The sequence below is a fragment of the Epinephelus moara genome, chromosome 19 (genome assembly GCF_006386435.1).
Source record: "Epinephelus moara isolate mb chromosome 19, YSFRI_EMoa_1.0, whole genome shotgun sequence".
NCBI classification, from domain to species: domain Eukaryota; kingdom Metazoa; phylum Chordata; class Actinopteri; order Perciformes; family Serranidae; genus Epinephelus; species Epinephelus moara.
Genome location: NC_065524.1, coordinates 34,128,485 through 34,200,573, shown reverse-complemented (window position 1 = coordinate 34,200,573; position 72,089 = coordinate 34,128,485). Strand labels below are relative to the sequence as shown.

Below are 72,089 nucleotides of genomic sequence, written 5' to 3'. Positions count from 1 at the left end.
AAATGTTCTTCTATTAAATTGCAATTTGGAGGTCACACAAGGCAGGAGGCGATGATACAGGATCAGCGCTGTATCAGCTTTCATTATATGTGGGCTACCGTATATAGATCATACTCTGTCTCTCTTACATAGTCAGGTGGGGAGGTGTGTGTGTGTGTGTGTGTGTGTGTGTGTGGTGGGGGGTGTCAAGAAATACTTCAGTCTAATGCTTATTAGTGTGGACTGCCATTGCACAAGCCTCATCTTTTTAAAACAAGCATAACATGAAAGCAACCCAACTCTGGCTTACTCAAGCGAACACGACCACCCCCCCAACCCCCTCTCTCGCGCGCACACGTGCACGCGTATAGCCTTACACGGACAGCACATATGGAGGTTGTGTGTGTGTGTGTGTGTGTGTGTGTGTGTGTGTGTGTGTGTGTGTGTGTGTGTGTGTGTTGGGGTGGGGGCGCTTGGTGCAGGCTGTGATCTCTCGCCTTGTGCACACCGAGTGGACAGAGGGCTGAGCAGCTTAAATAGAGCCCCAGCACCTGTGTTTTCTACCGCCGTTCTCAGGCCTTCTTAGCATGGCACGGCACCGCACAGCACTGATACATGTATGTATGCACTGAGAACCGCGCCGGGAACACGCAGACGTCACACACACACACCATGTGCCAGAAATAAAAGGGAAGGATGTGGGAGTTTATCTTCAGAGTTAAGCCACAGTGAATAATTAAACTGAAATCCTCCATATTATGGATTTACATGCTGCACCCCCTTTTTTCCAACTCATGTTTTGATTAAAGATTATTATTAACCAATTGTGCCTAATCAAAGTCAACTTGACCATATTTTACACACACAAGTATAAAGTATCTCTGCTGCAATGGTCCATATTTTTAAGAATTAAAAAAACATAAATAGCCTTAATATAAGCAACCATCGCCTTTTCTCCATTTACACTCAGCAATATTCGCTCTCCCTCATTTTATAAATAATCTCAAACGTCGCCACAAACACGTGACGTCACTGAATATTTGTTTATGAGCGAGAAACCCATAAAACAGGCTCCATCCCATTCTCGGACATGGTGCGTTTTGGTGACACGTCCCCCCCAGTACTCCCCCTTGCCCTTCCATGAATTGGTGATTGTTCCCGGCTCTGGTGCTGAAGGCTATTGTCTGTCAGCTGGAGCTCCTGCCGGCTCTGGTACTGAAAGCACCGGATGAACCTGGATACGGACACCCGGTCCCGCTGCGCCCACACACCTCATACACCTCATATCATCTGTGGCCATTAAGATTTGGGAGGACAGGGCATGAATCTGGCCGGAAATGTGGTTCCAGGTCAACAACGTTCAACGGCATAATGACACCCAGGGCCTTCAGTATTTAAGACTGTGCATCTTCATGATTAGAGGGACTGTGCATCTCTTAAAAGAAAGTTAAAACGAATCTTTTATTGTTTTACGCCCAAACCAAGACTTAAGAAATGCGTATTTAAAAGTAAAACAAAAAATGGAAATTTTGGATAATGGCTAAAGGGTTTGTATCTTAAATAATCCACCTCACACTGGTGCGTTATTGATGTGTTCTTGGTATTTCTGATGGACAAATCATCACATGTTCATGGTATCATAGTCAGACCAAAGCAGGTTATTTGTTATATATGTGTAGAAAAAATCAGCCAATTAGATATTTTGCAGGACAGATCATGTCCTTTAAATGTTTGTTATTGTAACACAGAAAAAAAAGCTCTCAAAGGATCATATGCACTGGAGAGGTAATTCTAAAATATGCATTGCACCATATGGGTTTAGCATATATCACAGTGATTGGCCTAATATGTGAAACAGCATAAAAAGCCTCGGCTTTAGTAAAGCCTGCCCGGTGACACGCCTCCTTTTTGTGCCCATGCACTTAACAAAAGGTCGGGGATTGACTGGGGCCCGGGTGTCCTTATCAATTTAACCCCCATTTACAAAGATATAGGATGGATTACCCGGGATGCCCAGCTCACCAACAGCCCCGACCAGAGGAAAGACCACACTGTGAGAGGACAGCGGCGGGCCAGGCAGGTGCAAAGCCGGCCAGAGTGAAAGCTGAGCGGAGCAGAGAGCCAAACGTGTTCCTCGACTGCCATCTAGAGGAAGACTGTGGTAAGAACATGACCCCAAAGCGTGTCTTTCCAAACTGCTCTTTCATGTCAAGGGCTTGAAATGAAAGAGGACCAATTTACACTTGCACTAAACCTGTTCAAACATTAAAATGTTATTTTCTAAAGCTGGAAACATTCTAGATGTCTTATACATTACTTTAAACACACTCTCCCCAGTGTTAGCCAGACATGTTTGGGGTCTTTAGAGATGTCTGTGTTCGACTAATGTCTGCTCAACATGAGTTTGTGCTAATGGAGCTACCAGTGTTTCCAGTAGAGCCTATAGTAAGTGGTTTTATTCCACTTGTGACAGCGCTGTTTGGCTATACATCTGTTAAATCCTCCTTGTGCTCTAGATAATGTCAATGCAAGCACGAATGTACATCTACAGGGACAACTGCAGGGCCAGTGAAGTCATATGGCCCACGCACATACACATACTGTACACACACTGTACAGGGCCTGCTCATTAAAATTTCATTGCATGAAAGTCAAATGATGTTGGAACACTGAACCAGCCTCTCCATTTAGTGCTAGATCAAAGATTCAGACGCCAGAGAGTGTAACGGAGCCCCTGATCCCTGGTTAATTTTTCAAAACTGATACCCAGAGTTTTACTGAGGCCGCCAAGGAGCCAAGTGACTGACTGGTGTGTGTGTGAGAGATGGTAGGGCTGCTGGTGGTGGTGGTGGTGGTGAGGCATAATGGTGTCCGCTGGAGCGCGGCCTTTTAGAGTTTAACTCCCCTATTATGGAGAGCCGGGGCAAGGGGAGGAAGAGGACAGGGAGCAGGCAACAGAGAAGGTTTCACTGTAAATGGACAGTAAAATGCTTGCGGCAAACTAGACTAGAATCCACCATTAAATCATTGTGGGACGAGAAGGGTATGCAGGCATGTTACACGCCATGAGCAATATCTTTTTCATGTCTCCACTTTCGGACCCACTCATATGTCCTAAAACGGTTTCAGCCCATTTCAGGTTCACAGGAGTGTATAAGCAAGCTTTATCCGGGGTCACTGGAGTCGTTTTACAGTTCCAGCAGCTTGGTGGTTAGATGGAGAACATCCAACGTTCACAGACTTATTAGCTAATAGAGCCTGGAGGTAAAAAATGCACTTTGGCAGGAAATCATTGGATCAGTGGATTCCTCTGAAAAGCCTGTACATTACATACATCAAAGCGCCCACATGATGTGAACTGTAAGATGTATAAAGGAATGGATTATATACAAACACAGGCAAACAGGCATACTGTGCTCTGTGGTAACATTTATAGAACATACCTGAATGCTGCTTGAGAAGCCATATTATATTCTCCTCATTCTGAATTTTCCACTGTCCACATCCCTCCTCATTTATTCAGCCCCCTTCATCCAGCTGAAAGGTTTTGCTTGTCATAGCTGCTCTTGGATGGAGATTAACCATCTGGAAAAAAGGGGAGAAAGTTTAATGACATTCCTGTTTCAAATTCACCCTTCGCAATTCATTCTCTATGAGAGCATCTCCTTAAGAGGTGCATATAAGATGTACCTTGCTAGTTAATAACCAGCTCAGGGCTCTGGAGGCCCCTCAGCTGAAGCATGCTGTTTTGTCCGACCACTTTTTCTATTTTTAATAGGTTCCTGTACATGAGTCGGTCGTGGAGTATCTTTAAAGCGCCTCTTTAAAAACGGCCTCTGTCCCGAGGTGGCCTCCAAAACACATGCATTATTGAAGCATGCACTGGCCCTGTCCTCCGCACTCCCTTCACTCAGTCCAGTTCAGCAAGCAGCAGCAGCTGCACAGCTCCCATAAGAGCCGGGCGAGGAGGAAGACAACACGGCCCGGGCTGTTCAGAGCTCAGAGACCTGATGTAGGACTGTGGAGGTGGATGAAAGAGGAGAGGTTACAGGTCAAATATCCTTCACAAGTTCACATTGTTACAAAAGTTCAGATGTTTGTGTTCAGCTCAAGAACACTGGGAAGCTCATCAGTCAGGTTATTCATTCTGGGAAGCTAAATATGATGACACAGACACATCTAAGGACTTATTACATTGCTTATAAGGAGTTTACACATCTTTAAGTGTTTGAACAAGAACAGAAAAACTTAAAAAATATTTATAAATCAATCATTTTTATCCATGTTTTTGAACATCATACATACAATGCTTAATATTAACTGATCTGGTTTAAAACATATATTTTTAGGGACACATTGTATCATTGTATCATTGCAACAATATGTTAGTTTCAACAATATGCTGCTGTTTTAATCCAACATCAAATCTTTGGCTTTTTGTCAGTATCTTCCTCTCTCTGCTTCACACACACACACACGCGCGCGCGCGCGCGCACACACACACACACACGCACGCACACACACACACACACACTATCAAATCCAAATGTGAGCGCTTGGAGAGAATTGAGAGAGGGCAAAGGGAGAGGTTGAGAGCTGTGTAAATGGTCAATTGGCTTAACTCAGTGGTGTCTGTTCTTGGTGTGACCATGTCAGTGGGCAATGTGCAAATGTGCACTCTTTTGATTTCCCTGATGTAATCCTCTCCAGCATACTGGTAGCCCATAAAGCCCCGGGGAGGAGAGATGAGTGAGACGCTGGATAGTGTTTGTTCTGGGATTAAGATATCACTTCCTCGCGTCTATTCATTCAAATGTCACACGCACGCATGCAGAGTGCAAACACTGTATGCACTTGCCTGTGTGTGAGGATATGTGCCACAGTGTGTGTATGATTGCACAAACACACTGGGACATACTCGCGCACACACACAAACACCATCTTCTGTCCCTGTGTTCACTCTTTCTCTCTGAGTCTGTGCATACAGAGTGTGCAGCTGTCTCATTATGTTACACTGCCATCTAGTGATCTGTAATAACTCACATTCACCTGAATACATGTTTTTAACCAGACTGCAAAACTAGAACTAGGATGGTTTGACTGAGGATAGCTTTTACTCTTATGCATAATTTTTCCTTTTCAGCATGTGCACATCAGCACAAGTCCTGCAGCACTCAGCATCTAATCACTCAGCTATCAGCCTGCTGTTGTGCTACTGAGAAGAAGTAGGAACACATTGCTTTCAATGTTTGAAGCAGTGGTGTAAGGTAGTTACAATGGGCCCCAGTGCATTATGACGGGCCCTAAGGCATGCTAGTTACTTGTCATGCACCTAAGCTAGGGACCATATAATCTTATCATCACATGATCAACTAGAGACTTGACACTAGATGACACCAACATACATATCACCCAAAAATCATCATTGCATATATGTATATGGCAAACATGCCAAAGAGAATAATGGCTTATTTGTTTAGCTGAATAATTTTTATGCAGAGTAGGCATTTATTTCATAACATAATTTGTTATAGATTGCTACTGGCTGTTTTACAAATGGGTTTGCCTTTTCAAAGGGATTTAAAGTACACAGCATTTTTAATCAAATGTGAGTTTTTCTTTGAACACAGGCGTATTTCTAAGGTTACAATCTAAATTACTCACAACAACCTGTTTTCTGCCTACATATAGATGGAGGGCCCACTCTCTATGGGCCCCCTCACCCCATGGGCCCCAGTGCACCTGCCCTGCCTGCACTGTCTAGATTTACACCCCTGGTTTGAAGTATTATAATGTCAAATAAATCTGAAGCAGGATCAAAATTTACAATCACTTATTGTAATAAATGTTTTTGGTGGGTTTTCATGTAACAGTCACATCATTTTCCATCATAGCGTGATTGCTATTGGCAACATTAGATCAGCCTGTAACATCACAACTTAAACACAAAGGCCACCAAGTGTTGGCGTTGTAAGCCAAAACATGATCTTCTCGTAACCATAACTAAGTGGTTTTTGTGCCTAAATCTAACCACACCTTCACCACAGCATTGTTGAGGAACTTTAGATATCACCTGCTACAAATTATTGTACAAATGCAAAGTATCCATGGTTCGCAGAAACACACAATGCCAACACTTTTTCTAGCAATGTCTTTGACAGTGTTAGTATTGTGCTGCCATACAGTAATATGATCTCATATGACCACACCTGTTCTCATTCCTGACTTTAAATTCACCTGTGAGCTCAACTGCAGCGTGACAGAGTTCATTTAACACCATGACAATCTTAGCCAGCTGCTCTGTGAGTATAATCATCATCATAAGGTAGCACCACTGTGCCTATGAACAAGGCACCTTCATCTCACATCCTCAAGATTAGCGTCAAAGTGGCCAGACACCAAACACAGGGTGTATATATTAAAGGATTAGTAGAACTAAAGGGGAAAATTGGCAATCAACTCTTAACAGATAGGCCAAGATAAATCAATAGCATAACTTTGTCATCTAATTATGATGGAATAAATCCTACACTATATATTTGTGTAATTTCAAATATAATAAAATACACAATAATTAATTACAGCTCTATTTTTTGACATTTACAGAAGCCTGGAATAACTTTAGTAATGCATTGATATGCAAACCTGAATCATGCAATACTCAAAAGAAGTGTTTTACTTTAACCACAAGGGGTCATCATGAGCTCAAGGTTGAACATCTGACTTAATTCATGAGATGATAAGATGGACGTGAAACAAAACTGAAGGCCAAACACAAGAAAAGAGTGACAGCATCTGGCACGCTCTCGCTCTGAATACATTACATGGAGAACTATTCACTCCACTCCAAAGAGCACACAGCCTTTGCTGTTGTCTTCACAAGCTGCTAATGGCATTCATGGCTTCCAGATCCATTCCAGTAGTTACATGTGTGTGTGTCAAGTCAAGTGTACAACAAATTACAAATGGTGTATACAGAAGCTTTAAGGTCACTGACACATATCCCCCCCTTCTATGCCTACCTCTCATTGTGTGGTGAAATTATACCCGTGGCATGTTTTCTGCATTTCTCACTACAAAATTGCTTTGGCTGAAACCCAGGAGCGTTTGAAGTGCAGTGGAGAAGCTAATCAAGCAGCAAGTGAACGGCAACAAAGCAAAAGAGACTTCAAGCAGCTGCCCTGCTGTGGGTGAGAAAAAAAATAACAACAAGAGGAGTCCGCAGCTCGGAAACCAGTCTAGTGTAAGTTATCATGAAGAAGAAGACGATGGGAGGGAGGAGGAGGATGGATGGGAAACAGAGGGAAGGACACAGAGAGCTATAGCTATTTTTTCTCATTTTTCATGCTGACTTAACTCGAGTATGAAAACACAAAACAAGAAAGTGGATTTGAAAGACATTTATGAGTATTGTGCTGACATTATATCCAGCAGTGACACTGTATCTGCTATCATGTGACGGCACCCCTCTCCATCACCTTGTCTTCTTTTTGTCACACAGCTTGTAAACTTTGAGTTACTACAACATGATCTGGCTGCTCTGGGAAGCAACAACATACCGTACGCATGGGATGAGTATTTGTGCATGTGAGCTGTTCTCTGCTGTCTTTAATACACAAGAGTTCAAGTAGATTAAAGAACTGAGCGCCAACATTGGATGAAACTAACCTAAAATACTGGAGACAATATTTACTTTTAAACTCAGACCAGGGCAGAATAAGCTCTTCCTTTGCAATGAAAACATAGCAACTCTATAATCTTGAGGCATGCAATAAGTATGTCGGCCTACAACATGCTCAAGGGCGTAGGTTTCATTCCAACATTGGAAAACGGGGATGTTTGGAGGTTCTCTGCCAGAAGATTTGGAGCATCAAACACTTCATTTCCTGCAGTCTGATGAATTTTTATTCACCAATTCATGCCTGTTCTGCATCAATTTATAGTATAATGTCTTTGATTTGTAAAATTAAAGTCCTTCATGTTTTTATTGAGGGGACAAATGCACATGTTCTAATACTGAGGGGGACATGTCTCCTGCGTCCCCTCTGAAATGTACACCTATGCTGATTAGCAACATAATGCAACAAATACTTGTTGGTGTCTACCACTGACTATACCAAGGGTGTAGATTTTGATTCAACACTAGGGGGCACACATATGAAATGAGGTTAAGGGGTCCTCTGGCAGAAATTTTGAACATCAAACACTTTATGAATCCATCTGAACCTTTTCTGCTTCAATTTAGGGTAAAAATGTTTTTATATGGGGGAATAAATGCACATGAATATTGTATATATCTAATATTTACACCTATGACTAAACACATAGGCTACCTGTAATAGTCTAGTTTGTGTAGATTTTTAAGGTTAAGCAGACTCACCCATCCTATTGAAATGTATGTATTTATTGATTTTGATTTTTTTTAAGTACCTTCAATTATTTAATGTCATTTATCCTCAGTACTGGGAAAGATACTTTTGAAATGTAATAGGTTACAGATCACTTGTTACCCTGTTGAAAATGTAACTAGTTGAATTTCATTACTAGTAAATTCAAAGTGGGCAGTAAGGCTATAAAAATGTACGGAAATAGGCTATGACAGAAGAAGGCATTCCTGCATGGTGACAAGATGCAAAGCAACAGAATGAATGTTTTATTCTACATGAAAGCTTTTAACTGAGAAGAATATATTTGGATGTAACCACTTCATAATCACCAACAAATTGATTAGTAACTGTAACTTAATTACATTTTTAATGACGTTTTATTATTGAAGGATAACTGCGATTTATACAGAATTACAGTTGAAACAATACTTTTCCTTCCATGTTTTCTTTTCATAATAACCATACCCTCCCACCCCTACCGTGAAAGTCTGTTAAGATACTGGTTGAACACACAGTGACATTGATCCCACGTAATAAAATAAAGTACGGTAGAAAAAAAGGGGGATGAGTAAATAAAAGAAAGGGAAGGAAAAAAGAGGAGAAGGTCTTTTGAATAACAGTGCATGAGAGTGAAGAGCAATAATGTACAATTACATAATATTTCTCTCCTGTTCAGGAGAGGCTATTGAAATAAACTATGAAGCACTGCCATTTCTTATAATTACAATTACAATTACATTTATTTTGTAATGTAATTACATGTAACAAGTTACTCCCCAACACAGATTATTCTTTCATTCCAGGTGAAGTTTTCTATTTCACTATTAGTTTTACTGTTGTTTTGTAACCTCTACTTGTATTGTGCATACATGATGTGCAAAAGAGAGTAAAAAGAAATCTCTTGTTGGACCATCCCCTATAATTTAAGGTTGGATGAATGCATAGGTGTGGATTTCAGGGGGGGATGCAGGGAACACGTCCCCCTCAATATTTACACGATGTATATTTGTCCTCCTCAATACAGACATGAAAGTAGCAGAGGACTTTTAATCTAAACATTTACCATATTACAAGAAATTAAGTGTTTGACACTCAAAACCTTGTGGCGGAGGACCATCAACCCCTCTTTCATATGTGTCCCCCCAAAAGTGAAACAAAACATACTTGTCTTAGATTCACTCGTCTATATAATTAGCCCCTTATCGCTGTATAAACCTGACCAAGGTGTGTCAATGCTTTTTTTTAAAAACCTATATAATCTTTTATAGTCTTATAGTCTAATATTCTTACTTGCCTTCTTCAGCACAGTGCACCTGCTGCAGAGCCAAGCTGTGCTACCTCCTGTGTGCTGTGCTCATCACTGTAACCAGTGTCTTGACACACACATGCAGTTACGCTCTCTGACCACTAGGCGGAAGCAGCGCTCAGCTCAAACAGGCTCCTCAGCACTTTTAGCCCTTCTCCTCAGAACTCAGCTGCTTTCCTCCTAAATTATGGAGAAAACCAAATGGTTACCTTTCATCACGTCGGTTCTGAGGTTTCATTACTCTTTAAACAAATGTACACAGAAGTAAGTGGAGTGAACACAGTGTGACAGTGTGTCCGTGCAGTATGTGAGCGAAGGGGGTGAGGTTTCAGGGGCAGCTATGTCTCAGGTCACTGTGTGTTTGTTGATGTCGTACTGAAGGATCATATGAAGCATTTGGTGTTTATCAAGCAGACGCCTTCATTTATACTCACCTCGTCTTCCTTTACTCCTTCACTTACTGAGTGGTTGCTCAGTGTGTATCTTCTGCTTTTATGCTGCTCCTTTCATTTTCTTTTTTTCTTCACAAAGCTGACTCTGAGAGATACACACAGGAAATTCCAGTATACCTGTACTGTCCTGTACCTGTGCAATAAATCAGTCTAATCTGATCTAATCTGAGGGCATGCAAAACAAATTATTGTTGATGCTATACAGTTTTCATCTGACTTGTTGCTCACCTAACTGTTGTAATCTACAAATGACATGCTGCGTCAGTTATTGTAGCCTCAGACATACTATACACGCAGTGTTTGTCTTCAGTAATTAAAAAAAAAAAGAAAGTCCTATCTTTTTCTGCACAGTGCCAACAGTAAAGCGTTCTCACACACACACACACACACACACACACACACACACACTTTCTGCTGAGTCAGCGGTCAGGCTGGTTGAACCCGTTAGTGTGTTTAGCTGGAAACAGATGAACCTGTACTGTACACACTCCAACAGACAGGCCCAGTGTGCACGATCAACAGTACTGATTGATCAAAATTAGAGGGAAATTCCCTTTCATCTGCTCCCGAGTTGGAACAGACAGCCCCAGAGCAGGATGTGAACGAGCTGCATAACCTTTAAGGCCTTAAAAAAACAAATAGGTGTGTAACGGTGTCTTGTTTTCTTTCTGTCATTATTACTTTAACACTGTTAGTGTCATCACCTTTTTCAGTGAAGTGCTTAGGAGAACATTTACAAGGCAACATTGTAAATTAGGAGATACAAACTGTAATAAAACAAAGTGGGGCAGGAAACATTGCCAAATTATGTTTTAATTAAAAAAGCCTACTTGCAAGCTGTTTTCATGTTAATAAAGTGCAAAGTTTGTCACATGCATATCGCTAGAATAAAATGATTTTATAAGATAAACAGAGTTTTTAGTCTGACACTATAGTTTCACAGTAGTGTCTTCCTGATTAACCTGAATTCACTGTAACAGAAAACAGAACCTGTCATTTAATGATGACTAAGCTTTTCTCAGGACATGAACCAGGAAGTAAACAAGACAAACATCAGCTAGTGATGACCAACAGAGGAATGTCCGGTCCAAAATTAGCTGCAGGCTTCACAGACAACCTGTGTGAACAGTTTTAGAAATGACAATGAGTGTATTAATAGTTCAGATGAAGCTCTGTTTGCTTGTATGACACATCATGAACTCTTAACCTCCAGTCATCTTTTACTGTAGACTAAAGCCAAACATACAAATCATATAAATTACAAGATCTTGCTTTGTGATACGTGACCCTGTAGAGTGACGTACGAGGACATATGTGTGACATGTTTTTGTTTGTTAGTTTGTTTTCTTCTCTTCCTTTCTAGACGTATTTGTTAATTTTTCTTCATGTATGTGTATGTATTTGTCCATATAATAAAAAATACGTGCCTTGTGCTCTTGTGTGGCCGGGAAATAATATATGTATGCCACGTACCAAGCTTTTCAAACCAATAAAAACTTGAATTATAAAAAACAAAAGGAACCTAAACTTAGTGCCATGATGTTTTAGTGATACAAGAGTGGCCAAAAACTGTACTCAAGGAATCATACTGTTACTTTGCAAAAAGAAGTCCTCAGGAAGTAGTCATCAAAAAACTTCTTGAGTTTGAGTAAAAAAGTATACTGAAAAAACAAACAAAACAAAACAAAAAAACAACAACTAAAGGAGCGTGTAACCTATGATTAAAAAACCCCAAAATATCAGCACACTTTTCCCCCCTCAAGTCTTTTCTCTAAAGAGTAAAAATTATGCTGCATTAAAACTACTACAAGTACAACTTACTTAAAAAGATTACTTAAGAACATGTAACTGAGTAAATGCAACTCATTGATACCCACCTCTGTTGATCACATTCATTACAATAATATGAATGAATGAATGAATAATCACACTCTCTTAGTGGAATCTGTGATGTAATGATATTTTGAGTTTTTAGAAAAGTGTTTCCTGTACCAGAACAAACAAAGCTTGACAAACTATGCACCCTTGTTGTTATGTAGTACTATAATATCAGATGACTACGAACAACAAAAAAAGGGACTAAACTGATGAATGGACGAGTCTTACAACAATTTATCTGAGTGACACTCTGCGCTGCCAGTTGATATGACATCAAGTAAAATGCAAGATAGGCCGAACGTAAAATACAGCTACAGCGCTATGAAAATCTCGTGCATGATTTAACCTGCCCTTTGGTGTTCAGAGCGAACACCCAGTGAAAGCATAAAGAATGGAGTAGTTAATCTTCACGCTGGACAGATTTAATGGAACGGTGTCAAGTGACAATAGCTGGAAAAGCCATCTGAGTGAACCTAATGCGATCAGAATAGCCCGTGTCTGTCTCCCATCTAGGAATTTACAGTAGGGGCAAAAAGCCCAGGTGAGCCTTTCTTAACCCTGAGCACACACACGCACGCACACTCACACAAGTGCACAAACACACTACCATTTCTTCTTTAGCTTTTACACCAACACATGCTCAAACAGACACACACTCACTTTCTATACAGCTTACACACTTTGCTTCAAGTCCTGCTATTTAGCATTTGTAAGCAGTATAAAAAAAGGTTTATAAAACACTGTAATGTAGTTGTAAGTATTATTTTATGTATTTGTCAACAAGTGAAGCTCCTCCTGAGGCTGGTGTATGATTGGGTAATTAATAAACAACAGTAACATATGATTACACAACATTAAAACACTTAAAAATAGCCTTATGGTTCCACACGACCACATTATAGTGTGTTATAAACCATTTTATAACCTCTGTATTCTGCTCATGTATGGTAACTAGGGAACTTAAAGTAACTGTTGTGTGTTTAGGCTAAAAAAAGTTTAATGTTTTACTCTAGCTGAACCCTTTATATATATTTTTATATGTCTCTCCTTGTCTCAGGTCTCAGGAGTGGGCTGCAGCGATGGACTTGGTCTGCCAGGTGACCTTTCACTCGAGCAAAGGGCACCCGCGGTGTGCTTATGTATTTGTGAGAGTGTGTGTTTTGTAACAGTACGCGTCCAGCACACAGGGAGTGCATTAATGCTCGTACTCCCCTGGCCATCTCTCTCTCCTTCTCTTTTTTTGACCGTAACTCTACACCGTGCTCCCCCCACCGACCCCCTCCCTCCTCCTCCCCTTCCTCCCCCTCACTCCCCAAACCCCCCTACTGTTTTATCCTGTTTTATGGGACACACCTGATACACCAAAAATGCACAATGGCTGAGGAGAGGCTGAAATCAATGTGCTCATCAATAAACATACCACTGAGACTGACCTCAGGGTGTCGTAAAATTAAATAGAAAACACAAATAGAGGCTTTAAATGTGTTCTTAAAGTGAAATGTCCTTTTTGAAAGTACTTTTAATTTTTTATTGATTTTCCATTGATTAGTTATGAGCTAGTTAAATAATCAAGGCCAAAAGTGAAATTCCGAACCATACAAATTAAAGGTATTCTCACTTATTGAATAATTTAAAGCATTCTGTTCATCTCGGCTGATCACAATTGAAAATATGGACAGATTGCTTTTGGAAACAACCATTAACAGCATCAGAAAACACTGATATCTTTAATTTAGTCGTAGCATCAGTTAGTGCATTACTGTGGAAGAACTGTCAGTCTGTTTGGAGTGATTACAGATTCCCAGACTGTGTTTTAAATGTTCAATTCTTGGCATTCAGATTGCCTGTAATGTTTGCATTTTACTCCCAGGTCAGGTTGTGTCTCAGCTTTACCCTAAACACAGGGTTGATTTTGGGTGACACTAATAATAAGGACTTCTGTAATACAAACCACCGTCATACTACACATGAACTTTGATTTTATTCTCCTGTCTGTCTGGATGTTGTGTGTACTATATTTTAGCTATTCATCTTTGCCTGAAAGAATTGACCACACACTGCTGGTCAGAATTACTATATTAGTGACACACTGTGAATCATTTTTATTAATATTTGAATCCATGTTATATTTAGTTGCAGCCTCGGCAGACATTTTCCACCACAAATTGTAGATTCATTTCTGAACTTAATCCCAGTAAAGGCACGTAAAATGATTTTGATAAGCAATGTAGTCCACATTTTAAAGAATTTTTTTTTTTTTTTAAATTAATACAAATATGACCGAACGGGAACACACACAAAATAAATGTAACATTACAGTGCATGAATTATGTTTGAAACTAAGAGTCACAGCTAATTTTGTTAAATTATTTAAGATAGAAGATAAATTTTGTGTATTTTTTTTACCTCTTGGAGCCAGATGTTTACTGTCCATTTCCTCCTCCCCTTGGCCCTGCCCACTGCAGCTCTTAAATTATCCAGTTATGGTTTTTACATTATCAAAGAGGAATCTCAGCATAAAAACATGTTATTCCCATTCCTCGGGACAGTTTCATCTGCAATGATGAGCAGTCTGCTGTTACAACCAGAGGAGAGAGAAGAGTTTATCTTCACTAACTGTTAAGTGAGGCTGATGTACACTTCAGTTCAGGTACAGTAAAAGTGAAGATGATATATGAGACACATAAGAATTCAGGCCTATTTTTTAACAGAAAAGTCCAGGCCTTCATGTGAAACTAAAACATGTGAAGGTTTGAACAGGCACACACCTTGTTGCTGTGGAAGCTTGTAGTGAAAATGGAGTATCTAATGATAGTGACGGTGCAAGCAGTGATACCCCTCTCTGTCTGACTCAAACAGTTTCCACTTTGCAGTAGCAGTATATCAGTAATGTAAATCCCAGCTGTCTGACTCCCTTGTTAGTACAACCACCAGCCTCTGCAGGCAACAAGTGGCATTAATGTTAACTGTTCATTGTTGTTTCAGAAATATTTGCTGTGTGCTCCACTATCATCCTCGAAATGCCTCAACCTTTAGTTTATGACAATTATCTGGGATGATGTCTGAGATCAGAGCTCTGTCACTTTATCTGTCTTCTTTAAACTGGTGCAGTGGATTGACAAACCGCCCAGAGGACCTGAGTGTAAGCCGCTCTGTCCTGCTGAAGTTTCCTTGAGCAACACAGTGAATACCCTCCAGCTCCAAGGCTGCTGCTATAAAAGTTTGACCTCTGACCTCCCTGGAGGGGTCTAAGTGCAAAGACAATTTCCCCACTGGGACCAATAATGTGTCACATTATAACTATCATCACTGTACTGGACATTTCTATGAGTGCGTTAACATCACTTAACAAAACGTCACAGGTTAAATGATTATTAGATTGTGCTGCTGGAAGAAAACCAGTGTTGGTGATTTCTGTGCATGAAATAATCTAAAACACCTCCTTAAATAATTTTGGCTAATGCAACAAAATGCTTTGTGATTCAGAAAAAAAATAATAATGTTTTTTGTTTTTTTTTTCCTTAGGGGAGTATAGTTTTTGTTTTGTTTTTTTACATGACACTAGTGTGTGATCTGTAGCTTGTCATTGTGATCAATTACGATCATCTGTTTACTGTTTTTACAATAATCACTATATCAGTCTTTCTTGCAGTTGGTCAATGAATGCATTTAATTTAACCTGTGAAAGTGAGGCATCATTATCACGTGTTTATCGATAGGGCTCTCTGCATAAAACCTCAGTTGATGAGCATACTAAACAAAAAATATGTCACTAATTAAAGCCCTAAATGACGACAGTGAAGTGGTTTCCGCCTGCTGTCCTTTCCACTATTGTTACTATAAAGGAACATGTATCCTATAGTCTACAATAATAGGTTTATTAAAAAATAAATATCACATTTGTGACGGATTTCAAAGGAACGCCACCGTAAAAAGCGGAGCGCAACTTACACATTTATATTTAGAAATGATTGTAGGCCTACTTTTACGCACGACTTTGTTAATTACTTGAAAAATCCTGACAACATATATCACTCCAATATGACGATATAAAATCAGCTTTATATCTTAACATTTTTTGTTTGACCTCTTTACTAATTTTCTTGCCTACTAATGTGCAAACGACATTCAAATCCAGACTGTAAACGCCAATACTCGCCACAGAAAAAATATAATAAAGAAATAAACGAGGAAAGAAATGTAGGAATGAAGTATGTAGTAATTTAAATACTTTTAATAGAATATTTGAAAACATTAGAAACTTAAAAAAAAATAAAATTCAAGCTGCCTGACATAACGCGAAAATTAGAGCAATGTTTTTCGTTGATAATTAATGCGCTAAGAAATAATGGAAAATACGAAAAATGACTCATTTAATTATTTAAAACAAATAAAACAGCTCAGTGAACCTGTATCTGCGGATGCATAGCACAGTGTCTGTGTTTAATATAAAAGTCTTCGCATTATTTTATGTTTTTAAATGATACGGAAATTAAATGACAATCAAAACTTTATTATTCACAAAGACAGGATTTTAAAAAAACGTGCGCGTAAAATGCGTTTGGTGCGGTTATGTAACTCTAATGACAATAATGAAGTCACTAATTTGCTCAGTCATGGAACAACAACAGATCTCAGGTCGGAAGAACTCTTAATATCCCATAAAAGTAAATGGATGTGATCTTTACAAGGCCAGGACTCAACATTCTCTGCTGATTGTTTCATCATTTTGCTTCCTCAGGCAAAGTGGAATTAACTTCTCTCTACAAGACTGTTTGCCTAAAGTTGTTCAACACTTGACGTCTAATCTCCGCAACATCCTCACCCCGCGGTGAATGATTAGAAAGATTGCAGATGAATTTGTGCAAGAAACCACGACTAGTTCACACCTGTCCTGCTGTTTGTCCTGATTCCTCTGCTGCTCTCAGGGCGGAGAGGGGGGGGGGGGGGGGCATTATTCCCATAAGCCAGCTTGGCTGAATCACATCAGCGTTTATAACCAGTGCGCCTTGTTAGGACTTTTCTTCAATGCTGGCGGATTTTCCTAACATCTTGTGCCCAAAAAACCTTTAATAGGCTCCCCTCCCCTGCCCGGGCACACATGGCGCGCTCACAATGCCAGTTCAAGTTCACATTTCAAACCTTATGGGAAACAAGAGAAAGTACGAGGAGACGAAAATCACAACTCTGTGGGGTTACAGAGTTGGTTTGGTGAGAGACCAACTATTCCGTGTTATGTCTCCTCACAAGCCGCTATTATGGGCTTGTTTTGAGTAGACCCATATGCACTCAAGTCCTCGTTAATTATAAAGTGTGGGCTTTGAGCTGCATGTGTAATTGACCTTCATGCGCCAGAAGCTGTACCCAACAAGGTGCGACTGATCCTTCGCCTTTACAGACACGAGGGAGACACTTTTCATATTTACACTCCTATTAGAGCCGCCCGGGCCTACAGGATAAATTATGACTGTAATGTTCTTTTGCTGTTGTTTTACGCATTAAAACAAAACAGTCCCCCGCCCATTCGCATGTGAGCCTAACAGCCAATCAACATGTAAACGATGAGCTGTATGCAGACAGACATCATTAGTGTTCATCATGGTTTATAATTATGCGTAATTGCTATTGTCCCCAAAACAATCCGATTACAACCACACATCAGATCTGAGATGAATGATCTGCGCAAAGACTGAGATACAAATGTACCATTATGATGTTATCATTGTGATACTAAGGCCATAAGCAGCACCAAAGCCTGCAGCCTATAAGAGAGAAAGTCCTGAAATTAAAGTCTAAAAGGCGGAAAAGTTTTTCGGTTTATTCACGGGCAGCAGACTTTGGGGGGGAGCTGAAGGTGTTGCACGGCTGAAGCTGTTCAAACAAAGTGTCTTCTTTCAACGCCCGTTTCCAGTTCTGTGTTTTCTTTTTTTCCTCCTCTCCCTCAGCCAAACACTACGGCACTTTTGTTCTCCTCAGCCGAGCGCGGAGAGATAAGGTGTCATCACTTGAACATCAAGGTTCCCAGTTGGGGAAAAGCGCGTATAAATTTCGCCCAGCTTTGACCATAATGGCCACATGCCACACATGTCTCTTGGCTGCTGTTGTTTTTACAAAGCACCAGATTAAGTCTCACTCTCGTTGTGTCATTTTAACATCAGCGGCGATGACTAAGGTGAACTTTGACCTCCAGTCGGCGATCATCACTTTAGAATAAAAGCCTGTTTCTATGAGCAAAATGAATTTCAGAAATGCAAACCGTCTCCTGTGACATAAATTATATTCCCCCAAAAAGGAATAACATCAGAATACATTTCCTCCTGCACATTTCACATAAAATCTTTTTTTTTTTTTTAAATAAACCCACTTCTTGAGTTTTTATTTTAAAAGCCAAGGACACAAGCCTGGAAATGACTTGTGTGGAATGGGGAGAGACGACTTCCCCTGCAGCATTTATGATTAGATGGTAGATAATCCCGGGATATCGACCCGTGCATGCCGGCAGACTGCCCACACATGCAGGACAATATCCTCTTTCTTAGAGCAGGCATATGTGTCAAAGGCTAAGAGCTCTTGATTTTTAGGTAATGCTATCTGATTATACATTTCCCCAACGTTATTAAGGACCTGGAGGTTCAGCGCACACTCAGAGGGCCAGAGGAAATAGCGAAGCATGTCTTTGGAGCAGCTTTGCCAAAGAAGCCCGTGGCCGCTTAGATACAGAGTTAAAGTTTTTGTCAATGATAAATGTGCATTACTGCAGTTAAAGTAGAGAATAAATTAAAAGTGCAAAGAAGTAAAAATGCACACACCGATTCCAGCACACAAACTCGATGTGACTGCAAACTCTGATATTTGCCTGCAGCTGTTCTAGTGTGGGAATATTTTTGTTTAAATATTCTTAAAATGTCACCCAGCTTGAATGGTCTGAGGAGGTGACCAGTATGAGTCACACTACATAAACAGAAAAAAGGAAAATAAAATAAAAGTCAAGAGTCATTCAGAATCAAAGAAAGCCTCGATTTTAAGCCATGTATTTCTTTTTCTTTTATTGTAAAGGGTATATGAAACTATAGGTGAATCGTTTTTATGTTTCATCATTTATCGCAAAGTTTACATGCAGTCTCTTTCCAAATGCAAATGATAATAATAATAATAATATCAAGAGATTAAGATATTTCATCTTATCACGGCTCTTATAAGACACTTGAGAATATCATACCCCATCTTCCCCCACTCAACCCCCTCCAAAAATAAAGAAAACAAAAAAAGAAGCTTATGGCTCTCTTGGAAAACCCTTTGTAAACAAAAAGGCGATGGGGTACCTTTAACTCGGTGCCTACAGAGTCTGCTGATATATCTAAACCCCTAAAATAACAACGGTAATAGTAACAAGAATTAAGACATTTTATTGTTATTGTTTTCAACAATATAACATGTTACGTTATTACATTCCGGTAAAATACTTTTTTTCTTGTCTTTTCTTTTTTTTCTAAAACGACCTAGTTCCGCCTCACCTTTTGTCCTTTTGCACCAGCACTGCAAAAAATGATCCGTCTCAACAAGTCATATAATCTCTATTAATTATATTTCCCTTTAGCGAATTAAAGGGAAAATGTGCCAATAATAAATGGGTCCTGTTTTAAGGGTTTTTCCAATTTTCCTTAAGTGCTGTGCCATGACACTTGTTTCTAGAAAACAACAAGTTTACAGGAAGTTTAATTTGAAATATTTTTGTTTTAAACAGACTTTGAAGGTTGAGTATGAGACTAAATGATTTGGTACGGTGGCTGTTTGCGCAGTGTTCCAGGCTGCCTGCTTTGCACCTTGCCGCAAGTGCTTGCAGCTCGCCTCACACCACCTCGTAAATCACTTTTCCAAAAAACAAAACAAAAAAAAAGACGGTGCTGTCTGTCCCCCTTCTGTGCCGGTTTTTTAAGAGCCAAGGTCCACTAGATTAGAAGACATAGGGTTCAGTATGGTGTCGTGGTGCAATGAGTGGTGATGGTGCACCGAGTCTACGCCGCTGGGTACCGGGATGGCACTGGGTCCCGGCGGGGGCGCGAGGCCGTGCAGGGACTGTAAACCGGCGTTAGAGCCGAGGAGCAGGGCCGGGCTCGGAGACGTGTGATCCGGTGTCCCCGACGGTGTTTTATCGTCGTCCGAGCTCCCCAATAGAGATTTATTTCCATTCATGGAAGAAGTCAATGGGTTGTGACTATTGCTGTTGGAGTTCTCGTTGTTTTCTCTGCCAACAGAAAATAAAATCACATATCAGTGTGGTGCCAGTGCAGACAAACTCCTGCAACATGTTGGTACATCAGGACAAATATGTCACAAATTAGTACGTTCTGACACATATCTTAAACCTGCTACAATACACAGAATAAACACTATAAATGTGCAAATTAAATGTGTGTAAATAAATATTTTTTGCGCTGTAAAAACAATAAAAAACAGCTTTATTAAAACACACACACACACACACACACACACACACACACTAAGCAAAAATAGTTCACGCTACTGTGTGCAGCCCACTGGGATATTAATTAGACCACGCCATATTTACAATAGGCACAATAAGCATCATTAATATATATGAATGATCAAATGCTCAGTCTAATGATTTTTAATGCATCAGTCAGTAACGCATTCATGTGCACGTGCGCCAGGATGCAAACAATAAGTGAGTCAGTGAAATAATTAGAGGCCATGGCTCACTTCACTGCAGCACATCAGAGAGTGTAAATGGCTGCAGACAATAAGTCTGTTTCACTATTGAAGCTGCATTAAGTGTCTGTTGATGGTAAATTAATTTCACCGGGGTGACCTGTGCGTAAAGACGCCTATCAGAGTGGGCACGCTCTCGGCCTTCTCTAGGTTTGAGTAAATGTCAGCTGTAATTATTGCTAAACGTGTGCTTGTCGCGTATGGCGGAGTTCATGTGTTTGCAGTGGTGAGGAGGGCTCTTCTCAGTGGGAAGACATGATTTACGTGGAGCTTTCAGTCCGAATTAGTGGCCAGAGGGTGAAAGAAGACACCAACCCGGCGAACACCTGACTACAACACGTCTCCCCAAAACCCCTCTGCACGCCTGCCTGTGTGATTTCCAAACTTTGAAATGTACAAACGAGTCCTAATGAAATGTCAGCCGGGCTGATATGGAGGCTGCACAGCCCCGCCACATCAATTACACCGCAACAAAACTTTTAGACGTGTCCTGAGATGTTTACTTAAATGTGTTCTGTCCAGGATCTGCAGGGTTAAAAGCTTTTTTCTCTGATCCTAATGTGGAAGTCAAATTTCATGTTATAATAAGTGTGATTAAAACATAAAAGTGGGGTAAATGCAACTTTTATAACCTTGTAATTTACCTGACAACGAGCCTTTAATTTTCAGCCCTTTCAACTTTTTTTTACGCGCGGCCTGCGTCATTTTCACAAACATACAAACAAAAGTTTACTAAAGCTACAGTATGAAAAAGAGCCTGCTTCTAATATAAGTTTTCCCCAGTATGCGTGGAGAGAACTGGGGCGATTTGTTAAGACCTGAAAATACATGAATATTTGGTCAGTTTAGTAAATATCCAGATGTAGGTCAGCAGATCTAACTGCATGGGCGCACAGGAGACACACTGGATGTTTGAGTCTGTTTTAAATATGATTTCTGTCTATTTTTGCTTAGTGTCATGATCCTAAAATTAATACAATTCTGAAAAATATTTGAATGTCTTTAATTTGAGTCCTACCTCTCCTTCGCCTCCGCCGCTCGGTCTCGCTGCCGTCGGTTTTTGAACCAGTTGCTGACCTGCGTGGTGGTGAGTCCCGTGGCCTCGGCCAGCTCTCTTTTCTCCCGCGGGGATGGGTAAGGATTGTGGGTGTACCACTCCCGCAGGACGCTCCTGCTCTTCTCCTTGAAGCAGTAGCTTGTCTCTTCTCCGTCCCAGATGGAGCGGGGCAGGGGGAACTTTCTCCGGACGCGATACTTCCCCACGGCGCCGAGCGGGCGGCCTCTCAGCTTCTCCGCCTCGATGTAGTGCGCTTTGAGCCACAGCTGCTGCAGCTTCGGGTGGTTGTGCGGCGAGAACTGGTGGCTCTCCAGGATCTTATACAGCTCTCGGAAGTTCCCCCGGTGGAAAGCGACCACGGCTTTCGCTTTGAGGACGCTCTCATTCTTGTGGAGGTGTTCGCACGCCGGGAGGGACCAGAGGAAGCGCCCCAGCCGCTCGATGTTCCCCCCTTGTTGGAGCACTTCGCAGACACACGCAACTTGTTCCTGCGTAAACCCAAACGTCGGAAGCATGGACATGGCGACAACGTAAATCAATACAGATTATATTGTGCCTTACTTCCACGTCTCCCCTCTCAGTCTCACATTAAATCAAAACGCAATAAGTCCATAAGCGAAAAAAGGTCCCCAAAAGAGCAGCTTCAAACTTAAAACAGCCCAAGGTTAGGTAATATCCAACTGCGTGTTGTGGAATAAACTCAAGTCCATTCAGCCATGCAAAACCCCAGGCGACAAATCCTCATAAAGTTGGTGAGAAAGAGAGAAAGTTGCTACTCCTTCAACCGTCCTCCTCCACCTTTTCTATGCCGTTTCAACATAACCTACTCCCGGAGACCGGGCTCGCTGGCTCGTTTTAATAATATTATTCTAAGCTGGCAAGACAAGCGATTATATGAACTCTGATTGGTCGGTTATCTGACCCGGGGATGGTGAGGATAAGACAATAGCCTTAGTCAAATTATTTGCCATGGTTACGCTGTCACTCAAAGTAACCTGATACGCTTTGAGGTGGCTCCCTGGCAAAGTCAACCCGATTGTTCCCTTCACGACCAGCCCGCCTACCAATAGAAATATTGCTCAGATTTTTCTTCTAAAACACTTTTTCCCCTTCCCTTCACTTTGACAGACACCTCGGGCAGCCAAAGAGCGCAGAGCTGGGGGTGTGTGGGGAAGGAGAGTCGCGCTGGTCCCGCAGCTGGGGGAAGGATGGCGCCAGAGCGCGCAGAGCCTGCTGAAAGTGAGTCCTCGTGCCTCCAGCGGCTCTCACAAATCAATCAAGACTCACACAACGCCTGGAACTTTAAAGTTAGTCACTTCATCATTTCATGCAAGTGACATTACCGACTACTGCTCACAACAAGTGGTGCGGCGTTCAATGACAAGCTCGTAAAGATACGGAAAGAAAAAAAAATACAAACAAAAATCAGACTAATGATGTCAGAGAGGGCAGTGATTTATATTTTCTCACCTCCAGTAAATTAAGATAAATTTGATTTAAGTTAACCGGAAGTTGTACAAATAGTATTTGCAAATACAAAGTTTGGCAAAGTGGGTTTACAGGTGATTGGAAACAGACTGCATGTAAATAAATGTAACCATAAAGGAACGTCATATGAGAAATAATGAAACAAAAAAAAATAAAAAATAAGACTTTTGACAAAGTGCAGAAGTCAAGTTTAGAAAGTACTTTATGAAATATGTTGCATGCATTAGAACCGTGCGCTATAATATCCCCAAAGGATCTTAAAGTGTGTCTGTTTATATGAACTTAAAAGCTATTTTTTGTTGTTTTTCATCTGATACAAATATGACAATTTTATATTCGTGATCCCTAAATGAATATTATATTTCTGCATTAACAACTAGATATTCTGCTCTATATTTCATCATAATATTGCCATGCTAATCTTTATTATTTAATGCATGTGATAACACAGATGCTGATGAATCCGCATCTAAATGAGGGGTGAGCCAGTGACGGCAGGAGCGCACAGGCAGAGTGGCGAACAATGTTAAGGTGTGCAGCCGCTCACATGGTGACATGAAGTGTTCCTGTGTGCGCCGTTAGAGTTTGTAGGACGGAGAGCAGAGAGGGGCGAAAGGGGAAGAGGGGAAGAGTCTGTCGGGCAACAGCGGAGGAGAAAAACGACATCAACCAGCTGCACCGGTGAGCCAAAAAATTCCGTTTGTATTGAAGTCATCTGGCTGACACGGTTTAGTGCAGATGGAAGTCAGAGATGATGAAAATCACAAGGATTAGGAGATAAGATTTGAAGAGCTGCCCATGATGATGATTAAGATAAAATGATGCGGAGGGTAAAGGAAAGAGTGAGAGAATGGATTTTAGATTTATAATGAGTGAGGAGGTTTTATGATTCAGAGGAGCAAATGATACTTGTTGATGAAAAATGATGAGAAGACCTCTGCTCTCCAGACTGAAGCAGCAGCATGATTATGATGATGAAAAACACTGTCCTATGGTTTGTTGTGGTGCTGTCAGGTATGATTGGTGACTTGTGTCACGCGCACGGTCATGTGTGTTATCGACTGTTGGGCCAGAGATTGACCAGTTGGTAGATTTCTATCGGGTCACCATGGGACCTCTTCATTAGAGAGACTGTCAGCTACACCCACACTCAGTATCACATCACTGCACACTGCACACTGCTGCTGCACACACACACACACACACACACACAAAATTATATTGCAAATTAATTATAATAATGCAGATAAAAAATTATTTTATTATTGCTCAGTGTCTAATAAGCGTAATTTGATACATGTGTGTAGACCTCAATTTTATATTAAAAATAATCTGCACATAAATATATATTAAAGTCCCAGGAAGAAGCTTCATAAAATCTCAAGAGGATAAAAATTATATTTTCTCACCGGGGAGTTTTTTTGTTTTCAGATCAACCAATTTGTCCACATTTCTGTTATTCCGATGAGCTATTTCACCTGTTTAAAAAGGAGTTATTAGTGTAATTATGAAGTTAGTTTATCACCAGAGATGAGGAGTCCTGTAAGAGGAGCCTGATCCCTGTTTCCGTGTTGTGTTCTCCCTTTGTTTAATAAATTGACTTGGGTTTCGCCTGCAGCGCAGTTCAGAGAGTATTACGGCATTAGGCTGACTGATGGTAATCGTCAGGGGACCGGGGGCTCGCCTGAAATGGATAGTGAGGAAAACAAGGAGGCGATTTATACACATATACAGCTCCTACAAAAAATGAATGATTCTTATTCTCTTATAAAATAAAGAATGAAAAGGGGATACTAATAATATATATTTAAAATAATTACAATGCCATAATGTGACCACACAAAACAAGGAGGCGATTTATACACATATACAGCTCCTACAAAAAATGAATGATTCTTATTCCCTTATAAAATAAAGAATGAAAAGGGGATATTAATAATATATATTTAAAATAATTACAATGCCATAATGTGACCTCACACACACACCATTAAATCACTCTGTGACTGTGTTTTTATTTGCTGCCTTTGACTCAGACAGCTCGTGAACATGGGAGAGAGCTCGAGCAGAGAGGGAGTGCAAATATGAGCGCGCCTGTAAACACTGTTTGACAGACGTGACATTTAAAACAGATTTCAGATAAAACTTATCTCCCACATCCATCTAACACACACACACACACACACACACACACACACACACCTAAATGCCTGCTAAGTGAGCCCAAAACACACAGGAGGCTCTCCCACTGGTGAGAGAGGTGCTGCAATCACACTCACACTGGTCACTCTATATTTTCAGAGGAGGTTCAGATATGAGATGTAAAGCATAATGATTTATCCAAGCTGGAAAATACTGATATTGACAAACAAATACACAATATACGTGCTGCGTTTCTCAACTGTTGGCAACTGTCATGTGGCCTTTTCTGTCAGCAGTGGTTACATGGAGGCCTTTATGAGCCCACTTCATCCCTAACTGACTCTGTCCTTAGTCATTTGGCTTATTTTGGGGGATGATGAGCGCAGATGTAACCAAAATAGGGTCTGGTAGGAGCTCCACATGGGGCCTATCAGGGGTCTCATTAGATGTTATTCTGATGAGATGATGAGCATAAATGTTTGGATAACATATCTGTCCACCTTGCTTTAGTTTTACTTACATTATAAAATCAGCATAAATGGAGGTCTATTGGATAAAATCTTGTTGCATGGGGGTCTTTTTTGGAGGTTAATTCCTTCCTGAAGTATTCATCATGTTGTCACGTCTCAATCAACACCTGCTCAGTCAGTCTTTGCCCCTTTAAGCTGCATCTAAACACATAGCCACTTCCACAGAGAGGATAAATCCGAGTAAGCAATTAAAATGTGAACACAAATACAAAGCACCTCCGTTGTGTTCACGGTCAGCACCGCTGGGTGTGCGCACCGGCAGTGACGGGGCACACCGGGGTCCCCTGACTGGCCCGTGACAGTGTTTGTAAACCACTTGTTTCCACGGATCAGTTTGATCAGAGGGCTCTGGCTCTGTAACGGTAATTATTACGGCCGCTGATGAATGGAGATCGCGTTTCCCCTAATAGCCAACCCCCTATTTTCACAACCTCCCACCGCTCACCTCGGCCGCTCTCCACCGCGACCTGCACTAATTGAGCTGATTACTGCAAGATGTGTGTTTTGGTGTGTGTTGCAAAGCGTGTGTGTTTGGGGGCACATATAGGAGGGGACGTGGCTTTTATTCCGTAAGACTGACCTGAGACAAGCGCAACAAGGGGCTGATGAGTAACATTCTTTCGGACAGACATCCAAATGTTGGGCAGGGAGAGAGGAATTATTAAAGCCAGAACCTGTGTGTCTACACCGGTTAAAGGGATATGAATGAGGGCCTATCCAATAATTGGTTGTTTACATCTATCTTGTTACCCCAGAGGCCGGGGCTATCCTATAGAGCACGGAGGAGGATTTCAATAAACCGCACAGGCAAGCAGCAGGGAGGGGTGGTGGTGGTGGAGGGGCGGGGCAGAGGGGTGTGTGTGTGTGCAAATGTGTGTGTGGGTCTCGTCTTCATTTCCAGAAGGCTCTGACCGGTCGGCAGGTTCATCAGATTGGACGCTTTACATTTCAGGCCCATTCTAGAATATACAGGCCTGCACAACACGCAGCAATTTCACAGGCAGTTAAAAGGTGAGTCAAGCATCACCTTCAAGTTGATGATCATCAAGGGGCAAACACGCACACAATCAGATCAGGCAGAGAAGACAAGCATCTCTCTTTTCTGCTTTTACACACGCAGCATACTTTAGTATGAAACTCATCTTTTAAATGTAGCACAGTTTGAATTACTTTTAAAACATTTTACTGAATTATCTAATTTCATGATTTATGGATTGCTGAATGCTGATTTGATGCATTTAGACTAAAAATCAGATTTTTCTTATTTTCCATCATCCATAACATTAAATGAAAAGCAAAATATCCAATATTAACAAATAATTTTACTGTTTTTCGGGGTGGAAAACTTCTGAGACAACACTGTAAACATATTAGGGCTGGGCAAAACATGGATATTATATTGATATCATGAGAATCAAACCAGATGTTTGATATCATGATATCTTAAGTGTTGTCTTTTCCTAATCTAGAAGGCTGCATTTACAGTAAAGTGATGTAATTTTCTGAAGTTACCAGACTATTCTAGCTGCTCTATTATTTGCCTTTACCAATTAGTCATTATAGCCACATTACTGACGATTATTTATCAAAAATCTCATTGTGTAAATATTTTGTAAAAGCACCAAAATCCAACCCTACAATAGCAATGTGGGAAAAAAAAATAAAACAATATTTGGTTTTCTCCATATCGCCCACACTTAAAACATATGTAATTAATTAAATGGTAATATAATTAAATTCTGGGTTAATAGTTTTCCATGCAGTGTGACCCAACAAGACAAACACCGTCAAATATTGATGCTACGATTAAGTATTGTTCACAAAATCTGTCACAAATTTAATAAAATCCTGGAATAATATCTGAAAATAATTAAAATGCTTTAATAGATAGATATCCAAACTTCTATATCAACCTAAAACTAGAAGGTAGGCTGTTTTCATCAAAGCTAAAATCACTTTTGGTGCATTTACCTTCCACAGAATTGCAATTTGACAATTTTCTGGAATGAAGAGGACAAATTAAAAGCCCTGCAATTAAGCACAGCCTCTGCCTTCATGCAGCTACATCTATTACTAACTGGCGAAAAAGCCTTAACACACCACAACCCCACTGCCCACCCACTACCACCACCACTACCACACTCCTGTGGAACTAATTTACACCTAAATTGCAGCTGGCCTGAGCACTGGAGCAAACAGCAACAAGTGTCTGTTTTTCTACAAGGCTGGTCATTGGAGCTGATGAGGAGCAGTGTGTGTGTGTGTGTGTGTGTGTGTGTGAGTGAGAGAGAGAGAGAGAGACAGAGAGAGAGAGAGCGGCTCTTGCTGCTGAGGTTAATTTATTCGATCAATCACTCCATTTGATTCCTGTTTATTTTCAGGAGTCACACGGTCATTTCAGCCGCACACTGAGCCCTTTATGCGCTGCCAAGGCGTTTCCCCTCAACCACTAAGGCCGTATAGCATGCGTTTGGCCATAATTTGGAGAGGAGAAGGGCTCCAGCACTTCTCAGATATTTCACGGTTCCTAACCTTTATGGTGAAATCCCTTCAGACCTGTCTCTCGTCAAACCTGCAGAGTGCGGACATGCAGGTATATGAGCTACACACATACACTGATTTATGTCAACGCTGTGGGCTTGTTTTAAATGACTGCAAACACACTCCACTTTGGAATTATGTATTATTACCATCTAGAATTTGGCAAATAGTGCACTGGGTAAAGAGTACAACCTCTCCATGCATGCAGCTTGTATGCTTTTACTGTGATTTTTTTTCTTTGCCTAAATCACTTAGACTGGCAAATAACAGCACATTTTACTCTCTGCTTAATGTTTAATGTGATTAATACATTCACCAACTAGTTTTAAACTAAAGCAGTTTGTAATGCTGCATGCTGCAATCTTATCTAGAGCTCAACCTGCACCTTTGGAGTATTTTGATATGGCAAGCAACTAAGAAACCACCATGGGACTAATATGTGGGATCAGATAAACATCAGCCTGGTCTGCCTCAAAAGAGACAGAAGGGTGGGACATATAACTGGATCATGATAATCAGTTGCTTCTGATCATGTAACATTTGAAATGTCAAATAAATACCGCTTTTGGCCAGAAACATGAGAGAAGAGTCTGCTCCACCCCTAAAACAAATTAAAAGAGGACTCCACTGTGATGCTACGTTGTGCTGTCAGTGTGAATGAGGCCAGAGCTGGGATCACAACTTATTTTGGAAACTGGTGTTACTAAAACACTGAAGGAAGCATGGAGACACAAAGCAACATGTCAAATTACCCACGAAGAGTTCTGCAGCTGAAGTGCAGCTTCACATATTTACTTGCAGTAAACATTCCTCAAATGGCCAGGTTTTTACTTTTGTTTACGAAAATGTGTAAATTCTTAAACTGAGTATTCTCTTTAAATCAAATCTTCAGTGTCCTGTGTGAATGTTATGGATCTTACAGTACAGTATTCCTTTACGTACAACCCAAGCCTTCTACTTAAAGCAAAAGTCTGCAGCATAGCTTAATGTTTTTCCCTCATGCAACATTCTTCCTTTTTTACAGTGCTGGAACTCGTATGTCAGGAAAGAATTTATTAAAAGCGACCCGCAGTAATTAGCAATGTGCTAATGCTTGAATTTGTATCCATTCCTGTATGCAGGATTTTTACAACGCTTCGTGGTTTCACTTGAAACACAGGCTTGACCTCGTGTCACCAGCCATATGGGCAGTAAATAGTTCCATGATAGAGTCAGTGGTTGTAGTGATACTGTACCGCAGAGAGACGTCTTATTATATATCATACTACATGGTGTTTTTATGGCATGAAGATGATTGACAATGAAGCTTTGGTAATGTGAATGGTGCTTTTTTTTTTTTTTACAGTGTCCCAATACATTGGTTTGAGGATTTTTACTTATGTAATTGGCCTCTCTGTGTGTGGGGGTTGAAAATAAGCTACACAAGTAACTATATATTTTACCACGTGTTAAAATTAATTTCAAGTAATATATTTTATCACCTTGATGTTATTATGAAATGAAACTAATCGTTTAACATCATATAAAGCTTGAATTTTTACGAAATAATTTGCTTTGGACTGGCATAAACGACCTCACTGAATATTAAATGGACAACCTACCCTACACCACACCTACAAGTTTGCATCAGCATTGGTTTCAATTGATAGTTTTGGTGATATATTGATTTATTACAGTTTCAGAGGCCATTTGATGCTATCAAAAAAGAAGACCAAGATTCCACAGCTATGCTAGCGGCTCTGGAAGGCTGTCGGTAGGCATAGAGGTGCTTTGAGCTAAAAGCTAATGCTAGCATGGCAACATTCTCAAAATGACAATGTTAACAGCTGATGTTTGGCAGGTTTTAGTGTTAACAATGTACATTATTTTAGTTTAGTGCGTTACCATACAACATTTGTTAATTAGCATTAGACAAAGTACAGCTGAGGCTGATGGGAATGTCAGTAGTCTTGCACTAGTATCGGACTGATTACAATTTTGATCTGATGGTAGTGCCTCAGAAAAATTAAATCACCAAAGTTATTATAATTTATTCTGAGTGGGACGTCAACTTGATGAAGTTTTCGAGACATTTCACTCAAAACCACAAATGTCAGCCACATGTGGCGACAGAGGAAAAGTCAGAGGATCAACCAGGACATTATGATCCATCATTTGGGAACCATTAATGTCTGTATAAAAGTTGGTGCCAATCCATCCAAGAGATAGCTGAGAAAAAGGAAGGTGGCTGAAAAAGGAGGCCAACGCTGTGGTGCCAAACACTGCAGTTCCTCAAATGGCCACTTGAGGCTGGCTCCAGGCACAACTCAGTCCCTATAGGGCCCCATGCCAAAATGCCTAACTTAACAGCAGAAATAAACTTGTTTACAGCCTGGTTCAAGAAACAATTTTCATCTCTCATTTCTCCATTCATGACAAATCTACAGAGGGTCAATTTTCTTTTTATATATCTCAGCTTTTATTAACAGGGTTCCTGCAGACTTTTTAAAGTCAAATTTAAGACATTTTCAGACCTTTTTAAGACCTGAACAAAGGAAAATTAATACCATTTAACACCAACAAATGGCATTAATACACAGCAGCGAACATCACGTTCACATCTCATCGGTGCTCCTGTGCCTGATGCTTTAACTCTCATCGTCCCAAGTTTTTCAGTATATCTTCTAAGTTGCCTCAATGTCGTTACTTGTGAGTATATCTTCTAAGTTGCCTCAATGTCGTTACTTGTGACTGCGTTACAAGTAATAAAGTCATAAAATCATATAACTAATCATGTAACTAGATGCAGTAACAGGTAGATTTGATTAGGTATTCAGACATGTCTCCGTTAGTCTAAGTTTCATCTCAAAATTTAAGACTTCTCACAAGTAAAAATAAGACTTTTTAAGACATTTTATGGCCTTAAGTTTTCAAAATCAAATTTAATACTTTTTAAGACTTTTTAAGGATCTGCAGGAACCCTGATTAAGCTTTAAAGTTATACATATTTAAGGGCGGGTCTGCTTGAGTGACAGGCTGTCTGCGAGGTCTAGCTACTATGAAGGAGCTTCTCCACAGCTCCACCCTCTCGTCCAGATTTGATCAGTTCTGGCTCCCAAAAACCAAGATAGCGACAGCCAAAATGTTGAACTCAAGGCTTCAAAATGGCAGTCCACAAACCCATGGGTGACATAATGGTAATTACGTCAATTATTTTATACACTGTATGGATATTTCACAGGACAAGTGAACATTTTTGACCTGTTGTGGCACCACAGGAAAAGTCAAAAGGATCTCCAAAGTCATTAGGATTCGTCCTCTGGGCATCATGAATGTCCCAAGATTAATGGGAATCCATCTAATTTATGCGGATACTTTTTTCTCTAACAAACCAAAAATGTCAACTTACTGGTGGTGCTCAAGAAAAAGTCATAGAAGGAGGATGCATCCCCTTGGCACCATGAATGTCCGTGCAAAATTTCACAGCGACCCATCAAATAGTTGTTGAGATATTTCACTCTGGACCAAAGTGATGGGCTGACTGACAGACCAACAGTGCCATATAGAGAATGCTGCTGGCATTGCCAACAATACATAAATATATATATACGTCCACATGAAAAGACTGTTTCCAAAGAACACAACAAACTTTGATTGGCGACTGATTCATGCTGTCATCACTGAACAGACCACCACAAAAAGAGAGGGGTAAACTCCTGATCATTGCTTGTTGGCATAGCTGCCTCATCTTTACAGTACAGCTCTCACTTTCATCTTTTCACACTTCTTTATGTACGTTTAATGCGTTAGTTATTCAAGCTCTGCAAACCCCATTCTCACTCTGAAGCCTCCAAGAAACCTCCATTAATAATGTGTCTACTTTCATCGTCTAAATGACTTCTCTCTCATTAAACCAAACCATCCATCAAACTTTCTGCTGTATTCTGCTCACTATTGGGCACATTATGAGATATTGTGAAGATGAAGGCAAGTGTTTGCTTTGTAAATAGAAGTGTGGCGCAGCGTATCGCTCATTTGTTTTTATATGGAAGAATTGGATTTCATGATTGCTTTTTAATTCTACCTGCAGGGTATATTAAACGCCTGCAAACCTCTGAACACTTTGTCCAGGAAACTAACAATTATAGTCAATCTGAGCATATGGCAACCACAGCTATTTGAGAGAAAAGATGGGGCTTAGGCGGAGGAACTGCCTCATGCATCATTACACTTTACTAAGGTTTAGTTTCTCCATACAGTGTTGCTGTTTATGCCTGTGATTCAACCTATTCCCTTTTAAACTTTTCTCTTCAAACCAGTAGAGATAATCACTTTATATTTACAACAAATGATATTTGAACACACACAGCTGTAACAGTATAAATCAATTCAAAAACATCTCTTCAGTAAGGGCAAATCTTCAAACTGAGTCATTGCTCAGTATGCCTGGTCTCACATGAAAGTTTTTACTATCCATAAAAAAAGAAATTAATTTTATAATATATGCACCGCAGAACATGAGGACCAGAGCAGCTTGTTTACATTAAAGTAAGCATAAACTTACTTATACCTTCCTCTGCTGGTCCCGGGATCAAACCCTCTTTAACTTCTTTACCGTCACCAGCATTTCAAATCCCTCAGTCACCGCTTCCTAAAGCTCTTATAGCCTGTGATTATTTTGCAATTTTGGGAAACCCCTCGGTCTAACATTACTATACTAGCTTTATGTTTTGTTACAAATGTATATGGGACTTCCAGGCCTATGATTTCAGTGTAACTGTTTCATCCATGTATGATCTTATCATTTAAAATCAGCTGAGGATCACAATGGCAATGGAGCAAGCAGAGTAGCGCAGTTAGCCTTATTATTCACAACTTTCTCCACCTTCTCATGGAAGATCTCAAAGTAACCTCAGGCCAGAAGCAGACATTAGTTCCTCTAGCTTGACCCTGTCTCCTAAAAACAGGTTCAAATGCAACTAATTTTCAAAACCAAGTATGTTTAGAAATACAATGTTGCCAGGAGCAGGCTTTTAACCAACAGTTGATTGTGTTCCCACACTTACTCATGAACAAAACTTCAACTCTTTTCCATGACTTTTCAAGGACACATCATACAATATCCAGGGTCATTCACAATGTGTAACACAAACTAGCTGCATTCAAAAAAATGCAGTAAAATGCAAACATATTGGGGCGTAGCATAGGTATGGAAAGTTATTAGTTATTTTTTTCTCTTATTCAAACATATCAGATTGAAACTCCACTCAGACATAATTCCAGCTGGCATACATGGAGGGATAGACAGAAATTGGGGAGAAAATGCACATATGTATGTGATGGTAAACAAAATGTCACACATCGGGGCATATTAAAGCTACATAATGTCAACAGCTAAAATAATTTTGCTGTTAAGCTGCATTATGTAGAAGGTTATCCATGGAAGATTACTGTGATAACAAAACAAAATCCCATTACTTTTTCAAAATCTTCAGGGACTTTACTTCCATGAATTTCCATGACCCTTCTAGGTTTTCTATGACAGTGGAAACCCTGAGAAAATTAGCCTATAATATCTGCTTATGGCTTACTTAAAACACTTGGATAATATTAGAAAAAGATTGTGATCCGGGTTAAATATAAAAAAAAGTCAACACTGACTTGAGGCATGTGACAGAATGCATTGACTGTAATAATTATGTGTTTTTGTAGCCTAAACCAAACACCATGTGGGGTGTGAACCTTTGTCTCTGGTGTCAAAGTCCTGTGCTTTGAAGGCCAATATATCCACCCTGACCTCCTCCCCTCAGCTCCTATACAGTGGCTGCAACACATCATACTTCCTGGATTGAAAAAGACATTGCCAGTAAACATAAATCAGACAGCGGAGCAGCCGCTTAACCCTCGAAACTGAGCCCAATGACCACTCAGAAAAAAAAAACCAACCTCTTAATATCTTGTTCTTTTAGTGATTTGTCAAAGCTGATGACCACAGGTGAGCAGCAGAAGATGGACTGACTGAGAGTTTGTTTTGTGGGTCAACTCTCTTTACCACCACGGTCCAATACAGTATGGTGGGGGTTATGACTAAAGCACACGCATGAGTATTTCCTCGGCCATAAAATAAGTCAAATGGCCCGGCATAGAGTTGCAATCTGCATCTGCGTCTGCAAGGATTCATTTGTGCTTAGTTTCCCTGAGAGTGTAGTGGTTCACTCTGAGAGGCCTCTCCAGACCACCACGAAAAAATGGAGACGAGCTGATAATGATATACAGCATGAGCTACGACAGACCCTAAGCTTTTCGTACCAGCTCTGGAGGTCATCTCTAGTGAAGACGTGCCTGTCGGCGTGCAGGGGGATGATGAGCTTTCACACAAGCAGAAAGAGGGGGGATTACTGTCAATTGCTCCCAAATTTGCAATAATACCCGCTGCCGGGCCACCCACCCATGTGCTGAGAGACAAGTGATAAATTGCTACATATGTCCATTCCACAGTGGCAACTACGCCAGCACGCTGCCCACAACGATCTCCATTCTTTTAGGCTGTGTGACATGTGGAAACAAGTGCAATGGCTTTAACTGTAAGAGGCACTGAAAATCTAAAATGTTTACTTGGTTATGGAGGTTCAAAACACAGAGCTGTGTTACTAACTTTAAAGGTGCTATCAGGCTAAATATGTTTGTACATCTGTCTCAAAATAAGGAGCTTTTAAGAAGCCTAGAGAAAAATCTGAAATCTGAACTCAAATCTGATTATTAAGATCTTTCTTTCTTTCTTTCATTTCTCCATTTTACTATGTGACTGATTTCCTATCGGTACAGTCTTAAAGTTGTTTCTCGCCAGTGTGATGCGAAAATACTGGAATACTGGATTACTGAAAATCTGCATGCTAATTTTCTGCATGACAACTGTACATACCAGTTCTGGTGTAAATTACGTGTGTTACCGTGTTCCATATTCTGCACATTTAGTGAATGAGTCTCCACTTCACACAACAAAAACCTAACGAGACGGACTACACAACTGCACAATACATAAACTAATGGACCCTTTTCACAGCAGACATTTTGACTTGTCATAGTAGGAAGACCACAGGTGAAATTAATAATATTAACAATGGCTCAGTTCCATTAAGTGCACCAGTAAGCTATTCCAGTGAGGCAGTATACACAATACCAGGGCCTCCCATAAATGGAATGAAGCTATCATTAATGTTATTAAATACACCTGTGCTTTTCCTACTATTAAGTAAAAAAAAAAAAATCTATTGGACCCTAACTGTGATGCTAACGCTAGCTGTTGCGGCTAGCCAAGTTCTGTGACCAACATATAACGTTAGCAGCTACTGGTCGATCTCAAGCCACTGTCCTTTATTTGGTTGTTGAGGTCGTCGTCATGGTGTTTGTCATACAATATTGGGTGTTGACAAAAACAACTTGACAAGACATTACCACATTTTGGCAGCAAGCTGGCTATGACCTGGAGGTATACCATCAGTTGGAACAAAGGATTTCATTGGTCAAATATACATTTACGCAGGAGGGAATCAGCTAAAATCGAGGTCTGTCGGAATATTTTCCCTCTCACACAAATGTGCCGCAAGACAGTAATTGACTAAATCAATTTTTATAAATGTCTGTGCGAATTTTTTAGGACGGCTTTCAATGTGAAATTTATCATTTACTTTTACCTTATAATTGCTAAACATTTAAATAAAGTAACTGTAAAACTACTACATCTTTATCAACATCACAGCACCCTGTCATACTGAACAGCAACGCCTTTAAGAATCCCACCACGCAAGGATATTTTTTAGCCACTCAAAATGAATACAGCATATCATACTTTGAAACTAAACCCTTCAATGTGTTCTCATGTAGGAATACACGGTAATTAGTTCTGATCATATCATTCCTCCACGTAAGAGCCAAGCAGATGGCTAATCCAGTCCCAGTATCTAATCAGAGCAGTCATTCTAATGACAGTATAATTTCATAAGAGGCCTTTGTCTCAGAATATTCAGGAGCAGCATGGGGGGAGATCGGAGATATTCATCATCAGCACAGATTGGAAACAGGCCCTAATAAATGACACATTTGCTTCCTGCCTGTCTGTGTTAGAGGAATGGCAGAATGTAGTGAATGTGGTACAGTGTGTGTGTGTCTGTGTGGGGAAGAAATGACATGGTAGGAGTGTGTGGGTGGACAGCAGCTGCAACGCCATGCACTTTTCTGACTATGCATGTCTATGTATGCCCATGTGTGTGAGTGTGTAGGGGGAGAGGTGTGTGTGTTGTATCTTCAGTAGTGAGAGCATTAGAGTTCAGTCAAGTTAATAGACGAGGCATTAATGTAGAATTTACACCTTCAGGTCAGGGCACCAAAAACCTAATCAGTGCTTACACAGCAGCTGGTGGCTCAAAAGTGTGTGTGTGTGTGTGTGTGTGTGTGTGTGTGTGTTTTCTTACAGTTGTTTCAGCCAACACTGAACTCTGTGCTTCTCTGATTTGTGTCTCTGTCTTTCTGCCGTCTTCCTTTGTTTCTATGGAGTAATGATAATGAATATTAAAAAAATATATGTTTCTAATACAGGCAAAAAAGAAGAAGAATGTAAAGAGAAACGACATCCATAAAATCAGATGTGGCCGTAAAATCCAGCCATGTTTCAGTGTGTGTGCACCGCGTGGAGACACCGACCTGCGAAGAGACATATTATTTACAGCACTGCGGGAAGTCGCAGCCCAGCATAGACAGACGAAAAATATATAGACACACGAGGGCAGGATCTTCTTTTAGCCAACTTAAAGCTCAGAGCCGTTTATCATGTTGGATCTCGGCTCGCTGTTTCCTGCAAGCTGCATGCAGCCTGACGTTGTGCTTCTACCTTGGGAAGGAGTGTTCTGGGGTCAGGAAGTGAATATGAAACACACACACACAAACACACACACACACAGTGAATCTTTTCCTGACTTCCTCACTTGCTCTCGGATACACACAGGTACACGTTAAATTCATTCACCTACACACACACACACACACACACACACACGGAGGCAAGTCCCAGCTTTGTATCAGGTTGATGGAGGGGGCAGGCAGGGTTGTAGCAGCCAGAGTCATATTTACATCAAGCCAGTGTAATATTATCAATAAAAGCCAAGAGGACAGCAGCTCGCCATAACTCACGACAGGCAGGGAGCACCACAGCTGTTCAGAGTTCGTCTTCCTCTGAAGCAACGGGGGAGACGAAGAGAGATGTTAGAGCAGGGGAAATGAAAGAGAGACAACGGGGAAGGGAAAAAAAGCCAGTAGGAAGAAAAGAGGACAAATAAAGACACAAAGAGGGAGGTGGGTGATGCTAAATTAAAGGGGAACTTTTATGCTTTTCCTTATTTTCTGTCATAATGTTACGCTGTCAGATGTTCATATTAAACATGGCCAAAGTTTTAATTAATGATGCAAACCGATGTTACAGTAACCCCTATAGGCAAAAGCCTCAAACCTTAGACCATCCTGAATACTGTTTCCAAAGTTTTTTCTACTTTGGCTGCAAGATGACGTCAGCTCGTGATGGATTTCTTTATACTGCCATTTGTTTCATGCATGTTACTGCAATTACATACACTGCTACGTTTAGCTACATGCTACCGTCAGGGAAACATGTCATTCTGTTTGCTGATGTGCTTAATTTCTGAGCGATTTTAGATCATATTCGTGCTGCTTGAGAAGCTTTTATTGGTGATGTTTTAAATGTAGAAAGTCATTCATTCCCCGGCTGCAATGACAGTGCAAAGTCGCAGAGAGTGCAGATGTAGAAGACGTGGAAACACTAGCCAATCAGAGAAGAATGGGCTTTTTTGGGAGGGATGCTTAAAGGAACAGGTGCTAAAATAGAGCGTTTCAGACAGAAGGTGAATACGGATGTTCCTGCACAAAGAGTATGAAGAAAATAAAGTGTTTTTCGAAAATTAAAGTATGTAAACATGTTCTAGTAGAAACCGAAAATACGAGTATGAATCTGAAAATGAGCCCAATAGGTCCTCTTTAAAGACAGATATTCAATATAAAGCTATTTACCAGGCTGTCAAGTACTTATATATCATTATAATAATGATATATGATACATTAAAAATGGCTGTCACAATTCACAGAGCCTAAGCTGATGTCTTCAGAGGTCTTGTTTTGTCTCACCAACAACCCAAAACCAAGAGAAACAATGGAGTACCAAGAACCAGAGAATGTTTGGCATTTTAATTAAGTTGCCAATCAACAAATCGATTAAACACCTCTTCATTTCAGTTCTTACAAACATATCAATAAATCGACTTTACCGGAGTATAGTCATTTACCTACATTTCATCGTCCAAATGAATGATTTCAAGCTAATTGCAACTAGAAAGTAACAGAATGATGTATTAAGGATCTTTGTAGGATGTACTACTTGACAGTGGAACACAGGTCACTCTGCCGAACAATAATTTGATCACTTTATATGTGATTTTACATACATTTGCCATGTCACGACGCACTGAATATGTAGTATCACACTCTAGATTTCAGCTTTATCACACAACCTTATATCCAATTAAAAAGCTTCTCTTAAAAGTTCAAACCTCTGATTGTAAAACTGGATGTTTTGTAAGTCATGGACTGTAGTCGCTGATGAATTCAATCTGAATCAATAAGACGTCTACTTTCATGCATGCCAGTAATCATGTTCTTTTTTCTTTCTTTTTTTTTTTTTTTTGGGTGAAATTAGGTGTCACGTCTCATTTTGGAGCGATGCTCATCAAATACTTCATCACCGGCCCCTCTCAGTTTCACTGCAGACGCTGGCTGACCTCATCGAGTGACCTCACCAATCACAGATCAAAGTCTTCGGGTTTCTGGCTGGTCAGGTTAATCAGAGGACCACCCTGAAGAACCAATCAGGTAACATCTTACTCGACTTAAAGGAATTAGGATGCTTTTGACGAGCAACTATGTACGTTTCCTCTCGCGATGCACCGAAGTACACGTCTGAGGTTCTTCTGTTTTCTCCGAGCATGTCCCTGAGTCTGTCTGGGGGACTTTGATTTCAATTACATCAGTCATTAGCCATTTGGATTTGTTTAATTTGGGCTTTAAATGCACGCAAAACAATAGAGAGTGAGTCAACTGTAAGGGAGGGGAAATAATTAAAGGCTCATACATGAAGTATAAACCTCATATTGAAACTTCATACTGTTTTTATTTTTCTTATTTAGATTACTAAGTATTTACATACAAATCTGGTGTTTGAAATTAATGTTTGAGAACAAATAACCCAGTCAAATTGGAGCCTGAGTGTGTATGTATCCATACATATGTGTGTGTGTGCACGAGTGTTTTGCTAAGAAAGGAGTGCTTGTATCACTTGCCCCTTTTTGAGGGGAAGTGACATGAGATACTTAAAGACCAAAATTGCCTCACTTAGCCAAACAAACTAGCTCTGCTGACATACACACTCATTCACACACACACACACACACACACACACACACACACACACACACACATAAACACACACTTATACTTGCCTGCACACACACATATACACACACGCATGTCTAGAGCTCTCTAATGGCCAATAAACTCAGGATGTTCATTCCTCCTCTCAGGCTCACAAAAACCGAACAGCGAAATTATTGAGAGTAAACGGATTCCACTGTAGCTCTGCCTAATGACCACACACACATACACACATACACACACACATACACAGTTTGAGGGTCAGTGGAGGCTGAAGCAGATAGGATGTACATAATAACCCTAACATGGCTTTTATAAGCCTTCAGCTCTTTTGAAACGACAACGGCTGGGAGAGAACCCAGGCCTGCATATAAAAATACTGAGCTCTCTGGAGCGAGACTTTGAAGTTTTTTTCTGCTTGATCTCAACTGAAGAGACACTTACGGCCACTATGTATCCATGCAAACAGAAAGACACATCACTGGTTAATAAAGCTATGCATGTGGGTTGCATTTTTCAGGCGAGTTTAGTGTGAAAAGGTCAAACATGTAAAGAGATGGATATGAAGTGCAGATTGCTGCGATCGCAACATTACATACGAAGAGTGGCTTCAAGAATTCAGAAACTATCTGATTGAATAAGAAGGATTTGTGTCATGTAACAGAGGATCTTGACAGGAATCCTGAGCTCCGAGATAATACCTCCGACTACACTCTGCACATAAATAACCGTATAAACTTTACACTGAAGTAGTACAAAATACAGCTGTGGGGTTTTTGATGCAGAGAAACAGACATTGCTTCCACAAATTTACAGGGCATTTCCTTCCTTGTCTTGATACTCCCATCTGAACCATTTGCAAATTATTGTCCCGTCTCAGCTGGTAAATTCACTTTCCCTCCAAAGGACAATTTTTGCTCTAATCCCTCTACAAATTTCAAGAAATCTGTCATTTTATAGGGATGGCTAACAGGGGGAATGGGCCATGTACAGTGCAAGTATGTGTATGTGTGTGTGTGTTAGAGGGAGAAGAGAGAATCCAACCCCCCAATACTTCTAATGGTTTCTTTTGGGACCATATGTCCTTTGCGTCAGCACAGCAGCAGTACGGCCTCTACAGTTACAGCCGGGTTCGGTGTGAAAGACAGACATGTTGTATAATAGAAGGTGGGAGGTGGAAGGTGGAGGGCATTAAGTTGTGTGTGTGTGTGTGTGTGTGTGTGTGTGTGTGGAGCACGGGGAGAGCTGCAGAGCGTTTTTGAAGAAGCAGATCTCTCCGTATTGCCTTACCATCAATAAATCTAGGAGCTCGCTATAGTGCTGACATAAATTAGCCTGCACCCCCCGACACACCGACCTATCTAAAACCACACTACCACCTCAACCTTTTCTTAAGCACACACACACAAGCACACACACAAATGCAGCTGATACACCCCCTCCAACTCCTCGATCCCTGGTTGGAACTTTACATCAATAGGTGTCATGATCTCCACTTTGCACACACACACATACACACACAAAAGTGCACTTACAAGCAAACATTTGTGCACACTTTGGACACACACAGCAGCACAGACACCCACAGAGTTTTGGGTAATTAGTCGTCTTTCTCAGTGGTGAGTGCGTTTCCTTCTCAGGGTCACTGATAGCAAAACGCCTGTTAAACTTTATATTCCCTGATGGGGCGGAAAAGAGAGTGAAACAGAAGGAGAGTACACTCTCATTAACACGGTGCTCTGTGTTTGTGTGTGTATGTGTACGCCTGGAGTTTAACATGTGTGTGTGTAGCTGTCTGGGTGGTGTTTCCATGCTCAGGCCAGGTCTTGTAAAGGTGAAAAGATACTCTTTAACCTCAATTTAGACCGAGCCTTAAAACTCTGCAGGTGAAGAGACAGCATAGGTGTGTTTTATACTCTGCATTGTCTCAGAGATGTTTCCTCTCGTCATCAGTCTGGGGAGTTCAAGAATTGTCTGAAGGTGCATGTCAGAAAAAAATTAAAGTTGAATTACTTTATACAAATCTCATGTGATGAGATCGTCCTATGGAAAAAAAACACCTGATTCCTTCAGTATTTAAAATTAATAAGTACGTTATAGATATTATGACAGGATATGGAGACATGAAATTACAAAATGGTGAAAATCCTTTTTTACAGATGAAACGACCGAAAACGAACTATTAACTATCGATTAATTGATTGGTCGCTCACCAGAAGCACCAGACAGTCACCAACAGTGGGGTTTCGGTATGTTGTTCAGACAAAACAAACTACTTTCAAACGTCACGTTGGGCTTTAGAAAATTGTGATTGTGGAAAACCGATTTTTTTTCCATTATTTTCTGACATTTTATGCACCAAATGTTTAATCAATTAATCAAACAGTTGGCAGTTTAACCAATTACAAATATAATTATTTGTTTCAGCCATAAAACAATCAATACATTACAGTACAACATCTTTAATTATTTATTTACGCATGTATTATTCTTAATTATTAGAGTAACGTTTTTCGCTTTTTTGTGTGTGCATGTTTGTGATGAGGAGTCACAAAAATGATGTAAATTTATTCTGCACTGCTCCACAACACCAAAGCAGCAATTAGGTATTTTTTTACAGGCTGAATTTTTAAATACGTGCAGGAATGATGTTGAAGTTATTAGAGTTTTAATGAATGTTAAAATTTGCGTTCTGTTCTAACAAAACAAAAGAAATATAAGTTTAATTTAGAAAAATTAGACAAAAACGGTTACAGTAAGAAGTAAGAGGAAATGCCAGAAAGATCAAAATATGAATCAATAACCCTCCTGTATTCATATCTATGCCGACACGGTTCACTCTCAAATGATTTTCCTGTTTACAAAAAGAAGGATGTGGGAGATTTTAATGGAGTCAGCAAAAAAAGCTGCTCTGAGGCACTTTGACATTTTCAAACACACACACTTTTGGTGAATTAAAGAGATTCTGTAGATAGCTCTGAAAGCTTATCCTGTGCACCTCAGCACATTCTAAAGCCCTTTTTCTTATGTGATCATTTTAGGTAATTGAATAAATTCCCAGAGCTCTGTGTGGAATTAGAAGAAGCTGGTCTTTGGTCAGAGGAGAGCTTTTAAGAAACCGGGGAACGCACATCAGAGGCCAAGCAGTCGATGGTAATGTAATGAACGTTTACATTTACCTGCCTCTCACCTTTCCTGTTGGTATATATCCTCAATCTAAACTGCTCTCGTCAAAGCAGCCGTCCAGTTTGTTTTCATAAATATACTGCATCTAATTTTTTTCTCATCCCTCGTCGTCCCTGCCTTGGAAATGAAATATTTGGTGTTGCAGTGAGGGGGTTGGGGTGTGGTGTGTGTGTGTGTGTGTGTGTGTGTGTGTGTGTGTGTGTGAAGGGGGGCAGAGGGCTGGTTACGATGCCAGAACTAGCACTTCTGGTTGGAAAAAAGGGGTCTGAGTTTTCGTCAGACGTGCAGCGCGGACAGACAGGGCGAAGGAAAGGCTTTTTGAAAGTGCAGTCCAAGAGCAACAGAAAACACTCCCTCTTGACCATGTGGTCAAAAATGGGTGTAGAGGGAGAGGCGGCATCTGGCGTGCCGCCTGGAGAGAAGGGGGAGCAAATATACCCGCCTTGGCTTGCAGTGTGCCCCCTCTGCTGCCAGCTGCAGCCTGTGGGTATAGAATAGAGAGAGTCAAACAGGTAGAGCTGAGAGGGAAAGACAGGCAGACAGATAGATAGAAGAAGCATCAGTGAGAAGGACAGGCAGACAGAGACGGAATCACGTATAAAAGCGCCAGGCAGGAGGATACTGAGAAGCATAGAGGCATATCATGAACAAGGTCAGAAAGACACCGCTTGGAAGAACAGGAAATGATACAGGATATATCCTCTCATTCTCTCCCTCTCTCTGTCTGTCTGCACTCTCCCAGGCCCGTGCTGTAAGTGACAGCGCTGCAGAGGGAAGTTGACATTGCTGAAGTATGAATTTCACCCGTTTGTGTTTTGCAGAAAACACGGAATCGAGGCTGTCTGTCTGGATCAGGGGCTGGGCCCTTGACCCCTGAATGTCCCCTCCGAAGCAGACGGCAGGGTTTTATTGGCCAGTCAGACTCAATTTATTAAACACTATGCAACTCTATTCTCGGCTTTTGAGTTAGTCTTTCCAAATGTGGTTGTGATATGCGTTTGGACATGAATATGAGAGGTATTTCTGTGGCCACTGTTGGCCTCTTACTCGACATACATGCTGTTTTTCTCCCAAAAACGAATGCAAATACTTGTATGGAAAAACTACATGTTTAAAAACGTTTCCTCAGCATTTGTAGATACATATTTGTGATACTTTCTAGCTCAGATTGAAACCAACATTTAGTAAGAGGGACAAATTCACTTAATGTAGATGTATGAATTCCTTCCAAAGTAACAGAGGATGTTTGTCACAGATAGGGCTGCACATTTAATCGAAATATTATAGAAATCTCAATATTGCACTACCCAAGTCACAGGAGCAGGATTTTTTTGTTAAAGGTGAAATGTGTCACAACATAATTATAAATGAAGCATTGTGGCACTACAGAGGTATCCCAGCCTACAAATCATATTCCAGATGTAAGGCAACATGCATGTTTGTTATGGACCCCTGCAAAATCACATCATCTTTTTAATATTTCTTTTCAGTGAAAATGAAATGACTCATATCGCAATCACAATATCTGTCAAAATAATCACAATCTGATTTTTTTTCATACATCGTGCAGCCATCTCAAACAGACGCATCAAACATGACACATCCTTTGACAGTGCAAGGTAAAGACCGCTCAAACATTTCAACCTGAAATGAAAGGAAATATACCCATGCAGCCTGACTGGGGCAAGACAAGACCTCAACCTGAAACACAAACAATACACATGTTGTATGCGAGTTTACGCATGTGCATACACATGTATATTTACACACAGATACACACACAGAACAGTGGGTAATACGATACGCTCAGCTATGGAGTGGTGGGGTAAAGTGAGACCTTCCTGTAATCAAAAGAAACAGCGTGCTACAATAAAGGCTGTTTTGAAACGGTCTGTGGCCTGAGGGATGGATCCCTCTGTTGGAATGAGGAAGAGAAAACGGACACTAAGCTGTGTGTCACAGAAAGAATAGAACAGAATAAAGTAGAACAGAGCGGCAGAGAAGTGGCTGGCTGTACGGTCTTAATGACATTGTGTTGTGTTGAGCTGAGACCTCTTTCCTATTCTTCCTTTGTCTTCTCTTCCTTTCTCCCCTCTCTTCTTTTGTCCCCTCTTCCCTCCTGACTTTGCAGGTTGCAGTGTGTGTGTGTTTGTGAGTCTCTTGGGCGACATCCATCAGTTAAATGGATAGGGGCTATGCAACAGCAGTATACAGCAAAAGGAAGGCAGGGCGTATTCCCTTTCCAAAATCCACAGAAACACTAGTCTGGAATCAATCTGCTATCACACTACCAGCCCTAAAACACACACACACACACATTTTAATCTTTAACCCTGGTGAGACTGGCCCGTGCTATTTTTCATCCCTGTACGTTTATGCGTCGTAATGTTGTATCAGGTCTGGGATATGGTTCTCTGCTACATCTCTGACTTCACCTGCTGCTGAAGCTCTTTACCAGAGCTCTGGGAGTTAACTGCCGCCATAAATAGTCAAAGGAGTGTGTGCAGCGATCTGCGGGGCAGCGCAGGGCAAAGATATATCTGACAGGAAAAGAGCAAATCTCCTCTCCATGCTACCTGCTGTAAAAGGTTAAACCTTCACATCAGAGACGAGATGATTTTTGAAAAAAGATGAAGAGATAAATAAAGATAAGGTATGCGAGGTGTCTACGGCACACTCAATTTGATTTGCCGGCTACTGTCTCAGAAATAGATCGCACATGGACAGAGCATTTACAACATGACATAAATCACGACAGTTTGGAGTGGAAAAGTATCAAAATTGATTTTGAATTTGTGAAGCAAAGTAAAAAGTGTTTGATTTTACTTAACTTTTTTCCCCACTATTGAGGCTGTTTGACCTGTGAAGATATTTCAACCTAACCAGAGCAGAATCAAATTGTTTTTGCATACAGTATGTGCTAATAAGTATTACAGATAGTTTGACATAATTACTAGCAGAGGTGGAGATTAACAGAATACAAACAGAGGTCACAACTGTTTCAAGCTTGTTTCATTTCTTTTCCCTGACGCAACCAACAACAGCCAATAGTAAAGGTTTATTTGACTTCTTATTTCACCATAAACCAACCTAGGTGTTGGCTTATATTGGTTAATCTTTTCATATGGAAATCCACTCTCTTTATTAACAGTTTTTAAATAAATTATTGCCACAGTCTCAATGACAAGACCACTGAGAATAAAAAACATCTGGTGCCAGGAATATCTGCAATGCAGAATTTGACTTTTAGCTCTGCATGCATGTACACTATTGAGAATAAGAAGGTTAAGTCTCAAGATTGCAGAACTGTAGAGAAAGAAAAGACACCTGTGTTTATTACATGGACATTTAATAGAAAATTAATCAAAATTAAAGATATACTATGCAGGAATTGTCAGTTACTGTTTCCGAATAGTACAGCGAAAGTGAAAGTCAACTTGGCATTTCGCCTTGCTATATTTGCTTTTTTTCTTAACTCTGTGTCCACAATTTTTGAAGCTTCCCCTTGAATGCCTGCTACTTACAGTCTGGCAGCAGATCGCAACCTTTTTAAAAAGTCCCATCTTCACTCGCGCGCTGTGCCCACGAACATCCCGAACATAGCAATATAGCAGCAGAGGGCAGAGTCTCTGCAGACAAATACACCATAACACACTTCTAGTAGGTCATAAGTGATGACTGAGATGGATTTCAGAAACATCTTTCCTGGTATACCTATAATGACCTGATATCAATCCCTAGAGGCTGCCATGTTTGGAACAATTCATAATAGGAAAATGTCGGCTGAAGTGAAAAACATGGTTGAAACGTTGATGGTCGCAGGGTCTGATCACATGACGGGCTAAATCTGAAAAATGGTCTCTAAGAGTGGAACTATTGGAAGTGCTGTTATGGGTGTCATTGAGACTTAAATAAAATAACATTTGATTTTTCTGTGTAGCGCTCAAAAGGAAAGCTCATGTGGTCAAAATGTAAAAAGAGTTCATCCTCTGGCGAGCATTAACGTACTTAAATTTGTACTACATTTGAAGAAAATCTGCCTCATGTTCGGACCTGATATTTCCTCAGTACAAGCAGAAATTTTGGACTGATTGTAGCATCAAAGGAAACATCTGAGAGTGACCACATATACTAACATTCATCCACAAATACCTGAAGCATATTTAATGAAAATCTGGCAATTAGTTGAGCGTTCCATGCGCAGCTGACTGCAACCTACATTGCCATAATTACTTGCGTGCTACAGAGACAAAAATGGGTGTTTTAAAGAGGCTTAAAATGACCTTGCATTGTTCTTTCATGTCTGTTTTATCAAGAGCCATCAAAGGCATCTGTGGCATGTTTATTACTGAGCAAAATCTTATTTATTTACCATAAAACAAACAGTTATGTGTGAAGCCAAGCCAAAGCGGACAGTGCTCTCAGGCCCAAGATGCCTCTGTAAACCCCATAAAGAAGAATTGCTCTTTAATTCTAAATCGTTCTGAAACAGTCGAGGCTAGACGTATCTATCAACCAACCAGGTTGAGACTCCAGGGCAATAACACTCCAGTAAATGAACAGACAGCCTATTGTTCCTCTGTGGCTCGTTGCTGCCTCACCTCTGCCTCTGCCTGCTTAATTAAAGGTTAATTGCGTAGAATAAGTATGCACCTCCCGCGAATGGTCCACATTTCTCTTTCCATCCACTCAGAGCCCAGTTTGTGTGTTGGCTGGGTAGGATATCTGGAATTTATCAACTTGTTCAGGAAATGAGAACCAAGCTCTACCTAACTCAGTGTGTGAGCAGGTACAAAACCAACATATGGGAGTGTGTGTTTGCACAGAAGCATATGCACACACATACACCACACACACACACACATGCACACAGAAGAATTCAGCACTCCCTCCGTCATTTTTAATCAAGAATATGATCCCTCATCCCATCTGGGTTTTCTGACTTGGTGGGCTGCAGCGTGCACACAACAACACATCCGTTTATGAAGGAGCTAAGAAACACACACACAGACACACACACACACACACTGACAGATACACACACACACATACATATGCAAACACGGACAGACAATCTGTGTGGTTGCTGAAGCTGAGACCACCGACTGTATGCAGGGAGTTTGGCCTTATACATCACAAAGAGCAGATGGTACCACTCTTGTGTTCGACAGGGATAGCCAACTCTGACGCAAACACACATACACAAATTTTGTTTTCTAAAAACAATTGAATTAGTTGCGCAAAGTAATGCAGTTGGCATGTAGTGGGAGAATATGAAAGAGGAGCCATGGTATATATTTTAGTACAATATTATAAAACCTGTGTGTGTGTGTGTGTGTGTGTGTGTGTGTGTGTCTTGTGTCTGTGTCTTCTCTCAGGTTGATTTATTCAAGTAAATCCTTGTTCTACTGTCAGAGGCCTCCTTATCACATCATGATCCCCTCTGCTCACTTACTGAATTGCCTTGTGTGCGTGCGTGTATGCATGTGTACGTGTGTGTGCGAGGACAGAGGTCAATAAGATAACATTTGGTGGACCACCTGCCAGGAAGCTCAGTTTGCTAAATACAAAGTCTCATCTAACCCACCACTGTGTGTGTGTGCGTGTGTGTGTGTGTGTGTGTGTTGGTTTGCTATTTACCTGAACAACTGAGGTGCAAAAGTATTTGATTACTGATAATGTTACAGGACAAGAAGTGTGTGTGTGGAAGAGAAAGTGCTAAACATGTAAGCCGTGAGTCTTTAGCAGTATTATGACACAGACATGTGAACAAGACACACTAAAAAATCCTCTCATCTCTCTTAAAGGAATTCTTTATCCCCCACATGACCATTTGTATACTCAACCCATGCTATGTTGAATTTGTGAAGAAAACTTTATTTGTCTCGCATACCTCCACAGTGAATGAAGAACCCAAAAATTCTTGATGAGTTGGAGTAAAAGGCGTCTGCGTCAGTTTACAAACTCACACAATTCCTGCAGTATAATCTCATTTATCAAATCGAAGCCAGACTCCATTGAGAAAAACAGTAATTTTACAAGAGCTGCTGGTCGACCACTGCCTTGATCAGTCATTTGTTTGTGTTACTGTGTGACTTTGGTGAATCTGAACTAAACCTTAACAACTCCAAAGTCACACAATAACACAAACAAACTGTATGATCAAGGCAGCGGTAGACCAGCAGCTCCTGTGTTCAGGAGAGCGTTCCTGTGTCTGGGGAGTACTGAGTGGATGAGATTTGGATTATAATGCACGAGTTGCATGAGAGTTTTTAAATAGATGTTTTAATATAGTTTCTCTGTTGTTAAATATGATCCCCAGTGACTTCAGTTCAAGAAGAATTTTCTCTATTTTTGGATTCTTCATTCACTGTGGAGGCCTGTTAGATATATCATTTTGGGGTGAAGTATTTCTTTAAGAGTTTTGTTACACCGCCATAAATCCTAACTCTAACTTTAAAAAAGTGACAACAGCAACAAAACTAATTTAAAAAAGCATCTCCATCTTATCTATTTTGTATCCTTAAAGCTGTAAATTAGATCTATGACAGGCGCACACGGCCACACGTCACCTTTGCTTATCATTAGCCCAGTGCCAGACGGGAAAGTGTTACACTCGGACAATTGGAGTGGACATTAACAAGTTCTGCTACCAGCTCACTGCCTCATAACATGGAGAAGAGGGGTGTCTACATCATTAGCTTTAACTAGCTACACTGATAGCAACTCACAGGGTGGTTCACAGACAGGAACAGAGAGAAAGACAAACACAGGTAGAGACAGAGAGGAGTGGATGTTAATTATTCTTCCTTTCTAAGAAAAAAGAACAAGTTACATGAAAGTTTAAATTCTTATCCACAGGAGATTAAAATGGACTGAGCATTTTACTGCGTGTTCATTCAGCCGTACACAAGGGTGTGCATGCACTTGTAATGTGCAGATGGGTGTGCACGTGCCTCACAACCAGAGGAATTTTAATTGTCTGAAACAAAGGAGGATTTAATTTTTCCCCAGTACATCTATCTTTCACTCCTTCACTCTCTTTGCCTCTTTTTTTCACCGTTCTTTCTTCCATGAAACAATAAAATCGTCTGGCCTCTAAGTTATGGAGAGCATTTGAAGTGGCTGGAGGAGCCAGTAAATTTAGTGGGCACCTTTGGGAGCCGGTTCAGTGGTGCAGTGGCTGCACCTATATTTCATGTGTGCATGTGCACGTGCCTGTGTGGAGTATGTGTGTGTTTGCATGCGCATGTGTGCTCACAAGAGTCCTGGCTGTGCCTCTGTCTCTGTGTGACACAAATGTGCTTAGATTTGGTGTGTGTGCACGTGCGTGTGTGTGTGTGTAAATGTTCATGTGGCTCTCTATTTCATAGTCACGCTGATTTGTGGCCGTCTACATCAGGTTTCCCAGGACGCAGTAAATCTCGCTGGACAAACTGCATTAGGGATAGATACGCATGCACGTGTTTGTGTATGAGTGTGTGAATGAACATGCACGAGGCCTATCTATTGTAGGGTTGTGGGTACTGTACCATTTTTGACCATCTGTGGCCAACCACTACCTATCGTTCCTGCAGTGTATCTGGTACTACTGGTGCTGGTTAGCCCTTATTGGAGGTTGTTCGGCACTTATGGCAGAGGCAGTTGCTACAACCTTAAATTCTCTTTCATCACAAGAAAAAGACTTACCTGAAGAAGTTTACAGTGCCAGCTGCAACCTTTTATCTCAGTTTTCATTGCAAGCACATCACTAGACACATTAAACATGCACAATTATTAGTTGTGCAATGTATGTGCATGTCAGAGGTCAGCTGGCTGTCACCTGTAGTCTCTGTGGTGTGTTTAGGTGCAATTAGTAACAGAAGACACTAGTTAATGCAGAGAGCATAACCTGTTGTTTTTGGTCACCACCCGCCCCGACCCATTTTAGACTGGTGACTTGATCCTTTCTATAAACACCCCGCCATAACCCTACATGGCCAAGTCATTCAGGAGTTATAGCACCACCAAAACCTTCTGCCTGACTTTCTAGACAGTAATACTGTAGCTCTATATAGCTCGAAACACCACTGCCCACAACACTGCTCTGAGTTTTGAGATATCCCACTTAGAGCTAAACAAGCACTTGCTAAACTGTTAAGTGACCAATGTGTCAGGTGAAGGCCTGTGAAGGCTCATCAACAACATGAAAGTAAAAGCAACAAATTACTGTGTCATATTTGCTGAAACCATCACTATATTCTGATGGAAGTACACAAGACTGTCTGTGAAAAAAATCATCCTCTTCCTACTGCCACTGCCATTTGCCAGACAGCGATGGCAGCAACAACCAATCAGAGGTGTCTAACGCAGCTGTCTATCATGTCAATCACTGCTCCTGAACTGTAGTCAAAAGCCCCGTTTCCACCAAACACTTTCAGTATGGTACCTTTGCAACCAAAGTCATCCTTCAGACATGGTACCTAGACCCTAGCGTTTCCACTGCTCCGTCCAGCACTCACTGTATTTCCTCCTTTATCAGTCTGCTCCTTGTTTATCGTCCACAGAACGAGGCTACACGCTGACATTTTCAGAACAAAATAGAACAGGCTGCAGTGAGAGTCTCTCTCCATGGGGTATTTAAAAATAGCAGCTTTGTGCATTCAGTCCTTCTAAGGCATGCTCAGGGGTTTAGTGTTGCTGGAGACCACAGGAAAAACACCTTTTTTCTCCTTCAAGTGAGGATTGGGATATAATACAGTTGAAATTAATATATATTTTTGGATTCTTGAAGATCTATTCATCACTAAAAGTGTATGTCATCCACGAGAGACAATACAAACTTAAGTAACTTTTAGTACCAGATCTGTGTGCTAGGTACCCCAACAGAGGGGGGACCAAAAATGGGGACGGTACGGAACGGTTCCACTGGTACCATCCACAACTTTTCACAGTGGAAACTGAAAACAAGCATACTGAACTGAACTGAACTGAACTGAACCGTACTGCTCGGTGGAAACGAGGCTAAACTGTCAAACTAGTCAGTGCTGATCAAATATGAATCAAGATTCTTTTGCTGCATTGCCTTCATCTTGCCTCAAATATGTTCAGAAACACATTTTAGTTTACTGTTTAGCTGTTAAAAGCGAAAGTTGGTCCAGCTGGTTGGTGGTACTTGGTACTCCACTTAACTGTACCCAACATGGCGGCATTAAAATATGTTTCTGGAAGCATTTGATGCAAGAAATAAGAAATGCTGTGACAGAATCTTGTCACATAATGGTCCATTATTGTATCCTGTCACTCAAGAAGTTATTTTAATGCATTATCCATGCTGCAGCCACACACACAGTAGCTTACACAACACTTAGTACACTAGCATGAAATTCACTGTCAACAACACTGCAGCAGGGACCTATGGATGCTGTGGTCAACTGACCCTTTGACCTCTGGATGTCTTATAAGAGCTCGTCCAAACTGCCACTTCCTAAACTCATTTTATCACCATTTCCGCATTATTCACCTGCTGCACTGCACAACACAAAACCCAAGTCCCCATTTGTCCTCTTTAACTTTAACCATCCAAGCCTCTCTGAATCGGCCGCCTACTCATTTGGAATGATCTGCCTCCTTATACCTATATTATGGCATGCTGATTTGTAAGATATGAGCGATCCCAATATACTCATGTGTTGAAAATGCTTCTGTTAAGCAGTGTTGGCACTGTGTTTTACCCCTGTTTCCATCTCATTGTCGCCCTTCAACTCATCTGTTGCATCCCAGTCTACTACTTATATCACAATGCTTTTATAATCAAAACAAATCCAGCATATGAAGTCAGTAATGGAAGAGGCAGAGATGTGAAAATAGAAAGGGAGGAAAGATATAGACGTAAAGATAGGGCAGAAAATTAATAGCTTTTTTAATGTAACTCTGGTCTCTGTCTCTTAATGCCCCTGTCTGTCTTTTTCTTTCCCTCCCTCCCTCCGTCTCTCTCTTTCTTTCCCCTTTGCTCTCTCAGTTTTCCTAGACACCTGTGCAGGTCTAGTGTTTCAGCCGAGTCCCTGAAAAATAAATGTGGAGCTCCAATCTCTTAATCCACTCGGCTCCACGCAGCCACGTCACATGACACCACAACGGCCGTCCTGATGCCCAGACAACACTGGAGGGAGAGATTGTTGTGTGTGTGTGGTGTGTGTGTGTGTGTCTGTCTGTGTGTGTGTCTTTGAGGCAGAGAGCGCCAAAGAAAGAGAAAGCAACAAGAAATACACAAGAGCTGCTGTGAACGGGCGTCTGTGTTTGCATGTTACACCAGTAGTTGTTCTGTCTGGTGCGTTTGTACGTCCTATTTGCATGTGTCTGTTTGAGTGTCTGCAAACTGTATGTTTTTTGGAAGAGGAACTGAAGTTGGGAGAGGGGGAGGCAGACTAATCTTTTTTCATTCAAATCAAGGTCCTTGGTCCACGCTTTGTGTGTGTGCGTGTGTGTGTGCACGCATGTGTGTTTTGGGATGATACCCTATCCACAGCAATCAGTCTGACCTCCACTCTGGAGTGAACTGCTCTCAATGATTAATGGATCTGCCTCCGTGCTCAGTTGCCAAGGCAACCCGAAACCCGATAGCCCTCAGGAATTCGCTAGCTCGCCCTCAAAGTTGGTGTGTGTGTGTGTGTGTGTTGCTAGGCTGTGGGTGGGAGACAGAGTGAGGCTAAATGTGACTCTTTGGAAAGATGGAGCTGGTTGTGGTAAAGGTGGGAGCAGAGGAGGGAGAGAAGTCCGATTCAGACAATAAAACAGGGTGAAGACATTTCCAGTTCGTTATTGGTTTCTTAAAACTATATTATGCATTTCAATGTTCTGTCATGTCAGTCTAACTATGTCTCCTGAATATGAAGTAATGTTTTAGGTCGTTAGCATCACAGGTTTTGGGNGTCCGATTCAGTCAATAAAACAGGGTGAAGACATTTCCAGTTCGTTATTGGTTTCTTAAAACTATATTGTTCTGTCATGTCAGTCTAACTATGTCTCCTGAATATGAAGTAATGTTTTAGGTCGTTAGCATCACAGGTTTTGGGTTTTGGACCATGTAAAATCACGACATCATCATCTAAACTTTAAGTCAAATACTTGTTTATACAACAAAACCCACGTCAAAATTACCAACTGTGCACGAATATGTGCATTTGTGTGTGTTGTTACTGCCTGACTTTATCTCTTGCGTGAGGCCTTTTGTCCATCTTGGCCCATTGATGAGTAAATCCATGTTAACAAGATGGCAGCTCTCAAGTTGAAGTGCTGCAGCCCAGCTTGTGGACTGTACGCTAGACAGACCAACTTAACACTACAATGTTATTTTCAAAGGGCCACTTAACGCTTTATTGATCTAGAGACCATGGGGGCTCATTAGACAGAGGCTCAAGGTTAGCATGGCTTACATGGAGCACAGTGCTGATACCTTCACGCCAATAGAGTAATAATAATAAAGATAAATTTTCACTTTTTTATCCCCTCTAGTAAGCAAAGAGTCAAGTTCTGCATTAGACCCAAAATGGTGCACTCAAACTTGATCAGCTGTGCTCATGGTGAAGTGATTAAGAGGCACGGTGCTTAAAAGTCTTTAAGCTTTTCAGCAGGGGAGCAATGTTTTCTAGGAAAGCCGTCTAACATCTTTGGCTCTTAAACTGTCCATCTCTTAAATTAGGGGCTGAGTATCTTTGGTGTAATGGCTTTCATACAAGTTGTATGTGGCTAAGGGTTGAATGTAAGCGTGTGTATGAGTGTGTGTGTGTGTGTGTGTGTGTGTGTGTGTGTGTGGATGGGTATCTTGTATCAGAGCCATTGTGATAGCTGAAGGATGAATCTCTAGCAGGAAACCACACAGACAGCACGCTCAAACGCTCTGCACTGTCCCAACCGTGGACTGAAATACCATCCCCGTGTGTGTGTGTGTGTGTGTGTGTGTGTGTGTGTGATTAAGTGAGAGAGAGAAAATGACAGTGAGAAGGTACTTAACAAATGTGCATCTTTGTGCAATTGTATGGAAATACTGTAACTGGCGCTCTCAGTTTCAGATAATCACATCCGTGGTTTCTCTAAGTTTTGTACCGCCGTCATGAAACAGTTCCGCTACAGGCCTGTGAATAAGACTCAACTTTTTGATTCCCTTCTTCTTCTTCTTCATGTCACTATCTACAACTTGTAATAAAACACAGAATATGTGGAAACAATTTGTCTGTGGAATTAGCATTTTGGCTAAGGGAAAGAATCAGTAAACAAGAACAAAGAAATTAGGTAATTTACATGGTAATACTGCATCTGAAATAAACTTCTCTTGTTTGTACACAAGTCACATCTCTATGGTTATTAATTTTGGGGGATTACACAGTACGCAGACTTCCCAAAGAGATTACAATTTTCTCATAAAAAGCAACAAGCTAACTAAAGCCACATGATTATTTGATTAGTTCAAGAACAAAAACCATCGCGAGTCCAAAACATGTTTCTGATTACCTGATTAATGTTATTGTGTTTTTACTGCCAGATAGTGATCAAACAGTGGTGGTGCTCATGTTTAAGTGTACATGTGTGCATGTGTGTGTGTATTTGTATGTCACTGTCTGGGTCTATGTGTGTATGTGCTGAGTGACGGACGCAGCGGGGGTATCTGTGACAGTGTGTCAGGCATGTAAACCCAGCCTGACCTGGTCTGCTATGGTCCTCCAGGTCCCACAGCACACACACACACACACACACACTGCTCTTGTTTCTCTGTTTTCTGGCGCTTCCTGCGTTCTCACACTAGTTGAGACTATTTGACAGGCAGGCCTTTGCTGCTTCGCCAATAGGATGCTGCCGTCGGTGTAACTTGTCATAATGCTTTTCTAATGAGACGAGTTATCAGCACAGAAGCACAGAATGACTGTGTAGAGTGTACTAGATGACAAGTTGTCCAACAGGCCTAACACGTATCTGGTTATTTATGTATATTTATGTTTATTTTACCCAGACAGGTAAGAACAATTTATATTTATAACAACCCGGCCAAAGATAAACAGCAAACCATTTCCTGACAACACTACTCCAAAGAATACAACACAAAAATTTAGCTTTTCAAAAATACGCAGGACTATAGTTCAATATAATGGTTTTAAAATGTGCTTCGTGAGAGAACAAAAGTTTCTGAATAAGTTACTGGTGGGCGGCAGTAGCTCAGCCCACAGGGGACTTGGGTTGGGGACCAGAGGGTCGCCGGTCCAAGTCCCCGTCAGGACCTAATATAGAGTGCGGACTGGTAGCTGCAGAGGTGCCAGTTCGCCTCTTGGGCACTGCCAATGTGCCCCTCAACAAGGCACTGAACCCCCAACTGCTCGGGTCGCCTGTCCATGGGCAGCCCCCTCGCTCTGACATCCCTCCATTTAATGCATGTATAGGTCCTGTTTGTGCATGTGTGTATTTCAGGCCTGTGTGTGTATAACAACAGAGTGAAAAAACTGAAATTCCCCTTGGGGATTAATAAAGTATTCCTTCTTCTAAAATCTGTCAGCCTTATTATTGTAGCATTAAAACCATAAGCATTTATTTTCTGGAGGGTCTAACCAATCAAATTTGATACAGTTAAAGTTCATGTAGATCTTGTGTCTGTAGAGTTGATATGGGCCTGATAATTTAGGTGTGAACTGAGCCGGACACCCAGCCAACCTGATTTATTACTTAATTGTATTTATTTCTTAATATAATTTTTTAACAGTTTTTTTCCCGTGTTTAAATGAGTCACATTAATCTCCTATTCATGATGCACGCATTTGATATTAAATTCAAAATATATTCTAATTAAATTTTTGTGTGTGCTGTATTAAAAGCCCTTGCATTTTACTTACCCACCAGGAAATATTTTTCTTCAACGATGAACTCATTATGTAACACCTAGAGCAAAAACAAATACAAGAACATTAATTAATAAAAAAGACTTCTGAACAATCACCTCCCTCATCACCGTAAACTTCCTCTCTACTCCTAAACAATATGTGATAGCTGAAAACAATATTTATCCTGCGGCGACCTCTAGTAGAGCGTGCGCCCCATATAAGCTGCGGCCCGGGTTTGATTCCAGCCCACGGCCCTCTGCTGCATGTCATCCCCCTGCTCTGTCTATCTACAGCTGTCCTATCAGTAACGGCAATAGATAATATTAGATAACATCAATAATATAGATAATGAACTCAGTGTGACTGTCTTCAACATTAAATATATAACTGTCTAATTGTGAGTTTTGCCATAACAGGTGACGGCTCTAATAGAAATATGTAAGTAAGACACTCCATGACTAACTGTATTGGAGACAGCTGATCCCCTCAGCGCCTTCATAATGTCATACAGTACTAAGAACTTTAATCTGTATACTTAACTAAGCCTGTAAGATTACACCAGGAAGTTATACAGAGCTACAATGGAAACAGAGGCACCACACACACACAGAGCACAGGTGCACATGCTGTATAATGCCTTTTAATAGTTCTTATACAGTTTGCCAAATTTATTTATGTGTCAGACATATGAGTTAGCTCCTCGGATATGTCTGACATCTGTAAAAACTTGTGTAGCACAAATGTAGAAATATTGAGCAGTGGACCCTTAAGTGGATGCAAAATAAATGCTGCTAGGTGCTGAATTTAATGGCAGAAGATTACACATGCAAACTAATAAGAGTGAAACGTCTATCTTCTGTTTAAAAAGTGTGACTTGACACTGCAGGCAGGTGGAAGAAAATAACGTAATTCAACTTTATATATGTATGTGGGCGCTTGCAAATGTACAGTGGTGTGCAGGCAAACATAAGCAGCGTGTGTGTGCATCTATAAACACGCTGGAGTCAGACAAAGTTCAGGTGGACATACTCTACAGTATTTCCAACCACTGAGGCAAAAGCAACAGAAACGTTAGATCATAGTGGAACATCTGACACATCCTGTCATCTGAAATAAAGACACATCTGTGAGTGGAGTCTAGAAAATATAAGGAAATGTTTGTTTGTGGCAGCATGTGTGTGTGTTTACACATGACATGATAATTGTTTGTGATATTAAAGTGAAGGTTTCAGAGTCCTCTTTCTGTAAACTAATAATCCCTGTGCGTGCGTGTTACCATGGGTAAAAAAAGCAACTGACAGAAGAAGTCCAGGAGGGACAGAGAGAGAATAAATTGTTAACATTTAGTGTGCGTTCATATGCATGTGTTACGGTCATGGTGATGTAAAAATCAGGACAAAAAAAGAAAACATGAAACTCAGGTCGGGGTATCTGTCACAGCTCACTTAGACTGCATGACAATGAGCCTGAGCAAATCAATGATTGGACCTGTCATTTGTCTATGAATACCAGAATGGTATTCAGTTCAGTGATATTATGTTTAACCCAGTCTGTCAGCCTATCTTTCACACTCTGTGCCCTGATGAGCGGCTGAAATTAGTCATAATCATAACACTGACATGTCTCCGACTCACTTTGTAAATGGATAGAACAACTCTGTCTCCTCCAGCCGTGACACCACAGCGCTGTGTCCTCCCAGTTTAGTGTGCAGTATAGTTTGTAGAATGTGTGGCCGCGTGTACAGTACGTGTGCAGCCGCGTGCACAGACTCTTACGGGGGCAGGAACAAAAATGTAGTGTAAGAGTTCATTTTGCCTGAAAGAATGCTATGCTATATATTTTTGAAAATGGATTCTACTAACAAGTATTGCCTGTTTGTCTAAAGTCTGATAGAGCTTGTTCCATATGTCATAGACCTCTGCTGCTGCTGTATTGCTGTGTTTCATGCATGTTATATCAATGTTTGGACATAGTTTAAATTGCATGTTTATGTGCTAACTTTGTGACCTGGAGGTGGAGGGAAAGTCGGATGGTGTGGCAAGACCATATGTTGACATATCCAGCATCGATTGTGCCACCAAAAGCTGGTGTTTTTTTTGGCATTTTCAGCCACAATTATGTCACCAAATTTAGGTATTTTAACCCAAAATATGTTTTTTCCCCTGCCTACAATCAAGTGGTTTTTATACCTAAACATAAACACATGTTATCCACGGCCTTGTTGAAATGTGAAGGACCAAAGTTCCAACATATCCGCTAAAGTACACGTTACATATCCAGCGTTTACAGAAACACACAATGCTAGCATTTCTTCTAGCGATTGGGGTTGTCCTTTGTTAGGTTTAAAATAAGCACTGTAGGGTTTTATTTTTTTGGGGGGGTGATGCCTACAATGTAAATGCCCACTAGCGGATTAAATTCACAGTTGAAAATAGTCTCTAAAACATGAAGAATTTACTGTGACCAATGATCACAAATGTATTGATAGACATAGTATGCACTCTGTCTTTTTTTCCCAAGTGATTTGTAGACAAAATATAAAATAGGTAAATAGACATGAAGGTCATACAGCACGACTTGAGCCAACCAAACAGGCACATGTGCACTTGTTCTGACGAAGGAGGCATTTGGACCATTTAGGACCCCAGCCAGTTTACAGGAAAACAAACAGCACATACCAATCCTGACAAATAAAAGGTTTTCTAAAATGATCACTTTCGTAATCAGGACATAAAGAGCAGGGGCTCCATCTCCTTCCATCCTGTGCACATCCCTGTATAGGTGCATGCATTATTTTAAGTCTTAGTTCAACTGCACATCTACCTTTAAACATATGGAAAGGCATGGGTTAATATGTCTGCATGCACGCACATGTGTATCCGTGCATGTGTGTGATGAGAAGCCTGACAAAATGAAAGGCGGTGAGCGGAGCAGGGTTCAGTACAGGCCAGACCTCTAGCCCTAATCAGGTTACATGATTAATGAGGGGGGGAAATGGGCTCATGTTGTATTAAGAAAATGTGTGTTTGAACCCAAAGCGGCGGGTATCAGCAGCCTAATGCATCAGCCATCGACTGGACACCTGAGATCCACGGTCTGCTGCGCTGTTAGCTCGGTCCCAGCGGAGAGACGCTGCATCGATTCTCCTAAAACTCCCTCTCATTCACTCACTTTCTTCCTGTTTCACTTTTTCCTCCTTTTCTTTTTTGTTCCTCATTTTATCCTTTATGCCCTTCAATGTCTTTCTTGCACTTCTTTCACACCTGCTTTGTTTCATTTAATTATCCCTCTCCTGCCTCTCTTTTCTGGGTCCTTAATCTGTCTTCCTCCTCTTTCCTTACCTCTTTTCTCCACTGCCCAACAGCCTCAGTGGGTTTGCACACACTGCACAATAGCATCAGTGTTTTCTGTGTCTGTTTTTTGCCTCTGTGTGATTTAGGTTCATTCTGGCGTTGGAGCGATGGCCAACACTCAGCCCTCGCAACCCAAACACTGAACAGTCATTTAATCTCTGTGACTCGTGGCACCACAGACTTGTCTGATATATTAGCTAGCGCTGCCTCGTCCAATAAAGATGACGTCCACTGAGTTTGTGTGTGAAACATACTGTAGTAGCAAGAACACTTCTTTCTGGCCTGGTTTCGACAGCAAGACAAAGGTTTATTCATTATTCATGTCCCCAAGTTTCCACCAAGAAAATAATTTTAAAAAAAATCATTAGACGGTTTTTGTGTCAAAACATTTACTTTGTGAGCAGGGCTACGGTTCTACCGCAGCAAATAACACGGTGACAGTTACATTTTGACTCAGCTCTTTGCCCCGCTGAGTGAAAGTAGCTGTTGTGTTATTGCTGGGAGCCAATTAGACAGCCTCTGTGGTTCTTTGAAGCTGACTGTATCTTGACACTCTCTGGGGAGGTGAGTTGTTATGCAGTAGCTGTAGCACATACGCAGGAGCTGATGAGTGATTAGTCTGGATTCAAACACAAACACGACTAAACCAGAGCTCTGCTCATTTTACCCTAAAAAAATATTCCGTTTTCTATCTTATCAACAGGAGGGATTGTGGTGCACTAAATTGTGGTGTTACATTAATGTGTTTGGAGTTGATTCCTGGCTCCGCTGCATTATAATGAGGGACAGTGGCTGTGGTAAGCAAAAGGCCAAAGGGTCAAGGGGTCCACAGTAGCATTAAGTGTCCTTTTGGCTGCATCAGGTGTGTTTCGTCCGAGTGAAAAGTAATTGTGTTAAGTAATATAAACACTGAAGAAATATGGATTGAAATCAGGATACAAAGATGTTGTGACTCGGACAAAGTTGGATTTTTCCTCCCTGTGGTGTCATTTTCTCTGCGTTTACTCCCTCGGTCATGTGAATATGCCAGATTTATGAATAATCAGTGCACAGTCTGTGTTTGCTCTCCTCAAGTGAACCATCATCTCCAATGAGATAGTTTACTCTGAAAAGTTCAGTGACTGACTCTAACAAAGGAGAAGTATAAGGCGTTCATTAAAACAAAATAACCCCGGGCTCAGAGAATCAAAGCAATAAAGCAGACTGGATAAATAAATAAATGAATGAAATGAAGATCGTGGAATCAAGTCAGAGAAAAGGGTGAGGAGACCACAAGAAACCCTTCAGATATGGAAACAAACCTGCAATATATAGACAAACGATTAGCGTACCATGTCATCAGTAAAGATGATTCATTGTTGTAGCGTTGCACCCTGATGTACACACACATGCACGTGCGCTGTAGATGTAAACACGCATACAAACATAAGCACACACGGAGACTCCCACTATGAATTCTGCAAAGACAGCAAGGAAAATATCTGTGTTTTGAAAGTATTACCAGTCATATTTTCATATTTCTTTCCCCCCGCTGTTATAATTTTCTCCCCTGTCAAACAAATCAAAACGCCAAGACCAAACGGAGGCTGAGGGAGCGGCTCAGATTTTCCACTGTCAGGTTCACAAACGCTGCTCTTACAAACAGGCTCTGTGCAAGGAGACATGACCTGATCTGTGCACTGTGACTGTGCACGTGTGCAGATGGCCTCGTGCTGATTTTCAGGTCAGTGAGAACAGAGCAGCTCATTCTGTTTGAACTGTACTTTCTATTATGTATGCAAATATGTGATTATTACTCAGGTTTTCAAATCAATATCTAAACATTCTGAGGAAAATTCAGTTTGAGATAATGTTATGATGAAATATTAGTATAAAAAAACATAAGTGATACCTCTTTGAAAACCACAGCAAAAAGAAAAGAAAAGTCCTAGGCAAACAAAATATGATTTGTGTTTTCCTTTTCTGAATTAACCACTTGCACAGAGTGCTGGTCCTGAGGCAAAATATTGCCACACAGCACTCCTACTATTTTCTATTTTGCTTGACAATAGTTCTAGACAGACGTGGTACCAAGTTATTGTCTTGCAAGTCAAGTCTCAAGTCTCTGCACTCAAGTCCCACGTCAAGGCAGGCAAATTCCAAGTAAAGTCCCCAGTCCTGTCGTTAAATTTCCAGTCCAAATGTGCTCTTCATCGTGTTTTAACAATGGAGTGATAACTTATAAAATTCACAAAAAAATATGTAAGCTTTCTAAAAACTGTATTATTTGTTAAAACAAGTGCAACTGAACCTAATAATAAAAAAGTAGTGCTGACTGCTTTTAACCAGTGACATGACACAATTAATTTTGAACACATCTGTCCTGTCTTGTTGTATTTAACTCATCTCATACTGGTAAATTGTTTATAACTTTCTCTTCCCAAATTGGCTTGGGGGAAGGTATCAAGGATTTTCTGAAGTCAAAAGGCTCAAGTCCAACTGAAGTCACAAGTCCAAGTCGAGTTGCAAGTCTTCTGAGTGTGTTAAGTTGAGTCCAAAGTCAGCAAACTTGTGACTTGAATCTGACATGACTCCACACCTCTGGTTCTGGACTTGCCATTACAGACTCTAACTTGCTCCTTGAATATCAGTGACAGGTCGCTCGCTGGCTGTTCTGACATCCACTCGGATAGTGCTGCTTTCTTGTGCCTCTGCTGCCAGTGACATGGTGGATCAGTTGCTGGCTGTAACAGCGACAGGTTGAAGACCAGTTGATTTTCTTCCCCGTCGTTTAACGTGTGAAGCTTTGGGCTGAAAATCTGATTGTAGATCTGTTTTTTTTTTCTTTTTATGCATGAGTACTTTTGATATGAATATACAGTATATTTAACCCATTATTTAATTTTTTATATAATAATTACAGTTAACAGTTTTACTACTTTAATCCTAATCATTCAAATTAATATACTTGTATTATAAGTATATGTCAAGGTAAAGTGAATAATACGAGGAAGTGGTTAATATTCTATACTGTAGATTCACAATAGCGACTTAAAAAAACATCATGATTGATGCTCAGTGTAATGCTGCGTGAGTGTTTGTATGATGTGGTAGAAATGTAGTTTAGATTTCATGACAAGTGATTGTGTCTGGGCCGCAGATGTTTAACCGCTTCAATATCGGACTTCAGTTTTTATTCTGAGAGGACTTTTCAACCCGTTCAGTTACAGCAGAGGTGATATTTTCATTCACTGAAGTCAGTATGCTATGAATTATTTTTCTTTCAATGTAGGTTCACATTTAATAAATAGAAAATGTGATTTATTCAATAATTCATGTGGAATTATGAATGAATAAAGATTGTAATTCATAGTAATAACAGGAAAAATTTAATCCCCCATGTTGTATTGATGCTTTCCACCACAAGCCATCTGCCACACTACAATGAAACTAAATATATCATAGCAAAAAAAAAAAACCTGGGATGATGAAGCAAGAGTCCATTTCATCTCCCAAACAGGATGGCCAGGCGATCCGCTGCCTTCTGGTTACATTTCCCCTCAGAGCGCCATCCGTCATCAAAGGGTCAGGGGTCGGGAGATTCATCAAAACAGTTTGTGCAGCGTGAGGTACACAAAGGAGCCTCTCAGGATTAGAGATGGCCTGCTGTGTTTATGGCTGTCTACATTAAGACCTATCCCATCATCACCCGGGCCTGCTTGGTGTGAACTCATCAACCATTCCAAAGGGCTGACATGGCAAAGCGTCACATACACAGCTCTCTCACTGCACTCCCTTTCCCTGCAGCTTCGCACACACCAGATAGTAATCAGGATGTACTTTAGTTACACTTCTGAGTACTCCTACTTTTACATTTGTTCTTTTCCGTGTGCTTGTATTTTCCTTTTTAGGTGTTAACACCTACTGAAGGTTTATAAGAGAGAGGCTAAGCCATGGCTGAAAAGATTAATGAGATTTGTTTCAGTGTGTTGGAGTAACTCAAGATGTCATCATTTAATCATATGGTTGCAATTTTTGAAATCAACTGTAAATGAGCTCTTTTTATTGAGCTACTGCGAAATTTACATATATTCCAGACTTGTGTTTTTAATGAACTTGTTTTGTCTGTGTTTATAAGACTTCACAACTCCTTCAACTCTCCAAAAAGTACAACGCCATCTCTATTTAGTGTGGTTAAAATGATGGAAAAGCAGACGAAAATGTGCAAATCCCACTTATTGTCATCAGTGCTTTTTGCAGAGGACTTCCTGCGCTATCATCAAAGTTAATGCAACAGTGATGCTCTGTCTTTATAGCTTGGCCAGGATATCTAGTCACATGGTACTCATCCACAGACTATAGTTGATGCCTATTGTGTTTGACATGCGTTGATTGCTAGACAGCCGGTGTGGAAGAGGAACTTGCCCCAAGCGTCCGATTGGCCTATTTAGCACATTATTTTGGTTTTCATATTTTCTTTAATATGTCTGTCTGGGCTTGTGCAGTCTACAGTGAGAGTCACCAAAACCACCTCCATGATGGATCTGTGACAAAGTTTGGTTCACATGCCGCTCATCAGTGAAAAATCCTGCATTGACAAAATGGAGTCCATATATCTCTGTGTGTCTCTGTCTCTTTGTGTTCCTGCCTAACGATCGAGCCGGCTCCATTAGCTGATGTTTGGACACCTGTAGACGCTGGGGGCTCGACGAGGAGGGCTGTCAACGAGGGCCTTTGGCAAATCGAGAGATTATCCAAACAGTGGGACACTGGCTAATAAAAACAAGCCCCCCGTTCACTGCATTAGCACTGCATTAGCGCAGAGGGTACGGAGAATGGGGACCTGGGGGTCTGAGTGATGCACAGTCCAAAGCTGTTAAAGGGATCTTCTGTAAATTATTAGTGATTTATTACAGGCTGTATTTATTAGATTAGTTATTGGAGTGTTTCCTTGTTTGAGGGAGGCGAGGAGGGGTGTGCAGTACTGAGATGCAAACAACTGTGGGAATGGAAAGCCAAAAATTAAAATGCTCAAAGAAAAAATCATATACTGTAGATGAATTTCATATATTCAGGGAATTACTTATTAGCTGATTAATGAGGATACAGAGAATGACATGGTAGCATGTGCGAAAAATAGCTTCTCAACATATGTCACAATTAAGGAACTTGCCATTAAAACAGATCTAAGTCTTTTACACAACTGAATTAATGTAACTGACAAATATGGAAAGGGAAGGTCATATTTTCATATATGTGTGTATTTATTTTTGCAAACTAGCAGGAACTATCATAAATCTAGTTAAAACTGCTTTAAATGGGATTCGTGTAGAAGACATAACATATGTTGTACTGATGCAAAATGTCCACTCAGTCATATCTTATTACAAATGCAGGAGAAAAAATCAACTGCAGCAAGTGACAAAGTAATAATTAGTAAGCAACTTGTTCAACAGTCGCTTGAGTTTTCAGTGCGTGTACGCTGTTCGTGTGCAGGGTCAGAGAATACAGTAAGCACAGTATATTCTCCGCCGCTGTACAGCAGCCTCACTCAGGGTGTGTACGCCGGTCATGGGCATAAACTTCAATTTCTGGCCATGACATTTATTAACTCCTACAAATACGACAGCTGCTGTTTTCTTTTTTCTTTTTTTTCCTCGAGGCACGGAAAATGAAATCATCTAATTTCCTTCACATAACGTTGGGTTTTTTGTGAAGTTTCTCAGGGTGAATTAAGGGAAAGGTTTCAATGCATTAAATCATTTATTTACACAGTGAAATGCCTCCTTTTCCACCAGTGACCAACACGGCGTAGGTGCCGTAACACACTGTAATCCATTTATACAGTCAGTTAATATATGGGCACGGGGTTAAGGGTTTAATTTAAAGCAAATGAGATTGGCTAAAATAAATCCGCTTCATGTTTCTGACTGCAGACTTCTCACTGTCCGTAACTTTTATACACTCTGAGAGCCTGTGTGTGATAATATGTCTCCAAAATAAATACATTACATACATTTATTCACTCATAAAGATTTGCAAATAATAACTTTGCATATATTGTATGTGCAGTTTTAATGCCAATAACTGTTAGCGAGACAGCGTAATGCCATTAGGGTATAATTGCTGGTCTCTGAGGTGGGAAGGACACTGCTGGCAATAACACTGGAAGAGAGGGAATTTGCCTTTTATTAAAAACTGCTTTGGTGACTGGGAGTAAATTCATTATCTGACTCTATTAGCTCAGCAGAGTGGGAATAAACTACAGAGGAGGTGCCGCGAAATGCCTCTGGCAAATGTGTTTGTGCGCTCTGTGTTTTCTTTTTTTTATCATGGCTCATAAACAACAGAGAGTCTCTTTAGATTGACTGCTATCAGTTACCTCAGTGGTGGCTTTGCTTTCACTGCAATGTGAAATCAGATTGAGACTTTTTTCTAAACTAGAGATGATGACTTCAAGATTGTCCTTTCAGGCAGATTCATGATAATAAAATAGAGAAAAAAATGGGCGCATCTTTCATTTAATATATAAATAAATAACATTCCTTCGGCCCTAATCCTAACAAAGAAGTTTCAAAACAAAAAAGTTGTTTTTCTGGTTTTGAACAAACAGTGATGCTAAAATATGTGTGTATTTTCTCCTTTGTGTTGTCTACAGTTACACGTACCATATGTTCAGGCACTCAAACACTTGCATACAGTGCAGCCCGTAGCTATCATTTATCATAAATACATATACAGTCATTTATATCAGGGGAAGCAGGCAATCCTCAGCTCATCTCCTCCATCCTCCCATCCTGCTTGGATTTACACCACAGAGCCCATTTCAGCCACGACGTACAACCTCTCAGCTCCCACCACTTTACCCAGCTCTCTGCCTTCACCAGCCTGTTTCTCCTTATAGCCCATAATAATCCCCCAAAAAGCCTCTCAGGGTCTGTGTTTCCCAACTCTCAGAGCAGGAACACAATGGCAGCTCAGCGAGAAGTACAGGCAGGGAGAGGAGATCGGTCAGTTTGATGAATGCATACACATCTGTGGGAGATTTCCTCTGCAGATAAAATGAACACTTACTGGTTTTTAGTTGGGTTTTTTTCCATCTCTTTTTTCCCACCGCTGCAAGTTAAATATGTATCTGAAAGACTACTTTTGCGAGGGTATTGAAGAATGAATCAGCTTCATGAATATTAACAAAGAAAGTTAATATTGACGTCTTAAGTTCAGGCTACAAACGCTGCCTCATTTCAGTCTTTCTTCACATAATTTCTCTAATGTGGAAATCGTATTAAAGGTGCTGACGCTTACACTCATGATCCATGGCTTGCACTGATCTAGGAACTGAAACTCACATACTGTCGTCACAGTCAAGCTCCAAGTCAATGCTAACAATCTACAGTCAATGTAAACTAAAAGCTACGCCTTTTATAGACCGTTTGTCAGGTTGAGTTTGTTTTGTCACGCCATCCAGCGCCACATAAGAATCACCCAATCATTTAATAACACAGCCAGCACGGTGCAATCCTTATCTCTGAAACTCGTGCCAGCTGCAGCCCTGATACAGGAACGAGGGATTACCATGCTTAATTTAACCTCATCAACATGTCTGTGTTTTGTAACTTTTTTCCTCTTGACTGCGACTGCGCTGCGGAGACTGGAGGTGAATAATGTGTTGGTGTGGCTGTGACAGTGGAGGTAGGAGCCTGCAGGGGTTTAGGGACCAGACTGTGTGGGCCTATCAGGTTGCAGTATTGACCCGAGGTCTGGCTTGAGTTGTAAGAGAGAGCTCAGAATGAGAAGGAAATACATGAGATAAAGAAAAATCAGTCTGTGTGTGTGAGAAGGAGAGAGGACGTAAGCACCAGAGAGGGAAAGAAACATAAAAAAATATTTGAATATTATTTTTTATATGTGAGCGAACAAAAAAATAACAATATGCCTATTTACTGTGATAAAAAATGGAGCAACAGACTTGTTTAACACGAGCCTGTCAAACATCAGCAGCACTTTATGGTAGTGACTCTGAGGCCAAAGCAGACAACAGTTCTCAGATTATGGTTTCTTATTACCGGCTATAAATCACCAAACCATCAAAAATACTTCTGCAATATGAAATGGAGCTCTCTGTTTGCCTTTTAATTTGGTAAAATTCCCCTCCTATAACGGGAAGCCGCAGACAAACGAGACAGTTGAGCAGGTAAACTGAGAAGCTACTGGGTCAACTGAAAGTTTATCATTTGATAATTATTCGGAATAAAAGTAAATAAATTTAGGTCCTATGCTTACAATGAAGTATGACTAACATACAAATCTTGGATGATAAAAAACTGCAGAATGTGAGTGGAGTTAAATATAAAAATAGTCATTTAACATTCGCTTTGAATGAATAATATTTTCTGTGCACACTGAGGAAAGTCTAAAAATACCCTTAAGGGCTTATTAAAATTTGATAATTTGACTACAAACAGCACTTTGGTTTGGACTCAATATTCTGACCACTTCACACTTTCTTTAAGAGCATCTCATGTGTGTTATATCTGACAAATGTATGCGAGTGTAGCCTGATGTCCCCTATATTTCTGCATTAATTCTTACATTTTAATTAGGCTACTGAAAAAGAAGCTCCCCCAGGGTTACGTCACATATCTATCCCGTCCTCTAAAAAAATAAATGATCATCACCTTTATCAAAACCTTTTTCAGTCTGTTGGAATGTTTACAGAAACTATTATTTTTGGTTGCACACACTTCTGGTAACATCGGAAACATGCATGCCATACCGTCACATCTAAAAGACGACTATTTCTCTTCCTGTCCAACATTTGGTGACACTTAAGCTGCATCTTTGCTGTAGACAAAGTAGGCGTAACACTTTTCCTGATGGCTCAGAGACCTGTTGAGCCAGATTTAAAACTTGCTGTCCTGCACAGCAGTCCTCCCCGCTGTGCTGCGCAGCTCATTTGACCCCCATCCATTGTTGAGTTTCTCTGCTCTGATGTTTTACATTTACATGAAGCTCTGAGACTTCAAACTGTCTCATATGAGAAAAAAAATTACTGATTTCTACTTTATTTTTTTTATCTTTTTTAATGTTCAGGGGACTGGACTTTGTGAGGCGACTGCCTTCCACGTCGGAGGCCGATCAGGAACAGATGGACGGGGTGATGACCCCCCGAGCAAGCCAGAGCAGCGGCGCAACTGCCACTCAAAATCCCAGCGTGTGGATGTGTGTGAGTGTAGATTTGTGTGTCGGAGGATGATGGGGGGTTCTGTTATGGCTCTGAGGGTGCTACGGCAAACAGGGTCCCCATGATACGAGTGACTGACACTCCAGCAACATCTGTTCCACGGAAAACGCTCTCACTTCTCCACTAACTATCTCCCTACCTCGGTTTCTGTCACCACCCTCTCTGTCTGTTACACACACACACACACACACACACACACACACACACACACACACACACACACACACACACACACACACACACACACACACACACACAGAGTTAGATGATCTTTTCATTTTACAGTAAAGCCGAGAGGAATGGAGAAATTAGATTTGGGCAGAATAAGATACTCCATTTGTGATGTGGCTCTTTGCAGGGTTCTCTGCATGGTTGACAGAGGAGGCTGCAGACGGCACTGATGCCTTTACCCTTCTCTTCTCCTTCCTCCCTCGCTCTGTCGCCCCCCCCTCACCACCACCACCACCTCCACTCCACGCTCAACGATCAGGTTTCTCTCTGTCCATCAGTGGAGAGGGAAAGGAGAAGAAGGGGAGGAGGAGGAGGGTTGTTCTGATCAATGGCAGGAAACCAGACGATGGGAAGGGAAGACGTGAAACAGATAGGCCCCATAACCTACCTACCAACCAGGATACCGCAATCACTTCTCTTTCTCTCTCCATCTATTTCTCGCTCACTTCTGTGTTCCTGTCTGTAATTCACACACACATACACACACACACAGTTGGCTCTGTTGAAACCCCGTCCAAACACCACACATACAAACACGCATCTGACCGCAAACATGCTGCAAAAAGCACACAGCAGCACCTAACTTCAGATTCTGATATGCCAACACACAAACACACACTCAACACTACAGATTACACAAAGCGTGTACAGCTTCCCCTTTAGGCTGAATGCATACCTACACACCCGCTCCTTATGGGAGAATGGCTCATAATATACAAATTAGAATATATGTGTCTCCCAGCTCTATGCAAATCTCAAACATATTGCTTTCTGTCTCCAGGGGGCCACACATTCCCACACATGAATTTACTCAGAGGTGCATATAAGAGGCACACAAACACATGCACACGCCTCATCTGAGATATGTGTAATGAGGCCAGACAGAGAGAATAGCTGTCTCGTTTGAGTTTATTAATTTGCGGTATTTTTATTACCGTTCATCGCCAGCATTTTATGGTGGACAACACTGCCGCTCATTCCTCGAGGCACTTATTAGCAGAACGAGTAGTTGCCGGTTATTTAACTCTATTCGTCAGGATCAAATTATGCAGTATTAGATCCTGGCAGAGTTATGAAGCTAACTGATAATACAATGGAAAAAAGGTGGGGTCGTCATTATATAAAAAGACAGAGCTTAACACGATCTCACTGCTTTATGGGTCAAACATTTATTCAAAAATATTTTTCAACAGATATAATGTGAGCACTTGCAGATGCATTAGGTGCGTCCTTGTATGTGTGTGTACATGCATATATAAGTGTGTGTTTCTGATCTATACGGTGCAGCACTGCTGAGCCTTCTTGCCACCCCAGCTAACTCTTAACTCCTGTCAAAACATGGAGCTTTAAATTGAATTAAGACTCCATGCTGCAGTCCCCGCTGAGCCCCCCAACCAACGCCTTTAACACCCTACACTGCTCTGGAACACACACGCACATTCATGCATTTAAACACAGTGCATTCCCAGACACATGCAAGTATATGTAGAAAAGATGCACAGACATCAACACTAACACTGATCTCAAAATGTGCACATTAGATGACATTAATGAAAGCCAATGAAACTAAGCATGGTTTTTAAAATCAGCTACAACACACATGCACACACACATACACATGCCGAGGGTACTACCAGAGAATATTTTAAGTAGGATGAGGCCAGCTCAGCCTTGAAACTCTGTCGCTGTTAATTCACTGCAGCTGAAACAGAGACAAAGATACCTTTTCAGTGTCTCTAACGCTGGCACGAGTTTTTGCCAACTACGGTCGAAGGATTTTTGCTGCCATGTTTCATGAGCTTTGAAATTATGTTTGTGTGGTTAGTTAAACTGAAATGTGTTGTCACTGGGAGGGTCAGGTAGAAAAATGATATGTCACTGAGAACAAGAGCAAGGCTGATTTTAATTTATTTTTATGTTACATTTTGGCATGAAAGAATCGTCTTGTGTAATGGGTACAATTTACTGGTTTTACTGTGTACTCTCGTTTTATTTGCCACTGCTATTATATGGAAAATGTATCTCCAAACATTATAATAAAATAAAAGCAAAAAGTCAAACTGGAAATCAAGGTGCATTTTATTTTAATTATAGAATATACTCTGTAAATGCTGGGATACAGAAAACCTACCAAAAGACCAGTGGTAATATTCAATTACCGACAGTAAATGAAAAAAATGTGAGTCCCACTGAGATATTAGCCAATGATTCAGCACACACTCAGCTGGTTTGTCTGTGTCTGTGCTTTGTCCACTGCAGTTTAGTTTGTGTTGCACAAGTGTCAATGTTCTGT

The 72,089-nt window shown here is 40.8% G+C and overlaps 1 protein-coding gene and 1 long non-coding RNA gene across 2 annotated transcripts; one reads left to right on the top strand and one right to left on the bottom strand.

Moving 5' to 3' along the window:
• Positions 1 to 19,021: 19,021 nt before the first annotated feature.
• Positions 19,022 to 22,823, bottom strand: six2a (SIX homeobox 2a). The gene is made up of 2 exons (XM_050071646.1): positions 21,751 to 22,823; positions 19,022 to 20,247 (listed from the first exon to the last, which is right to left on the bottom strand). The coding sequence occupies exons 1-2, from the start codon at positions 22,308 to 22,310 to the stop codon at positions 19,935 to 19,937; spliced, it is 873 nt and encodes a 290-aa protein (XP_049927603.1). The 5' UTR covers positions 22,311 to 22,823; the 3' UTR covers positions 19,022 to 19,934.
• Positions 22,824 to 23,804: 981 nt separating this feature from the next.
• LOC126407007 (uncharacterized) lies at positions 23,805 to 44,094 on the top strand. Its single transcript, XR_007571748.1, has 4 exons — positions 23,805 to 23,958; positions 39,229 to 39,401; positions 43,001 to 43,112; positions 43,967 to 44,094. It is a non-coding gene; the product is annotated as an uncharacterized LOC126407007 (long non-coding RNA).
• Positions 44,095 to 72,089: the final 27,995 nt, after the last annotated feature.

Coding starts and splice junctions, on each gene's coding strand:
- six2a (XM_050071646.1), bottom strand. CDS start 22,310: ATGTCCATGCTTCCGACGTTTGGGTTTACGCAGGAACAAGTTGCGTGT. Junction 20,248..21,750: donor GCGGCGGAGGCGAAGGAGAG/GTAGGACTCAAA, acceptor TTCTGTTGGCAG/AGAAAACAACGAGAACTCCA.